The sequence below is a fragment of the Trichechus manatus genome, unplaced genomic scaffold (genome assembly GCF_000243295.1).
Source record: "Trichechus manatus latirostris isolate Lorelei unplaced genomic scaffold, TriManLat1.0 scaffold00240, whole genome shotgun sequence".
NCBI classification, from domain to species: Eukaryota; Metazoa; Chordata; class Mammalia; order Sirenia; family Trichechidae; genus Trichechus; species Trichechus manatus.
The window spans coordinates 2,108,713-2,180,801 of NW_004444176.1; the positions used below are offsets into that span (position 1 = coordinate 2,108,713).

Below are 72,089 nucleotides of genomic sequence, written 5' to 3' on the forward strand. Positions count from 1 at the left end.
TGGTATAATTTCCCAGGGCCATTGGATGGTTTCCTTCTCCATGCACACCTTTGAAAGAAAATAATAACATTACTAAGACAATGAAATCAAGTAAAGGTTTATTTGTTTTATAGAAATTGTACGTGGAGAAATATGTTTTTTTGGTCACATATGTTGTTCTTCATGAGCTTGCTGTATTACACGGGAAAGTCACTTAGTTCTGCTTGCCCCAGTTCCCTCACTGATACAAGGAGAGGTTTGGACTAGATCATTTGTTTCCCTACTATGGTCAGTGAGGGCCTGTGAGTTCTGTAGAGCTCACTCCTAGAGATTGCTGAGGAAGAGAATGTAAGGGAGGCTTAGTGGAAGGATTTGTGGGTTCCATATACTTTGGTGAATCACAGCAGCTCAGATTTTGTTCACATCCACTTTCTTTCTATGGCTTAAAAGGCTCAATAACCGTTGGAATAAATCAACCCTCAGATACCTTTCAGTAACAACATGAAAGGAATCTATTTGAATAGCATATTATAGTTGTCGAAGCTACTAAACACCTAAATGCAATAACATTTCCTGACAGATATCTGAGATTAGAAGGGAAGGTGTCATTATCAATTCTTTTTTTTTTAATTGTGTTTTAGTGAAAATTTACAGCTCAAGTTAGTTTCTCATGCAAAAATTTATAGTCATATTGTTATGTGACCCTAGTTACTATCCCTATAATGCAACAGCACACTCCTCCTTTCCACCCCGGATTTCCAGTGTCCCTTCAATCAGCTCTTATCCCTTTCTGCCTTCTCATCTTGCCTCCAGACAGGAGCTGCCCATTTAGTCTCGTGTATCTAATCGAACTAAGAAGCACACTCTTCACGAGTATCATTTTATGTGTTATAGTCCAGTCTAATCTTTGTCTGAAGAGTTGCATTTGGGAATGGTTTTAGTTCTGGGTTAACAGACAGTTCGGGGACTTTTTACCAGTTCTGATACTGAACTCAAAAAGGGTAAGTCAATTTCCCAACGTCATACAGTAAATTAGTGGCAGAAGGGGGTTAAGACAAAATTCACTCTCTTAGCTCCAGGATGTTTCCACTATACTACAATGTCTTCCAGTTTCAGTTATACATAAATTCAAGAATAATATGTATAAGAAAATCCTTACAGAATTTTCATGGCACTTTCAGTGATTGGTTTCATTATCTCTTACAATTTCTTTCCCCATGACAATGGAATTTTAGGCCACCGCCCTTCTATTAGCTTTCAGAAACCATAATTCTTCTCTTTATTTTTTTATTTTATTTCCTGATTACTTGGATGTTAGGAGTAAATCATGTACTTATTGCAAAGAAGACGCTGAGGATGGTAATGAGAACAACCCTGTTGGTGAAAAAGACAGCAAAGTTACAGATATATCTTTGTCTCTGACTCCATCTTTGGCCTTGTCTCCATCTCTGTCCCCATTCCCTTACCCATCCCCATCCCCATCCCATGTCCATACCCATACCATACCCATACCCACACCCATACCTATACCCATATCTGTCTATCGACCTATCATCTGTCTATCTGCGTATCTTTCCATCTGTCCATCCTTCCTTCCTTCCGTCCACCCATCTATCCATCCATCCATTCATCCTTCCTTCCTTTCTTCTATCCACCCATCCATCCATTATCTGTCTGTCCATCCATCTGTCCATCTGTCTGTCTATCTATCTTTCTATCTATGGCTTGAAATGCAGGGTGCCATAATGATGTCATCAGTACATCATTTCCTCCTGCCTCCTTGCTGTAAAAGTTAAGCAGTTTCTGTTGAGCTTAGATTTTGCATTTCCTAACAGAGTAAAAATCAGTACACTGATGTCAGCACAAAATGGAAACAATGATTGCCCCACCTTACCCCATAGGTTATAGATACTCATACTGTACAGTCCTGGTTGGGGAGGAAGGAGAAGATCCAACTAAGAGACTTTTCAATTCATCATATTTTGCCTGTTCGAGTCAGGCATAAGCAGCCCTTTTTGCTTGCCAATCAATTCAGGAATAATAAAGTTCCCGAGAGGGTTAAGTGATTTGTAGGCCACACAGCAAGCTAGTGGTGAAGGCATACTTTGACGTTCATGCGAGGTGTTTCCCACTCTGAATAGCACTTCAGTAATTTTTGAGAAGACTTACCATGGTGGTAGTGGTGACAAAGTTAACTCACAGAGAAAAAAACCACACTCAACCAAAGCATCTGTCTAGCCATCTGGCTCCACTGCATAGGTAGATGATCCCCAAATTAGTACCCAACTGGGAAGCGTAGTGCTTGGTTTGTGTAAAAACAAGCTTTGGGAGGGGAGAGCCTTTGGAAATTATACAGCTAAAAAACCCAAAAAGACAAGTAGCCTCTCATTTTCCCTGGAGGATGCATCTACGTGTCCTGTTTCCCCAGTACATTCAGTCTGTGTGGGCACAGCCACCTCCACAGCACGTACTGATAGGAACACATTTCATTCAAAAGACACAAAAGACTTACCTCCCATGACAAGTAACCAGGTGATTGTGTAAAAAACTCTCATGAGGACCCTACTTTCTTCTCTTCTCTCAATTTGTCCCCTCCTCTCTACCCTCAACTAATCTCTCCTTGGAGTTTTGCACTGGTTTCTTAATTGGTTTCTCTTTTTTCGGTCTAGTTTTTCTCTAATTCATCCTCTTTGCTATTTACAGAAATATCTTTATCAGTCATAAGAGAGACTATGTTATTCCTTTGTTTGAATTTTCAATGTCTCCCTACTGCCGACAGAAGAAAGATTAAACTTCTTTTGTAGCATCCAAGAATTTCCTCTCTTGAACATTATATGGTGTCCTGTTTCTTTTGACTTCTGTTTCAGAGGCTCAAACTTTATGCAGTTTCTTGCTGGTCCTTACCTCTGTATCGGCCTTCCTGCTGCTCCCTCTGCCTGCCATGGCACCTCATTCTCAGAATCTCCCACCTCTCTGCATTGACAAACACTGATCCTTCAACACTTAGGTCCAGGTTTCCTCCTCTTTGGAAACTTTCCTGATGCCCTCAGCTAGATCCCTCCTTTGTGACTCCGTCATTATTTGCACGGACTTCTATTCTGATTCTTATGACAGTTTATCACATCTATTTTCTATATGTCTGTGTCTTCTTAGTTCAGTATAATTTCCCTATAAAACTTCAAGTTCAACCTGTGTGCTCAGTGTTTTGCTCATCCTAATATTGTCAAAGCCTTTTGTGGCACTTTATAGGTGCTTAATAAGTGTTTTTTGAATTAATGAATCAACCTAGCTGGCTTATCTATGTTGGTAGTGAATGTGGGTGATTGAGAGGGACCATGACAAACATAAGCTAAGAAACTCTTTTGCCGATGTCTTTGACTTGGCCTCAGTGATGCCAGATAGAGCCTTGTTTTCTTATCCAGTCTATTAAATGACACTGTGACCTTGAGAAAGTCATTTCCCTTCTCTCTGCCTCAAATCCTTAGTGTGAAATGTGAAGAGGCAGCCTAGTGTGATGCTTGGGGATAATGCCAAAAGCTTTGAAGTGAGGCACACCTAGGTTGGAATCCTGCCTCTTCCTGCTCTGTTACCTGGGGAAATTCCTTTAATTTCCTTCAGTTTCCTCTTCTTTAAACAGGGAAACATAATGTTTACTTGATTGGGTAGTGTAAAAAGTAAATATGATAATGTTTGTAAAGCGCCTAGCCCATAGTAAGCATTCAACAAACTTGGTTCCCTTCCCATTGCACTAAAAACAGTTCCTTTTTCATCTGGCCTTCTTATCGCAAAGGGTTATTAATGAAGAACTTGTAAAATGTAACATGCTATTCAAAAAAAAAAGAAGAGCTTCTCTTTGAACAAGCTTGCTGACTTTTGCTTTAGTGAACTTGTGTGAATTGACCAAGTGAACCAGAGGCTTGGAAGCTGGGTCAGTGGGTTCAAGAATAAGGCTAGATCTGGCTCAAAGGGTAAGGAGATCTGGTGAGTCATGGGCAATGGGTGAGTATGGTGCTAATTTTGAAACCTCAATCTTTCCTTAAGAAATGTGGGATTAAAAACATGCTTTTTGAGTATCCTCTGGTTTTGTGGAAAGAGGCTCCACGAATTCCATGGAAAAACCCTAAGGTGGAACAAAACCTGTCCCTTACATGCAACTCAAGTGTTCTGTCAAGCACAAATTGCCTTCTCTTTACCATGCTGACCCTGTTTCTTTGGCTGCCTCTTTTTTTTTTTTTTTAATTGTACTTCAGATGAGGGCTTACAGAACAGATAGTTTCTCATGAAACAGTAGTACACATGTTGTTTTACGACATTGGTTAACAACCCCACAACATATCAACCCTCTAACTTCTCAACCTTTTTTTTTTGGTGATAATACACATAGCCAAAGATACACCATTTCAAAAATTTCTACGTGCACAGTTCAGTGACATTGACTACGCTCTTCCAATTGTGCTGTTATTCTCACTTAAGATGAAGGCTTACAGAACAAGATAGTTTCTCATTTAACAGTTACTACAAATGTTGCCCTATGACAACGGTTAACAATCTCACAACACATCAACAATATCCTTACTCAACCTTGGGTTCCCTATCACCTGCTTCCTTGTCCCCTTCTGCCCTCTGGCCCCTGTCACTGGACTCCTGTACCTCGTTAGTCTCATTTGGTTTTACAGGGCTGTCCACTCCCAGGGTGAACAGTGAACCTCAGAGGTAACTTCACCACTGAGCTAAAAGGGTGTCTGGGGGCCATACTCTCGAGGTTTCTCCAGTCTCCTTTAGGCCAGTAAACCTGGTCTTTTTTTTGTGAGTTAGAATTATGCTCTACATCCTTCTCCAGCTCTGTCCAGAACCCTCTGTTGTGATCCTGGTCAGAGCAGTCAGTGGTGGTAGCCGGGCACCATCTAACTGTACTGGACTCAGTCTGGTGGAGGCCTTGGTAGCTGTGGACAATTAGTCCTTCGGACTAATCTTTTCCTTGTATCCTGTTCTCTTCATTCTCCCTTGCTCCTGAAGGGATGAGACCAGTGGAGTATCTTAGATGGCCGCTCACAGGCTTTTAAGACCCCAGACACCACACTCACCAAGGTAGAATGTAGAGCATTGTCTTTATAAGCTGTGTAATGCCAATTGAGCTAGATGTTCCCCAAGACCACGGTCCCCACAGCCCTCTGCCCAGCAATTTAGTCCCTCAGGGAGTTTGGATGTGTCTATGGGGCTAGACTGCCTCTTTTTATTAAGACCTTTCCAATTCCTAATATTTAACATCCACTTCTTTATTTTCTGTCAGTAAGGTTTTCATCTATTTTTTCAGTATCCTATCACTTGGCACATTTTTCATGCTCATTATTATTTCATTCATGCATAATTCACAACTTCTTACATACTGACAGTCCAATGTACTTACTTATCTGGGACTGGAACCTAAGCCTCAGTGTGTGATGCTGGGGCAATATTGAGTTTGCAGGTGAAGTCCTTCTGAAGTTTTGTTATTCCAAACTTCAATGCCTTCTTGTCAACCTTCACATTGGAAAAGTCCAGGCTCAAAGTGTCACACCATCATGGCTCTTCTGTCTGTCCCACAGCGTTCCTGTTATGTGCGCTAGTCCCAGGTCCAAGCCTATTTTAAGAATTAGCAAAGGGAATTTTATTGGTTGTAACTGAATGCACATTTTGGTGGTAGTGTTAGAGTTCCAGTGGGAGTTATTAAACAGTTGCTAAGTCGTTACTCTATGCAAGTTCTCTCTCTCTCATGCACAGAGGAAGACACACACATTTCTCTTCTTTCCAAATTCTTCAAGACCACAGAGGATACAAGTCCATTTATTCTGTGGTTCTTTGAGTTTTGGGACACTTTCTATATTGAAACATCTAATGTAATTTTATCATGCATTCTCAGTGAGGGCAATATTTCCCCCCAGGAGACAAAAATTGGTTCTTGGGGTGGGGTGAAAAAAAAATTAGATATTATAATGGTATGTTGTTCTTCAAAGGGCCACAGTACATAAATAGATGTACAGTATACCTGTGGTATTAAAATTTTATGGAGGAATGACTAGAAAAAAAAAAAAAACTTAAAAAGACTCCTAGAGGTCGGAGACAATAGTTCAAGACGTTTGAAGAACACTGTCCTATGATGTTCTATGATGAAGAGTCTTGACCCAATGTCTCTCTTGTAGGACACAGAGAAGATTGTAAAGGAGTGATACCTCTTGAGACCTTCTTAGCCAAATATGAATCTAACACAACAAACAGCACCTTGCAAAACACTGTTCAGTGTGTTGCAATTTCCTGGGCTTCTTTACTCCTGTTGGCTAATTTTTATTACTATTTCTATTTTATTGTGTTTCAGGTGAAAGTTTTCAGGCAAATTAGTTTCTAACTAAAAATTTATATACAAATTATTTTGTGACATTGATTGCAATCCCTGCAACGTGACAGCATTGTACCCCTTTCCACCCGTGTTCCCTGTGTCTGTTCTTCCAGTTTTCCTGTCCCTTCCTGCCTTCTCGCCTTGCTGTTGGGCAGGAATTGCCTGTTTGGTCTCGTACATTTGATTGAACTAAGAAACAATTTCCTCATGTGTGTTATTTTTTGTTTTATAGGCTTGTCTAATCTTTGTCTAAAAAGTGGGCTTCGGGAATGACCTCAGTTTTAAATTAGCAGGGTGTCTGGGGGCTGTAGTCTCGAAGGTTCCTCCAGTCTCTTTCAGACCAATAGGTCTGTTTTTTTTTGTGAGTTTGAATTTTGTTCCACATTTTTCTCCATTCTGTCCAGGATTCTTTATTATGATCCCTGTCAGAGCAGTCGGTGGTGGTAACCAGGCACCGTCTAGTTGTTCTGGTCTCAGGCTGGTGGAGGTGTTGGCTAATTTTTGAATCGTATTGGGGGCTGATTGGTGGAATTTGAGATGAACATAGAGAGAGAAGGGAGCTTGATTGTCTCTCTATGTCTACTCTCTTGGAATCCTTTTCTTGGGAGAGAGGTAGATTCCAACACAGTACCCAAGGCTATTACTAAATGATCCTGAGTCAGATGTGGTTTTTTTTTTCCTTCCTGGTACATAAAATAGGCCTTGAGTGTTTGAAACGGCATCTCTTTGGTAGTTTTTTTTTGTGAGCTGCAGTGGCTTGTCTTGAATTGCCTGTTTACACTATACAATTATGCCCCAGCTATAACACACAACCACAACAACATAAAAGCACTGGGAGTGAGCTGAAAAGAAGGCGAAAAGAGAAGAAGGAAGTCCAGGTTTACATAAAAGAAATGGTCAAGGTGAATTTTGTGCAGATGTTTCCCTAAACTGTTCAAGTAGCTTTGAGACTAATTTTAGTAGGAAAATCGGTAGAATGGATTGGAAAATTGGAAATTCTGGTCCATGAGTAGATTTGTCCATGTATATATCCAGTTTAACACATCTTAAAATATTCCTTGTCTTTTCACTACCACTACTTGGTAAAATATATTCAAAATTCTGGATTCAAAATATAAAATTAATAAGAGATTTTACTAATAGACTGGAAATAACAGTCATATGTGGGAGTATGAGTATAAATAAATACATCTGTATGTCACTTTGAGAACAAAAGTGTGCCTAACCCAAGCCATGATATTTTCTTTTTTTAATTAAAAAAATTGTTTTTCATTGTACTTTAGATGAAGGTTTATAGAACAATAGTTCTTATTAAACAGTTAGTACAAATATTGTTTTATGACATTGGTTAACAACCCCACGTCATGTCAACACTCTCCCTTCTCGACCTTGAGTTCCTTATTACCAAATTTCTTGTCCCCTCCTGCTTTCTAGTCCTTGTCCTGGGCTGTTGTGCCCCATTTGTCTCGTTTTGTTTTATGGGGCTGTCTAATTTTTTGGCTGAACGGTGAACCTCGAGAGTGACTTCATTACTGAGCTAAAAGGGTGTCTGGGGTCCATACTCTTGGGGTTTCTCCAGTCTCTGTCAGACCAGTAAGTCTGGTCTTTTTTTGTGAGTTAGAATTTTGTTCTACATTTTTCTCTAGCTCTAGCCTCTTTTTTTTTTTTTTTTTATTGTACTTCAGGTGAAGGCTTACAGAACAGTTTCTCATGAAACAGTAGTACACATGTTGTTTTATGACATTGGTTAACAACCCCACAACATATCAACTCTCTAACTTCTCAACCTTTTTTTTTGGTGAAAATACACATAGCCAGAGATACACCATTTCAAAAAGACTTGAGCTCCTATAAGTTATTCTTACCCTGCATTCATTCTTAGTCCACGATCATTGCTTCCACACATAGTAACTGGAATGAACAGCTGTGAGCAGTCCTGCAATACTCTGGGGCTACTGTTCTTGTTTCTTAGCTGTTAGTACTGCTTTTGCTATAGTGAAGAATACATAGCAGTGGTAATATTCACGAGAGACAAAATTTTTTGGTTTTATTTATTTGGGAAGTAGGCTGGATTTAGGCAATTTTCTCATGTTTGTTTGGAGGTATGCTGTTGTTATTATCCTACTCTCAAAGAACCAACAACTAATTTTACAGTGTGATCCCTGTCAGAGCAGTCGGTGGTGGTAGCTGGGCATCATCTAGTTGTACTGGACTCAGTGTGGTGGAGGCTGTGGTAGTTGTGGTCCATTAGTCCTTTGGACTAATCTTTCCCTTGTTTCTTTTCTTCATTCTCGATTGGTCCTGAAAGGGTGAGACCAGTGGAGTATCTTAGATGGCTGCTCACAGGCTTTTAAGACCCCAGACACTACTCACCAAGGTAGAATGTAGAACATTTTCTTTATAAACTATGTTATGCCAGTTGAGCTGGATAGTCCCTGAGATCATGGTCCCCACAGCCCTGAGCCCAGCAATTCGGTCCCTTAGGGAGTTTGGATGCGTCTATGGAGCTTCCATGACCTTGCCTTGTACAAGTTGTGCTGCAAGCCATGATATTTTCAATCACCTCATATGCATGCAAAAGCTGGACAATGAATAAGAAAGACTGAAGAAGAATTGATGCCTCTGGATTACAGTGTTAGTGAAGAATAATGAATATACAATTGACTGCCAGAAGAACAAAGAAGTCTGTCTTTGAAGAAATACGGCCAGAGTGCCCCTTGGAAGCCAGGTCGGCAAGACTTCCTCTTATGTACTTTGGACATGTTATCAGTAGGGATCAGTCCCTGGAAAAGGACATCTACTCGGTAAAGTAGAGGTTAGTGAAAAAGAAGAAGACCCTCAGTAAGATGTATTGACACACTGGCTGCAACAATGGGTTCAAACATAGCAACGATAGTGAGTATGGCACAGGACCAGGCAATGTTTTGTTCTCTTGTACATTGGGTTGCTATGAGTTGGAACCAACCTGACAGCCCCTAACAACAACAACAACATGTTCTGTATATATATATTTAGGGGCATGGATAAAGAATAGGGGACATTGATACAATGCTTGCTTAGTGTCAACTGTTGTCATTGACAACTATTGTACTTACAACATTCTCACATAAATCTTGTGAGTAGGCAATGCTACTTCCATATTGCAGGTGGTGAAAGTGAGATAAAACATGTTGACATGAAAGTCACAAATTATATCAAATAGCATTTAGGTTATTGATTTCAATCTTATACCTCATACTTCTTTCCAGTCCAGCAGCTTGATAGCTAGTGTTCAATTTATTCCCCTTCTTTAGTTCTTATATTTCTTTTAATTCTTTCATGGTCTGTGGTATATACTGTTCATCACCTACTTTTTATGCCTCTGGAGTTCTTTGGTAAGGCAATATCCCTGTTTTAGTGAGTGTTATAGATTGAATTGTGTGCCCCTAAAATGTGTGTCACCTTGGCTCGGTCATGATTTCCAGTATTGTGTGGTTGTCCTCCAGTTTGTGATCTGATGTAATTACCTATGTGTTGTAAATCCTAACCTCTATGATGTTGATGAGGCAGTTATGTTAATGAGGCAGGACACAATCTACAAGGTTAAGTCGTATCTTGAGTCAATCTCTTTTGAGATATAAAAGAGAGAAATGAGCAGAAGAGGAGAGGGACTTCATTACCACTATGCAAGAAGAACCAGGAGCAGAGCGCATCCTTTGGACTTGGGGTCCCTGCAATGAGAAGCTTCTAGACCCAGGGGAAGATTGATAACAAGGACCTTTCCCCCAGAGCCAACACAGAGAGAAAGCCTTTCCCTGGAGCTGGCACCCGAATTCAGATTTCTATCCTCCTAACTATGAGAGAATATGCTTCTGTTTTTTAAAGCCATCCACCTGTGATATTTCTGTTATAGCAGCACTAGATAATGAAGACGATGAGTTTAGCCTCAAAGTGGGTGCCTTCTGAAAAGTGTGAAACTCAAGAAACTGGAGTTGGAGCCTCATTACTGTGTAGATTGAACATCGTGTTAGGTGATGCATCCTGGATGTGTGAATTTTCTAAACTGCTTACTGTTTCATTTTATTTTTGTGAGCTAAGCCTCCTCACTGTATTTCCCTGTTACTGTGCTCTGGTTTGAATGTACTTATCTTGAGAATAAGCTATTCTTAGTTTTCATTCATTCATAGCTGCCATTTTTACCCAGATGTCATTCATTGCTTCCAGGTGTTACTGGATCCCTGCTCACCTTTGTGCTGCTGCTCTGCAATCTTCTAGGAGAGGTTTTCTTGTTTCTGAATGGTAAGTAATGTCTTTGCAATAAGGAATAATGCATTGTAGTGATTCTTTCCAAGAAACTTGAGCTCCTATAAGTTATTCTTACCCTGCATTCATTCTTAGTCCACGATCATTGCTTCCATACATAGTAACTGGAATGAACAGCTGTGAGCAGTCCTGCAACACTCCAGGGCTACTGTTCTTGTTTCTTAGCTGTTAGTACTGCTTTTGCTATAGTGAAGAATACATAGTAGTGGTAATATTCATGAGATACAAAATTTTTTGGTTTTATTTATTTGGGAAGTAGGCTTGATTTAGGCAATTTTCTCATGTTTGTTTGGAGGTATGCTGTTGTTATTATCCTACTCTCAAAGAACCAACAACTAATTTTACAGTGTGAAACATTATCCACAAAGGAAAATATGACCAACTGTCCTTCAGGTTTGCTCTCAGTAGATAGGTTTCTGGGTGTCTGACAAAGAAAAGAAGGGGGAGATTCTCATTTCTGCTAAGGAGTAAGTGGGGTGCCAGATGATGTATGCCTCCAAAAGGATGGAAAGCATTATCCCCTCAATGCATCTAGAAAGTGATGTAGAGAATGCAGCACTAAGAAACAGACTAGAACAAAATTTTTGTGCAGGCATTGCCAGGTGTCTTCTTATATTAAACCATGTTTTGAGAAGTTTCATGAAAAATAATAAAAAGGCTAAGAAGGAGACTAGAATAAAATTCATGTGCAGGCATTGCCAGTCACCTTCAAGTATTATCTCATGTTTTGCAAATTTTCAGTATATAAATAAAAGGAAAATAAAACAATTTTATCCTTGAACCATATTGCCAATATTTACTTCAGGGTCCACTGAGCCATATATGATACTACATAATATGTATCAAAATCCATAACTCATAACAAAAATTCTGAATTGTTTCTTGAATCAGCATGCCTTTCATTAGTGAGAACACATAATGCTGACAAAAAATTAAAGGAGAAAATAATTGGACCTTGTCTTAGGCTGGGTTTTCTAGAGATGCAAAACCAGTAAAGGGTATAAATATATATACAGAGAAATTTATATCAAGGAAATGGCTCACATGGTTGTAGAGGCTGGAACATTCCAAGTCCGTGGATCAGGAAAGAAGCTTCTCTTTATTCATATAGCTTAAGGGGCTGGTGAACCCAAGATTGGCAAATCAGAGAGCAGGGCTCTTGCTCACAGGCTGTGAAGATCAATGAACCCCAAGATTGGCAGGCAAGACTGTAGGTAAGCTACTAGCTCAAGTCCCAAGAACCGGAGGTCAGACGAACAGGAGCCAGCTGCAGGATCCAGCATGAGCAAAAAAGCCCATGAGCCTTGCCAGAATGTCCACTTATATATTTGATGCAGGCCACACCCCAAGGAAAATTCCTTTCAACTGATTGGACAGTCACGACAGATCCAATCATGGAGGTGATCACAACTTCATACAACTGCTGAACCATTGAGACTCGTGGCCCAGCCATGCTGACACACAACTTTAACTATCACAGATTTTGAAAGGGATTTAAAAGAATTGAGTAATGGTGGCACTGGTGTTTCCGTGGTAGAATTGTTACTTTCCACATGGGAGACCTAGATTTGATTCCTGGTCAATGCACCTTATGTGCAGTTACCATCAGTCTGTCAGTTGAAGATTGTGTGTTGCTATGATGCTGAACATGCTTCAGTGGAGCTTCCAGACTAAGACAGACTAAGAAGAAATGCCTGGTGGTCTTCTTCTAAAAATAACAATGGTCTGATCCACAACCCATCATGCCAATAATGCAAGACCAGGCAGCATTTCTATTATGCATGGGGTCTCCATGAGTCTCAGTCAACTCTACCATAGCTAACAACAAAATCAAATGGGTTGAATGGCCCTGAGGATATACAGGGAAATGAGTGACGAGAAAAGAACCAGCTGTCTCTTATCCTTAAGTTAGAAGTTTGGGAAAATTAGATTTCCAGTTTCAGTCTGACTCCCTCATCCTAGTTTATTGCTCTCAGAAGACTGAAGCCGCCTTTGTAGTCTCCTCATGGCTGACTTCATCTCTTGGTTCCTCAGTGTGTAGATCATGGGGTTCAGCATGGGGGTGATGACTGTGTTATTGATGGATATGGCTGTGTCCATGGGCAGTGTAATGAAGGGTCGACAGTAGATGTAAACACATGGCACAAAGTGGAAAGTCACCACCATGATGTGGGAGGTGCAGGTGGAGAGGGCCTTGTCAAGCCCCTCCCCAGAGCGGGATCGCAGCATCACCAGAATAATGGTGTAGGACCCCAGGAGCAGGAGGAACCACAGCAAGGTCACTATCCCATTGTTAGAGATCATGAGAAGCTCCAGAGCAAATGAGTCAGTGCAGGCCAGTTTTACCACTTGGGGTACATCACAGTAGAAGGCATCCAGAATGTTTGGGCCACAGAAGGGAAGTGGAAGCATGAGAATTATCTGGATAATTGAATGTAGACCACCCCCCATCCAGGAAGCAACCACCAAGTTTACCCATACCTCTCTTCTCATAATGGTCACATAGTGAAGGGGTTTGGCAATTGCAAGGTATCTGTCATAGGCCATTACAGAGAGGAAAAAAATATCTGCCCCACCAACAAAGTGAAAGAAAAAGATCTGTGCCATGCAGCCATTGTAGGAGATGGTCTTTCTCTTTGATAAAAGATCCACCAAGAACTTGGGGACAGTGATGGATGAAGAAACAATGTCCAGGACTGATTTGTTCCGCAGGAGAAAGTACATGGGAGTGTGGAGGCGAGACTCACAGGTGATGGTGACCACAATGAGGACATTGCCCAGTATGGTTATTATATACACAGCAAGGAAGACCACAAACAAGAAACACTCCAGCTCCTGAAAGCAAGTGAGTTCCAGGAAGAAAAACTCCTTCATGTTGGTCTGGTTTTCCTGGCCCATGATGGAGCAGACCCTCTTCCATGTCTGCCTTGGGGGAAGAGATGTTAGGGTTAAGAGTATGGTGCCATGAGATAGCAACATCATTTGTTATACACCCACTTCTTACTTATCAGCAATGGTTACATTCCAAAGATCAGGTCATTATGTGAAAATCAGTGTTACGTGAAAATGAAGGATGACCACATCAGATCACAAAATGGAGAAAGACTACATCATTACATAACCGCCAATTTATATCATTATGTAACTGCCAAATTACATCATTACATAACTGCCAAACCACTAAGAATCATGTCTCAGCCAAGTTAAACCTTACCCATCACAACCAGTGTTACTCTCACCTTGCACTTCAGCATTCTTTACTGTCAGATGTACGTCACTAATGTGCAAAATAGTCAGATATTAGATTTTTTTACCATTGTAGTAAATGGGAAATGTTGGATAACGAGATAGTCAATAAGTGAGGAATAGGTTTACATTCTTATAAGGCTTTCTGAACATACAGATTATCATAGCTCCTTGGAAAAACTGGGCCAAATCTTTCTCTTTTGTGTACTGGAAATAGTTTATTCTGACGATTCGTCTTTCATATTGAAAATACCCTGGAGTGACAGGAAGAACTGTCACACTCAAGGATCCTATGTCCTTATTCCGACTAGAGACAGATGGATGAACTGTGGTCTATTTTGACAATGATTTATCTTCTGTCCTGTAGGAGTGACTTCCTCACATGTCTACAAAGCTTCAAACTTTACCAAAGGCTTTTATCTACAACAGCTCATTTTGGTATTGATTCTCATGATGTCTTTGTGGGGCTTACGTAGTGGTTATGATTATCTTTATTTTATATATTGGGAAACTGAGTCTGAGAGCTGTTAACGACTTGACCACGGCTGCATAATTATTATTAATTGCAGAATTAGTAAGTGTCAAATCAAGAATTTGAACATAAATCAGTTTTCTGACACCAGAGGTCTTTCCACTGCACCACTCCGCCAGATGAGAGAGCCACAGGGGCTTACTTTGATGGTGCAGTAGTTTACTGGAATTATAATGGGTAAGTAAGGTCTAAATGAGGAACCTGGTTAGCTCAAGTGGTTGGCAGTTTGAACCCACCCAGTGGCTCAGCAGAAGAAAGGTCTGGTGAACTGCTTCCATAAAGATTATAGCCTAGAAAACCCTATGGAGCAGTTCTAGTCTGTAACACATAAGTTTGCCTTGAGTCGGAATTGACTTGACAGCAATAGATTTGGTTTTTTGGTTTTGGTAAGGCCTAAATAGTTAATTAAGTAGCTTGACTACTTGATCTTGTCTTCCTCCCTTAAAGGCAGAGGAGAACCAAGCCCTCAGAAGCACTTCTGGGAATTCTGGGAAATATGGACCTTACCCTGGGCACACAGAGATCTTGATAGTATGAAGAGGGGTAATCGTTGTTCAGGGTACAAGAAAGTATCACAGGAAACTGATCATTAAAGCTTCACTGAATCTCAGAGGTGACTTAGTCCAATTCTCTTATTTTAGGATGAACAGAGAAGGACATTTATTTTTCCATAGTCAGACTGTAAATTGGTGAAACAATGAGGATTTTAATCAGGATTATTGACTTGAAGTTCAATAATATTCTACTATTGTTATATCATAGTAAAATAGCTATTTTGAAATCACGTATGCAGTCACCAGAGGACAAAACCCTTTACAATCAGATTATCATGTATCTTAAGGACTTCAATATTCCAGATAATGTTAAAAAAAATTCAAATAGATGTGTTCCACAAAATTTAATTCAATAATAGAAAGTTGACATTGAAAGAATGGAATTATGTCTGAAGAAAATAAGAAAGAAAAGTGTAAGCTAGGTGAGTAAAGAATAGAGCAGTTTCCTTGAAATAGGATAATAAAGGACTCTATAAACAACTTATTTCTGGATATTTCTTTTCTCCTTATGCCATAGTTGAATGTATTATAAGGTTTAATATCAGAGGTTGAGATATACAGATAAGCTCTTAAATAAAAATCTTCTGTGTTAATCTTCCTTGATCCCTGATGCACTATTAGAATAATTTCATTGTTGTGGAAAAGCACATTATCTCTTTATGGAGTCTATTAATATGAATCCAGTAGGAATCCTACTTTACTATGCTAGCATCCAGTAGCACGTTACCTAGAACTGGTATTCTGGAATTTTTCACTGATACCTAGCAAATTGCAGAAAGTTATGTGAATGGTATAATATATTTGTAGTTATGTTATTGCCATCCATTAAGGGAATCTACAAGAAAAAACGTCTATCTTAGTGTTGTGTTGAGAGTGGAATCCATTCAGTTCTCCAAATATGAAACCGCAAGGGAAACATTTGTTCTAGAGCCAAGTGCAAGAGGGAACTCCTCTGGGAAACCAGTTTAAGATTCCTTCTCATAGACAATGAGGGATATGTAACCTATTGTGCCTCCTTCTTTTGGCTTTCCAAACACTCAAAAGCGTATGTATAGCTCAATTTCCAACTCCATATTTTTTCAAGTGTAGTCTTTTAGCAGTTTCTTGTTTATATTTTATTGTATGTTTTTGTTGTTATTGCTGTAACTTCTCCCTAACCCTTTGTGCAATGTGATGGAGAATGTTACCAAGGTAGATACAGGCTTTCACAGGTGCATGGGAATCAAGCAGGCAGAGAATGAGTCATGAGTCATGAAGGCTAGGTTGGAGTGGGACACTAGCCAGGAGAGCATAGCAGTCTTGGGAGATAGGGCTTGAGAGAGAGAGTATGGAAACTAGAGGTGGGTGGGTGGCATTGACAGGGGATTTGTAAAATGTGCAGGGTGTGAGAAACCCACAAAATCATAAGTTGTCCTATTCAGTTTACCTAGTTGAGCCCTAAATACTATTTTCAAGTAATGCTTCACTTAACACCTTATAAATACATTTTTGTATGCATTCGTGATTCTTTTTTTTAAAAGAAAAATCCCCAGAAATGGAGTTTTCAAGTCAAATGGCATTTTAATTTTCTGATTTTGACTGATGATTATGGCATTGTAAAGGAACAGTGTAATTCTGATAATGTTTGAATATTTATTTTTATAGATAGATTTATTGAGCAGAAATAAACAGCAGAACTGGTTAATTTCTCATGGAAATGAAGAGTGAAGATTTTGTAAGCTTAATAATATAAATATAGAAATAAAACAATTAAAATAGAAAAAAATTTTAGTAATTAACCATAAATTTTGGGGTAAAGAAGAACTTTCTTAAGCATTGCATCGAAGATTATTAGATTTAATTGAATAAAAATATGAAGCCTCCATGTTTCCAAAGAAGTATAAACAAATTAAAAACTAACACTAATTTAAAAACTTTGGAAAATATCCATTAAAGACATAATATAGGGCAGAACCAACATGGTGCTATATACAGAAGCACCATGCCATCCCTCTGCAGCAAAGATGCAAAAAACTAAGTAAAACAGATACAAACATCAGTCTTGGAACCCTTAGTATCAAATAAAAGGATAAAGAATTAGATTGGGCACTGAATGGAAGAAGAAACTGACAGAGAACAGAGAACTAGGAGAGGTACAGAGTGGAGGTCTCCTGTCAGCTAACACAGTATGGATTTGTTTAGACCATAGCCACCAAGGAATTCAGACAGGGTGTTCAGGAAGGCAACTTTATGGAGCTATCAGCAGGAGACAGAGCACCTGGTAACCAGGGATACATGCTTTCCTACCCCCTACACTTCTGCCATGTTTGCTGCTCTGCCACTTTCCAACAGGCCACGATCACTTGGCTGGAGAAACACTGGCTCACTGCCACCCCAGCTCCACCCCATGCCTGGTTCCCCCAGCACTGTATATATATATTCTTCTCTCTCTCTCCCTTCCTTCTTTTCCTTTCTCCCACCTACCTAGCCCTGTGCACCATCCTCACCTCTTCTCAGTGGGCCGTGCCACACTGCTCAGCTAGACAGCCACTGCCACATGGCCTCACTGAGTCTGCACTTCTCCCACCAGCCTGCTCCCTCAGTGCTGTATTTTTTATTTTTCTTTATCTTTCTCTTTCTTCCTTTTCCTTCTCCCTCCCATCTGGGCTGTGTACTGCCTCTGACCCTTCCTGAGAGGCCGTGCTGCACTGCCCAGCAAGAGAGACACCAGCTCGCTGTCACCCTGCTTCCACCCCCAAAGACCAGTTCCTTTAGCACCATACTTATTTATTTATTTATTTTGGTTTTTTTGTTTGTTTGTTTCTTCTCTGTCTCTCCTTTTTTCCTTTCCTTTCTACCATCCACCTAGCCCTCTGTGCCACCCCTGCCCCTTTGACCAGCAGAGCTGCACAGCTAGTCTAGACAGTCACCAGCTCACAGCCTCTGTGGGTCTGTCCCATCCCCCACCAACTCCAACCATGCAGCCATTTTATTTACGTTTTTCTTCATTTTTTTGTTTCTTTCTCTCTCCCACTTAGCACCACACATCATATCCTTTCCTTCCCTCCTGCCAATCTGTACCTCATGCTGAGAGCCATGGAATTGACGAGGACCCCTGGACACCCAGACCCCACCCCATGCTCCCTGTGGTCCCACACCTCTGGCCCCAGTTTGTGCTGCAAATGACCAATTCCTTCCCTCCTCCGGACTGGACATACCCTGTGCAGCATAGCTGAGCAACCAACTCTGCTCACCTGGACAAGGTGGTGAAAAGTATTGTGCCCACAGAGGAGCAAGCAACAAAACACGCCAAGTTCATCCATCAGACATAACCAAATTAAAAAAGCAGGATGAAACAAATCAACAATCAGTTAATGAAAAAAAAAAATTCCTGAATGTCCCTGAGACAGCAGACCATATCAAAACACATATAAAAAAAAGAACAAGATGGTTCCAGTAGGCAACCAAAATAAAACATCAGATGACCTTCTTGTAGCAGAAAAGGCACAGAACTATCTGATAGGGAATTCAAAAGTCTAATATTCAAGGCTGTCCAAGAGATTAGGAAAAAGATGAAGGAAAATGCAGACAAAACTAAGGAAAAAGTAGACAAAATCGTGGAAATACAGACAAAATCAGCAGAAACACAGTTAAAGCAATGGAAGAATTCAGAAAAATAATACAGGAACAAAATGTCAAAATAAATAAGCAATTAGAAATCTTACCAAAACATCAATTAGAAACACAAAAGATAAACAGCAAGATTTCAGAAACAGACAATGCAATAGAAGGTTTCAGGAGAAAATTTGAAACAATGGAAGACAGGATTAGTGAAATTGAAGACAAATCGTAGGATAAAATTTTGTTTGAGGAAAAATCAGAGAAAAGAATGAAGAAAAATGAAGAAACCCCAAGACCTACATAGGATATAATCAAGAGCAAATATTTGCGTGTGATTGGAGTTCCAGAACAGGGGGAGAAAATGGAAAAAACAGAGAGGATTGCTAAAGATTTGCTGACAGAAAACTTCCCTAATATCATGAAAGATGAAAAGCTGAACATCTAAGAACATCAAAGAACCCTATATAGGTTAGACTGCAAAAGAAAGTCACCAAGACATATCATAATCACAATTGCTTAAACCAATGGTAAAGAAAGAATTCCAAGAGCAGCTCAAGAAAAATATGAAGTCACATACAGAGGAGAAACAGTAAGACTAAACTCTGATTACTTGGCAGAACCTCTTTGGGCAAGAAGACAATGGAATGACAAATGTAAAACCTTGAAAGAAAAAAAAGCTGCCAACCAAGAATAATATATCCTGTAAAACTCTCTGTCAAATATGATGGTGAAATTAGGACATTTCCAGATAAACAGAAATTAAGAGAATATGTAAAAACCAAACCCAACTTACAAGAATTATTAAAGAGAATCCTTCGGTTAGAGAACAAACATCAGACAACGACATGAATCTAGGACACAGGATAGCACCAGCCAGAAACCAACCTAGGTAATGAACTCTTAAGGATAAAACAAAACTAAAAGATTTACAACAGGAACCAGAGACATCAATCTGTAAATGTCAACAATGTCAGAACAATAAAAGAGGGAATAAACTGTGTGGGTATAGAATTTTCAAATGGAGAGGAAGTCAAGGCAATATCAAGTAATAAAAAACTAGTTCAAACTTAGGAAGATAGGGGTAAATTTCAAGGTAACCACAAAGAAAGTTAACAAACCTACTCATCAAAATTAAGAAGAAAAACAATGTCTCATTAAGTACAAAATCTATGAAAATGAAAGAAACAGAAAGAAAATCCTCAAATAAAAGGAATTCAGCACAGGAGAGTAAAAGGAACAAAGAAAACGTCAGAAAAAAAAAAAAAAAAAAAAAGCATTACAAAATGACAGCAATAAACTCACACCTGTAGATAATCATACTGAATGTAATTGGCTTAAATGTACCTATAAAAAGACAGAGAGTGACAAAATGGATTAAAAAAAAAAAAGCACCCATCAGTATGCTGTCTACAAGAGACGCTCCTTAGAAACAAAGACACAAATATATTAAAAACCAAGTGATGGGGGAAAAATGTATTAAGCAAGTAGCAACCAAAAAAGAGCAGAAGTGGCAATATTAATCTCAGATAAATTAGAATTTAAGGCAAAATCCACCATAAAAGACAATGAAGGACATTATATAATGATTAAAGAGACAATCCACCATGAGGACATAAGCATAATAAATATCTATGAACCTAATGACAGGGCTCCAAAATACATGAAACAGACTCTAACAATACTGAAAAGAGAAACTGACAGTTCCACAATAATAAAAGGAGACTTCAACAAACCACTCTCAGTAAAAGAGAGACCATCTAGAAAGAAACTCAGCAAAGGTACAGAAGAGCTAAAGGCCACAATCAACCAAGTTTAATTCATAGACATACAGAACACTCTAAATAAAAGCAGCAAAGTATACATTCTTTTACAATGCACAGGTAACATTCTCATGAATAGACCACATCTTTGGCCACAAAGCAACCCTGAACAAAATCTAAAACACTGACATAATACAAAGCACCTTTTCTGATCACAACACCATAAAAATAGAAATTAATAACAGGAAAAGCAAGGAAAAAAATCAAATACTGGAAATCAAATAACACCTTGCTTAAAAACCACTGGGTAATAGAAGAAACCAATAATGGAATAAAAAAATTCCTAGAGTAAAACAAGAATGAAAATACATTGTATCAACACCTTTGGGACACAGCAAAGGCAGTGCTCTGAGGTCAATTTATAGCAACAGTTGCATACATCAAAGAAAAAAAGAAAGAAAGGGACAAAATAAAAACATCGGCTATACAACTTGAATAAATACAAAGAGAACAGCAAAAGAAGCCCACAGCTACCAGAAGAAAGGAAATAATAAAGATCAGAGCAGAAATAAAGGAAATAGAGTATAGAGAAACAATAGAAAGAATCAACAAAACCAGAAGTCGGTTCTCTGAAAGCATCAACAAAATTGACAAACTATCGGCCAAATTGACAAAAGAAAAACAGGAGAGGAAGCAAATAACTCAAATAAGAAATGAAATGAGGGACATTACAACAGACTCAACTGAAATAAAAAGGATCATAACAGAGTACTATGAAAAACTGTACTTCCACAAATTTGAAAACCTAGAGAAAATGAAAAAATTTCTAGAAACACACTACCTACCTAAACTAACACAAACAGGTAGAAAATATGAACAGACCCATAACAACAGAAGAGATTGAAAGGTAACAAAAAAATTCCAACATAATAAAAGCCCTTGCCCAGACTGCTTCACTGGAGAATTCTACCAAACATTCAGAGAAGAGCTTACACTAGTACTACTCAAACTATTTGAAAATGTAGAAAAGGAAGGAAAGTATCCAAATTCATTCTAGGAAGCCAGCATAACCCTGATAACAAAACCAAAGGCAGGACAATAAAGAAAATTACAGACCAATATCTCTCATGAATATAGATACAAAAAATCTCAACAAAATTCTAGCCAATAGAATTTAGCATCATGTGAAAAAAAAAATTACAGCTAAGCGGGATTCACTGCAGGTATGCAACAATAGTTCAATATTAGAAAATCAATCAACATAGTCCACCACATAAAGCAAAAGAAACATGATTATCTCAATCAATGCAGAACAAGTATTCCGTAAAGTTCAACCCATAACTGATAAAAACTCAATAAAATACAGATAGAAGGGAAATTCCTCAATATAATAAAGCTCATCTATATAAAACCAACAGCCAACATCATTCTCAATGGAGAGAGGCTGAAAACATTCCCCCTGAGAAGAGAAACAAGGATGCCTGTTATCACCACTCCTATTTAATATCATGCTAGAAGTCCTAGCTAGAGCAAGAAGGCAAGAAAAAGAAATAAAGGAGATCCACACATCTGTCAGTTTGTTGTACTGTAGGGGCTCACGTGTTGTTGTGATGCCAGAGGCCATGACACCAGTATTCAAATACCAGCAGGGTCATCTGTGGTGGACATGTTTCAGCTGGGCTTCCAGTCTAAGACAGACTGGGAAGAAGGACCCTGAAGTCTGCATCTGAAAAGAATTAGCCAGTGAAAACCCTATGAATAGCAGGGAACATTGTCTGATATAGTGCTGGAAGATGAGCCCCTCACGTTGCAAGGCACTCAAAGGACAACTGTGGAACAGCTGCCTCCTCAAAGTAGATTTTACCTTAATGACACGGATGGAGTTCTTCATTTGCTGAATTGGCACAACTCAGAATGAGAAGAAACAGCTGCAAACATCCATTAATAATCAGAAGGTGGAATGTATGAAGTACGAATCTAGGAAAATTGGAAATCGTCAAAAATGAAATAGAACACATAAATATTGATATCCTAGGCATTAGTGAGCTGAAATGGACTCATACTGCCATTTCGAACTGGACGATCACATGGTCTACTATGCCAGGAATAACAACTTGAAGAGGAATGGAGTTGCATTCATCGTCAAAAAGAACATTTCAAGTTCTATCTTGAGGTACAACTCTGTCAGTCGTAGGATAATATCCATTCGTCTACAAGGAAGACCAGTTAATATAACTATTACTCAAATTTATGCACCAACCACTGAGGCCAAAGATGAAGAAATTAAAGATTTTTACCAACTTCTGCAGTCTGAAATTGATCAAACATGCAATCAGGATGCATTGATAATTACTGGTGATTGGGAAGTGAAAGTTGGAAACAAAGAAGCAACAGTAGTTGGAAAACATGGCCTTGGTGACAGAAATGATGTCAGAGGTCTCATGATAGAATTTTGCGAGACCAGTGACTTCTTCAATGCAAATACCTTTTTTGGCAACATAAATGACGACTATACACGTGGACCTTGACAGATGGAATACACAGGAATCATCTTTGGAAAGAGAAGATGGAAAAACTCAATATCATCAGTCTGAACAAGACCAGGGGCCAAATGAGGAACAGACCATCAATTGCTCATATGCAAGTTCAAGTTGAAGCTGAAGAAAATTAGAACAAGTCCAGCAGAGCCAAAGTTTGATCTTGAGTATATCCCACCTGAATTTAGAGACCATCTCAGGAATAGATTTCACACATTGAACACTAATGACCGAAGACTAGACGAGTTGTGGAATGACATCAAGGACATCATATATGAAGAAAGCAAGAGGTCATTAAAAAGACAAGAAAGAAAGAAAAGACCAAAATGGATGTCAGAAGAGACTCTGAAACTTTCTCTTGAATGTTGAATATCTAAAGCAAATGGAAGAAATGATGGGGTACAAGAACTGAACAGAAGATTTCAAAGGGCAGCTCTAGAAGATAGAAGTAAAATATTATAATGACATGCGAAGATCTGGAGTTAGAAAACTAAAAGGGAAGAACATGCTTAGCACTTCTCAAGCTGAAAGAACTGAAGAAAAAAATCAAGCCTTTAGTTGCAGTGTTGAAGGATGCTGCCAGAAAATTAATTAAATGACTCAGGAAGCTTCAAAAGAAGATGGAGGGAATACACAGAGTCACTATACCAAAAATAATTGGTTGACGTCCAACCATTTCAGGAGGTAGCATATGATCAGGAACTGATGGAACTGAAGGAAGAGGTCCAAGCTGCACTGAAGGCACTGGCGAAAAACAAGGCTCCAGGAATTGATGGAATACCAGTTGAGATGTTTCAACAAATGGATGCAGGGCTGAAAGTGCTCACTCATCTATGCGAAGAAATTTGGAAGACAGCTACTGGCCAACCAACTGGAAGAGATCCATATTTGTGCCTATTTCAAAGAAAAGTGATCCAACCAAATGGGGATATTATTGAACAATATCATTAATATCATACACAAGTAAATCATTCACAAGTGGCAGCAACAGTACATCAACAGGGAACTGCCAGAAATTCAAGCCAGATTCGGAAGAGGACCTGGAACCAGGGTTATCATTGCTGATGTCATATGGATCTTGGTTGAAAGCAGAGAATACCAGAAAGATGTTTACCTGTGTTTTATTGGCTATGCAAAGGCATTTGGTTGTGTGGATCATAAAAATAATGGATAACATTGCAAAGAATGGGAATTCCAAAACAATTAATTGTGCTCATGAGGAATCTGTAGGTAGATCAAGAGGCAGTCGTTGGAATAGAACAAGGGGATACTGCGTGATTTAAAGTCAGGAAAGGTGTGTGTCAGGGTTGTATCTTTTCACCACACTATTCAATCTGTATGCTGAGCAAATAATCTGAGAAGCTAGACTGTATGAAGAAGAACAGGGCATCAGGATTGGAGGAAGACTCAACAACCTGTGTTATGCAGACAACATAACCTTGCTTGCTGAAAGTGAAGAGAACTTGAAGCACTTACTGATGAAGATCAAAGACTACAGCCTTCAGTATGGATTACACCTCAACATAAAGAAAATAAAAATCTTCACCATTGTTCCAATAAGCAATGTCATGATAAACGGAGAAAAGATTGAAGTTGTCAAGGATTTCATTTTACATGGATCCACAATCAACACCCATGGAAACAACAGTCAAGAAATCAAACGACACAGTGCATTGGGCAAATTTGCTTCAAAAGACCTCTTTAAAGTGTTAAAAAGCAAAGATGTCACTTTAAGGACTAAGGTGCACCTGACCCAAGCCATGGTGTTTTCGGTCATCTCATATGCATGGGAAAGCTGGGCAATGAATAAGGAAGACTGAAGAAGAATTGCTGGCTTTGAATAGTAGTATTGGCGAAGAATATTGAATATACACCATGGACTGCCAAAAGAACTAACAAATCTGTCTTGGAAGAAGTACAGCCAGAATGCTCCTTAGAAGCATGGATGGCGAGACTACATCTCACATACTTTGGACATGTTATCAGGAGGGATCAGTCCCTGGACAAGGACATCATGCTTGGTAAAGTAAAAGGTTAGCGAAAAAGAGGAAGATCCTCAATGAGATGGATTGACACAATAGCTGCAACAATGGGCTGAAGCATAACAACAATTGTGAGGATGATGCAAGACAGGGCAGTGTTTCATTTTGTTGAACATAGGGTCAGTATGAGTCAGAACCGACTTGAAGGCATCTAATAGCAACAACAATAAATAGGTAAGGAAGAAGTAAAGCTTTCCCTATTCGCGGATGAAATGATACTATACACAGAGAACCCAGAAGATTCCACAAGAAAACTACTGGAACTAATAGAAAGATTCAGCAGAATAACAGGTTATGAGATAAACATACAAAAATCTGTTGGATTACTATAAACCAGTAAAGAGAACTGCAAAAAGCAAATCAGGAAAGGAATACCATTTATAATAGTGCCTAAAAAAATAATAAATGTACCCAGGGTAGTAAAAGACCTTTTCAAAGAAAACTGCAAAATACTACTGCAAGAAACCAAAAGAGATCTACATAAATGGAAAAACATACCACACTCACAGATAGGTAGACTCAACATTGTGAAAATTTCAATTCTACCCAAAGCAATCTACAAATACTTTGCAATCCTGATGGCAATACCAACAGCATTGTTTAACGAGATGGGAAAACTAGTCACTAACTTGATATGGAAAGGAAAGAGGACCTTGATATGTAAAGCACTATTGAAGAAGAATAAATAAAGTAGGAAGACTTGCACTACCTGACCTCAGAACCTCCTATACAGCTATGGTAGTCAAAAGAGCCTGGGACTGGTACAATGACAGATACATTGACCAATGGAAAAGAATCGAGAACCCAGAGGTAAATCCATCCACCCATGGTCACCTAGTCTTTGACAAAGGCCCAAAGTCCATTAAATGGGGAAAAGACAGTCTTTTTAACAAATTGTGCTGGCAAAACTGGATGTCCATCTGAAAAAAAATGAAACAGGACCCAGACTCCACATCATACACAAAAACCAATTCAAAGTGGATCAAATACCTAAATGTAAATCCAAAAACTGTAAAGATCATGGAAGAAAAAATAGGGTCAATGCTATAGGCCCTCATAGTTACAAACTATAACTAACAATACACAAATGCCAGAAGATAAGCTAGATAACTGGGAAATGCTAAAAACTAAACACTTGTGCTCATCATAAGACTTCACTAAAAGAGGAAAAAGAAAACCCATAGACTGGTGTCATGGATTGAATCGTGTCCCCCAAAAATATGTGTCAACTTGGTTAGGCCAAGATTCCCAGTATTGTGTGGTTGTCCTCCATTTTGTGATTGTAATTTTATGTTAATGAGGATTAGGGTGGAATTGTCACATCCCTGATCCAATGTAAAGGGTGTTTCCCTGGAGTGTGGCCTGCACCACTTTTGTCTCTCAAGAAATAAAAAGAAAAGGGAAGCAAGCAGAGAGAGGTACCTCATTTCACCAAGAAAGCAGTCCCAGGAGCAGAGCTCATCCTTTGGACCTGAGGTTCCTGTGCTGAGATGCTCCCAGACCATGCAAGGGAAGACTGATGCATCACAATGACCTTCCTCCAGAGTTGACAGAGAGACAAAGCCTTCCCCTGGAACTGGTGCCCTGGATTCAGACTTCTAGCCTACTGGACTGTGAGAGAATAAACTTCTTTGTTAAAGCTATCCATTTTTGGTATTTCTGTTATAGCCACACTAGATGATCAAGACAACTGGGAAAAAAATTTTGGCTATGACATATCTGACAAAGGTCTAATCTCTAAAGTCTATACGAAAATCCAACAACTCTACAACAAAAAGACAAATAATCCAGTTAAAAAATGGGCAAAGGATATGAACAGATAACTTCACCAAAGAAGAAATTCAGGGGGCTAACAGACACACAAGAAACTGTTCCCAATCACTAACCATTACAGAAATGCAAATCAAAACTACAATGAGATACCATCTCACCCCGACATTACTGGCACGAATCAAAAAAACAGAAACTAGCAAATGTTGGACAGTTTGCAGGGAGACTGGAACTCTTATGCACTGCTGGTGGGAATGTAAAATGGTACAACCATTTTGGAAAATGATACGACACTTCCTTAAAAAGCTAGAAATAGAAATACCATGCTACCCAGCAATCCAACTTCTAGGAATATGTCCTAGAGAAATAACATCCATTACACGAATAGACATATGCATACTCATGTTCATTGTAGCATTATTCACAATAGCAAAAAGATGGAAACAACAGATGAATGAATAAACAAACTATGGCACATACACACAATGGAATATTATACAATGATAAAGAACAATGATGAATCTGCCAAACATCTCATAACACGGATGAATCTGGAGGGCGTTATGCTGAGTGAAATAAGTGAATTACAAAAGGACAAATGCTGTATGAGGCCACTGTTATAAAAACTCATGAAAAGGTTTACGCACAGAAAGAAACAATCTTTGATGATTATGAGAGGAGAGGATTGGGGAGGGAAAAACACTAACTAGACAATAGATAAGCTGCAACTTTGTGAAGGGGAAGACACTACACAATACTGGGGAAGCCAGCACAACTTGACCAAGACAAAGTCACAGAAGCTTCATAGACACATCCAAACTCCCATATGGATTGACTTACTGGGCTGAGGGCTGGGAATCATGGTCTTGGGGGACATCTAGCTCAACTGGTATAACATAGTTCATAAGGAAGAAGTCCTACTTTGTTGAGTAACGTCTGGTGTCTTATAAGCTTGTGAACAACCATCTAAGATACATCTACTGGTCCCACCCTGTCTGGGGCAAGGGAGAATGAAGAAAACCAAAGACACAAGGGAAAGCTTAGTCCAAAGGACTAATGGAACACAACTACCACAGCCTCCACCAGACTGAGTACAGCACAACTAGATAGTGCCCAGCTACCACCACCAACTACTCTGACGGGGATCACAATAGAGGGTCCCAGACAGAACTGGAGAAAAATGTAGAACAAAATTCTAACTCACAAAAACGATTGGACTTACTGGTCTGATGGAGACTGGAGCAGCCCTGAAAGTATGGCCCCTGGACACCCTTTTAACTCAGTAATGAACTCATTTCTGAGGTTCACCCTTCAGCCAAAGATTACACAAGTCCATAAAACAACCAATAATACACATAGCTCAACCAGGTATATGGGACTAAATGGGCACACCAACCCAGGGGCAAGGGTGAGAAGCCAGGAGGAAATAGGAAAGCTGGACGAATGGAAATGGGGAACCCAAGGTTGAGAAAAGTAGAATGTTGACATTGGGTTGGCAACCAACGTCACAAAACAATATATGTATTAATTGTTTAATGAGAACTAATTTGCTCCTTAAGCCTTCACCTAAAGCACAATTTAAAAAAGAAAACCACGATAGATCAAATACTTTCATATGTAAGGAGCTCTTATAAATCAATGGAACAAATAATTTAAAACAAAAATGGGCTGTAATTCTCACATAGTTAGTCAGCCCATGTAATAAAAGGATGTTCAACCATGCTATTAATGAAAGAAACACAAATTAAAACTGCAATGAGATATCACTTCTCATCTAGTAGAATAGCAAAGGTTGAAGAGATCCATTATTGGTATGGCTGGGAAAAGAGAAAATTTCCTATTTGGTTGGTAGGAGTAAACAGTAGGGAGCAAACTTGCTGGGGTCATTCTGGAAATACGTGTCAAAACTTAAAATGTGTAAATCTTTTGACCCAAAATTTTACTTTAGAAATGTGTGCTAAAGAGTTAATAACTTATGTCCTTAATACAATAAGTACAAAGAAAGTTCATTACAGTGAAGTTTAGGATAAAAGAAATTGGAATTTAAGTAAATGTCTGCTATAGAAAATTGTTTCAATATATTATGTTTCAATAGTACAATTGAATACTTCGCAGCCATTTAAATTGATAATGTAGAATTATATTTGTAGACATGGCAAGCTTCTTTTTTAGTGACAGGTCAAAGCACTGAATGTATTACATGATGCTGTTTTGGAAAAAGAATATCTACATGCCTAGCAGAAGTCTGGAAAGGTGTATATCATAGTAGTAACAGACATTATCTATGGAAAATTAGATTTGGCTGATTTATACTTTAATAAGGCATTCTATTGTGTCCAATTCAAAAAAATGATTTTAAATGGTTTCTGGTTTTTTAAAATCACAAAAACTCATACAATTTTACAATTTGAAGTAAACAACTTTCCTCATTAATTTGAAGTCTAATGTGCTTCTTGCAATTTTCTTTTCCTCTTTTGTAAAATTGTTCTAATAAGGCTGGCTGATTAAGGAAAGAGTTGTGTGAGGAAGATAGGTGTACTTATTATATTGGTGTGCTGTGGTTCCATGAGGCATTGGCTTGAGGCATCCAGCAGAGAGACAGGGAACTACCAAGTCAGGCTTCTGGAAACTGAGGCTTGAAGCTACTTACCATTGACTGAAGGATTCTTGTGGGGTTACTTGGGATAATGTGCTTTTTTCCTTTTATGCAGTTAAAAAAATTTTTTTTTATTGTACTTTAGATGAAGGTTTACAGAACAAATAGTTTCTCATTAAACAGTTAGTACACACATTCCCCTATGATAATGGTTAACAACCCCATGACATGTCAACACTGTCCCTTCTCAACCTTGGGTTCCCTATCACCAGCTTTCCTGTCCCCTCCTATCTTCTAGTCCTTGTCCCTAGACTGCTGTGCCTCATTAGTCCTGTTTTATGAGGCTGTCCAATCCCCGGCTGAACAGTGAACTTCAGGAGGGGCTTCACCACTGAGCTAAAAGGGTATCCGGAGGCCATACTCTCGGGGTTTCTCCAGTCTGTCAGACCAGTAAATCTGGTCTTTTTTGTGAGTTAGAATTCTGTTCTGCATCGTTTTCCAGCTCTGTCCAGGACCCTCTATTGTGATCCCGGTCAGAGCAGTCAGTGGTGGTAGCCGGACACCATCTAGCTGTGCTGGACTCAGTCTGGTGGAGGCCATGGTAGCTGTGGTCCATTAGTCCTTTGGACTAATCTTTTTCTTGTATCTTGTTCTCTTCATTCTCCCTTGCTCCCAAAGGGATGTGAACAGAGGATTATCTTAGATGGCTGCTCACAGGCTTTTAAGACCCCAGACGCTACTCACCGAAGTAGAATGTAGAACATTGTCTTTATAAACTGTGTTATGCCAGTTGAGCGAGATGTTCCCTGAGACCATGGTCCCCACAGCCCTCCGTCCAGCAATTCAGTCCTTCAGGAAGTTTGGAAGTCTGTGGGGCTTCCATGACAATTCCTTGTCCAAGTTGTGCTGTTTTACCAAGTAATATGTACTGTCTTACCCTTCACCAAAGTTACCATTTATCTACTTAGTTACCCCCATCCCTCCCATCCCTCATAACCAACAAAGATTGTTTCTTTTTGTGTGTAAACTTCTACATGAGTTATACAGTAGAGGTCTCATACACTATTTGTCCCTTTGTGATTGACTTATTTCACTCAGCATAATGTCCTCCATTTTTGTTCCTCTTACTCTCTTGTGCGGAGTTCCTTTTGTTTGTGGATTGTTTTTCATTTCTTTTGTTTTTGTAGGTTTTGTTTTTACTGAGACTTTATGTTTTTCTTCTTTATTTTGATGAGTAGGTTTGTTAACTTTCTTTGTGGTTACCGTGAAATTTACCCTTATCTTCCTAGATTTGAACTAGTCTATTATTATGTGGTATCACTTGACTTCCTCTCCATTTGAAGGTTCTATATCTACACCGTTTATTCCTTCTTTTATTGTTCTGATGCTGTTGTCATTTACAGATTAACCTCTCTGGTTCCCTTTTGTAATTCTTTTAGTTTTTCATAGTCCTTAAGAGTTCATTTTCTAGGTTGGTATCTGGCTAGTACAATCCTGTGTCCTATATTCAGCCTGGGGTCTGATATTGTTTGTTCTCAGATTGAAGGACTTCCTTTAATAAGTCTCTTAAGTTTGGTTTGGTTTTTACATAGTCCCTTAATTTTGTTTATCTGGAAATGACCTAATTTCACCATCATATTTGAATGAGAGTTTTACAGGATATATTATTCTTAGCTGGCAATTTTTTTCTTTCAAGGTTTTTGTATATGTCATCCCATTGCTTTCTTGCCTGCATGGTTTCTGCTGAATAATCCAAGCTTAGTCTTACTGTTTCTCCTCTGTATGTGACTTCTTGTTTTTCACGAGCTGCTCTCAGGATTCTTTATTCTTCTTTGGTTTTGGCAAGTGTGATTATGATATTCCTTGGTGATTTTCTTTTGGGGTCTGTCCTATATAGGTTCGTTGAGCTTCTTGGATGGTGAGCTTTTCATCTTTCATGATACTGGGGAATTTTTCTGTCAGCAATTCTTCAATGATCCTCTCTGTGTCTTCTGTTGTCTCCCCCTGTTCTGGAACTCCAATCACTCACAGATTTTTGCTTTTGATTGTATCCCACATAATTCTCCGGGTCTCTTCATTTTCCTTTGTTCTTTTTTCTGATTGTTCCTCAAACAGACTTGTATCCAAGTGTTTGTCTTCAATTCCGCTCATCCTGTCTTCCACTGTTCAAAACTGCTCCTCAGCCCTTCTATGACACTGTCCATTTCTGAAATCTTGTTTATCTTTTGGATTTCTAATTGTGGTTTTAGTATAATTTCTAGATGTGAATTTATTGTGGCATTTTTTTCCTGCATTATTTTCATATATGGTTTTATTTTATAGCATACATAGAAACTTTTAGATTATTATGCAACACTTGACCAGGGAATAGGAAGTCCTGAGCTCATCCTTTACTTTCCCCACTTTGTCCAGTGAAATTAAGAGCAACCTGCCAATATGATTATACTTATCATTTCAACAAAATCTTCAAAGGTATTAAGTGCATGATATTTCAGAACATTGTCTCCTTTAAATATTTGATCAGGAGTATTCAATTGCATGTCTCTATTTCCACATCATGCCATGAAATATCAATATCCCCTTTCCTTCACGAAATAGTCATTAGTGCCTTAATATCTAACCATATTTGAGATCCAATATCAGAAATCCCCGAATTAAATCAGAAAGATCATCCTTAACATTCTATTCCTCTAGAAGCAGTCCCAGTATCAAAGACTATGTTAGTCAGAGTCCTCCAGAGAAAAAGAAATAATACAATATATAAAGATTAGAGAGAGTGAGAGATCATAAGGAAATGGCCAACATAATTGTATTCTTAGCAAGTCCAATATCCTTAGGTCAGGTAACTGAGTTGAAACTCTGGAAGCCTTGTGTCTGAAATATGTAGATAATGTGACTGGTTGGAACATCCAAAAGCCTTGTGTCTGAAATTGGTAGACCAGGCAGCATGCTGAAAACTCTGAAAATGTGATGGATTAATTGACTGTTGATTCATGCATTCACCAAATTTACCACAATGAGTCTTTGGGTTATTTTTTCCATCGAACACCTGTTGTTGTTGTTAGTTGCCTTCGAGTTGGTTCCAACACATAGCAACCCTGTAGTAGTATTGTTCTTAAGAGAGTAACGAAAAAAGAAAAGGAAAACTCACCATTCAGCTATTTCTTTTTTTTGTAAAACAAAAAGAAAGTTTTATTCAGCATATATTCAACAAGGCAGAAGTGGGAAGCGGACAACCTTGCTGCTAGAGCCATGTCTGCCCGAGTCCAAGGTAATATCACAGAACAGACAAAAGTAGGAAAATGGACAAGCATGCTGCTACATCCATGTCTGCCCAAGACCAAAGAATATTGCAGAAGAGACAAGAATGGGAAAACGGACAGGCATGCTGCCACAGCCATGTCTGCCCAAGTCCCTATGTTGTGCTTTTGACTACATGATATTATGTCTATTTGTTTCTGCCCCTTCCCCTTAATGTAAACTCCCTGAAGGCAGGGACTTTGTTTTGTCACCATTAGGCACAAACTTCTAGAGCTGTAGCTGACACACACCAGGAATTCAGTAATTCTTTTTGAATAAATGAATGGACAAATAGTTGTTCAGTGGCTGATGTGCAATAGTTATCCAAGAATTGCTTGTTCTCTTTTACTCCATCTTCAGCCTCATCCTATACTTCCTCCTTTGCCCCCATATTCACTTTCTGCTGCGAAGTCAATTAAATGAATTAGTGCATATGAGAATACATTGTAATCTTCTAAGCACTATGTATATGAAAATTATTAGTAACATATTGCTAATATCATTATAAAATTGTGTTTTTCTCTCCTTCCCAAGTAGCTTTTAATATCTTTTTCAGAGAAAGGCTGAGCCTCATCTATTTTCCTACATATTGTAGGTGCTCAGTAAATGTTCATGGAATGGGTTTTAATAATAATAATAAAAACTTCCTAATTTCAATGTGTCTTGAGAAGGCTCATATTTTACGTTAGATCTAGGAGATGTTAGTAAGACTAAAGCTATTAGTTCAAAATGATATATACTTTAAGAATTGCAAATGGATTATTTACCTTTAAGGGACTGAAGACTGAACACTATTGAAATAATAATAATATATATCTCCTGAGCTAAGCTTTCATCTCCTAGGGTGCCTACCTTTGCGGCTAGAAAGGTGAGTCTGCCAGATTCTCCATCTTCACTGCTCTGCCCTCTTCACCAGAATGCAGGCACAGTCTACAATGCTTCCAGAGACACTCACTTAGAAGTCTAACGTAACAACCAGCACTGGGAATAGTGCTGGATATTTGTAGTAATGTAATTTTCAGTGGAGAAGCTGACAGTTGCAGCTGCAATGGGAGTTATTAAACAGTTACTAAGCAACATGTATACACACATTCTCTCTCTCTCTCTCTCTCTCTCTCACACACACACACACACACACACACACACACACACAGTCATCCATATGATAAGGCATCTAATGAGGAGGTGATGAAACTGTGTACAGAAGAGCCTGAGAAATCCCCAAAGACAGCTGCCCTGAGCTGTATCAACATTGAATTTAATGCAATGTCCTCATATTGTACTCATCATAGCAATTGTATCAAGAATATTATCATTCAAGCGTCAACTTTATATGACAGATGTGACAGTGGTCATAATTTTGGTTGGATAATTGATTTTTTTCAAAAGGATTAATTATAGAAGGAATCAATAATGTGTATTTAATGTTTACTGTGTGTCGAGCATGGTGCTAGATACTGAGGATATAGAAATGAACAGACTGCTCTGATCCCCATCCTCCTGTCTGGTGCGAAAATGAGACATGGAACACATAATTAAAGTTGTGATGATGCATTCCAAAGGGCAAGAATGGGGTGAATGGCACAGGGATTTTACCTGGTCCAGGGTACCTGAGAACATTTCCTTGGGGAAGTTGCATTTGATGATGACAAGAATCCCTTACATGTGTATAATATTTTTCATATTTTCTTAGAGATTTAAAAAATCCATTTTATTCTTTAGGGTAATAATAACCCTGTAAATTTCAGACATTGGGTATGACCATCTTCATTATACACAGGCCCAAACCAAGACTCTGGGAATATTGTCAAATTGAGCTCCACTAGATTGGGCCTCCTGGTTTGGAGGCCCCTATCTTTTTGGATGGAACTCCAGTTTAGACCTTCTTAGAAGACGAGGATGGAGGAACCCCTCATATCCCCATATGTGTGTGGGAACTCTTCTCTTCTCATATTTCCATGGGGAGGGACCTACACTTAAGTGACACCCCTGGTATTTTGCCCCTCCTTCACTCAGTCCTTCACAGAAACATTTGAGTGACTTATATGACTGGTGATTTTAGGAAAACAGTTAGGTGGTGCAAATGGGTAATACTCTTGACTGCTAATGAAAAGATTGGCAGTTACAGTCTACCCAGAGGTGTCTTGGAAGAAAGGACTAGTGATCTACTTCCAAAAAGAGCCAGCCATTGAAAACCCTATGGAGCACAATTATACTCTGACACACATGGGGTCTCCATGAGTTGGAATAGTGTTAACAACAACTGATTTGGACACTCAGTGTCCCCTAGAAAGGTCTGAGTGACTTATATGGTTGATGAGTTTGAAAAAAATAATTAAGTGGAGTAATTTGTGAGCTGGTTTTCTCTCACCTATGCCATAAGCACAGGGGGCCTACCTGTTCCTGCTGGGTAAGCCTGTCTCATCCCGGCTTGAAGTATGGGGCAGCCATTGGGCCAGATCTAAGCCATGTCCTCCTAGAGAACATTATCCATAATTAAGGTGATATTTTGATTTCCATCTGCCTGTCTCCTGCATTCTCTTAGTAGGTTCTAAACTTGGGTAGAATAAAGACCACATCCCCAGAGGGCAGGAAACACATCTCATTGATATTTGCATCTTTGATGATACACCAAATCAGCCTCAATGACAACAGGTAGAATTACCTGGTGGAAACAAGGAGATGAATTCTTACCTGTATTGGTGGTGATTTCTTGTTACTTTCTAACACTCCTCTCCTCCTGCTACCTCTGCTTCCCTGAAGTAGCATAAGAACATAAACAAACACAAAAAAACTTACTTAAGATGATCTATTTCAGCCTTATCCTACGCTACCCCTTTTTGCCCCCATATTTACTTTCTGTTGCTACCTGTGTAACTTAATTAAATGTCTTCATGTACATGGAGAAAGAAGAATATCAAGAAATAAAAAACTTAAAAAAAACCCTCTGCTTAAAAACTTTGATTAGATTCGTTCAAAATTTATTCTAAAAAGTGAGGTTTTGTAAAATAAAGTTTGTATATTTTTTCATAAAATGATGTTACTCGAACTTTCTCTTTATTACCTTTTTTTAAATTCAGACTTCATTTTTTAGAACAGTTTTAGATTGACAAAATTAAGCAGCCCTCCTCCGCCCAGTTTCCACTGTTATTAACATCTTGCCTTGGTGTGGTACATTTGTTACAACTGATGAACACTCTTTGTGTGGAACATAATAAATTATGGATAACATTGTGAAGAATGGGAATCCCAGATGTTTGCTGATTTTTGTTGTTGAAAGTGGAGTGCAACGTTTGAGCAGAGCCTGGGCTCTGGGCCAGGTAGACCTGGGTCCATATCTGAGTTCTACCCCTTACTTCTTGTGTGACCCTGGACAAGTCAGTTTTCCTTGGTGATCCCTCGTTTCCTCATTAGTAACATAGGGATAGCACTGTGCATATTGTAGTATTTAATTGAATAACTTTTGTGCCTAGTACATATGAAGTGTCTAATATTTGTCTAGTTATTGTTATTATCCACCACTTGCCTGCCATTTTGTTGTACTGTGGTAGCTTGTGTGTTGCTATGATACTGAAAGCTATGTCACCCATATTTCAAATAGCAGCAGGGTCACCTATGGTCAACAGGTTTCAGAGGAGCTTCCAGACTAAGACACAGAGAAAGAAGAAAGGCCTGGCGATCTACTGCCAAAAATTAGCAAATGAAACCTTATGGACCACAACAGAATATTGTCTAATATAGTGCTGAAAGATGAGCTCCATTGGTTGGAAGACATTCAGAATACACAGTGGCCATGACATTGCAGCATATTAATCATCGTAAAGATGACACTGGAACAGGCAGTGACTGGTTCTGTTGTGCATGGTGTCTCCATGAGTTGTAGCCAACTGAATGGCAAATAGCAACAACCACATTTTTATTATAGGCTGTCCAGGAGAGGATTTTTTGCTGAAGAAATTCTTTTCCCATTTTAGCTATCCTTGGTGGGGTCGGTAGACAGGTGACCATAAGGAAAGGTGAAAAGAATCTGGCTGGAGGAGCCTCCATTTTCAAACATGAACATAGAATGTCCCCCTTGCCTAAGGCAGAGGTGGAGGTGGATGCCACGGATCATTTAGTCTCCAGCAATTGGGAGAGATATATTTTTACTTAAGACCTAGGAAAACACTTTCTTCTTCTCCAATACCTTCCACAGGGCATCTTTGGTTTCTTTATTTCTCAAACTGTAAATGAGAGTGTTCAGCATGGGGACCACTAGCGAATAGAATACAGATACCACCTTGTCCCTGCCAAGTGAGTTGCTGGAGCTGGGTTGCAGGTACATGAAAAAGGCTGTCCCAAACAACATAGTCACCATCATCAGCTGGGAGGCACAGGTGTTGAAAGCTTTCCATCAGCCTTCCACTTAGTGGATCTTCAAGACAGCAGACCCTATGTAACTGTAGGAGATAGAAAGGATGAGGAACGATGCCCCCGACAGAAACTACTATGAGGAAATTCACCACTTGACTGAAGAAAGTGTGAGAGCAAGAAAGTGCCAGGACTGGTGGGAGGTCGCAGAAGATATGGTTGACGACTTGGGTCCACAGAAGTGGAGCCAAAATATGGAGGTGGCCTGGATCAGGGAGCTCAGGAAGCCACCAATATATGCCCCAATGACCATTTGGGTAAAGATGCCCTGGGACAAGATTGTGGTGTATTGCAGGGGACTGGAGATGGCTGCATATAGGTCATATGCTGTAGCAGTCAGGAGGAAGCATTTGGTTAGAACCATGCTAACAAAGAAAAAAAAACGAGCAGCACAGCCCATGAATGATATGGTCTTCTGCTCCTGGAAGAAGTTGATGAGCATGTTGGGAGCCACTGTGGAAGAGTAGTGGGTTTCAATGAAGGACAAGTTGCTGAGTGAGAAGTACATGGGTGCGTGCAGATGGGTGTCACTTTTTTATGTTTTAAAAGTGGTTTCATATTTATTTAATTGTACTTTAGAGGTAGGTTTACAGAGCAAACTAATTTCTCATTAAACAGTTAATATACATATTGTTTTGTGACATTGGTTGCCAACCCCACGGCATGTCAACATTCTCCCCTTCTTGACCTTGGGTTCCCCATTACCTGCCTACTTGTATGATGGTTGTCACTTTTGTGCAGAAAATGAGCGCCAGATTCCAGGCCAGGGTTACGAGATAGATGCCCAGGAAGGTCACAGAAGTGGACCTGCAGTACTGGATGGTCTACGAATCTCAGGAGGATGAACATGGTCATTGATGAGCTGTTTCAGGCCTTGGCTATGGACATGTTTCTAACAGACCACAAGGACAAGATACAGACCTGGGATAATAATAATGATCCATGTCAACAAATAATTACAGGATGTATGGGGAGATGGCAGAAGATTACAGAGGGTTACAATTTTATGCAATGATTTTTTCTCTCCTCTTTCTGTCTTGTCTCTCTCTCTAAGAAGGCAATTTCTATTATTGTCGTAAATATTTAGGCGTTATAGTATAGTGGATATGCTCTGGAACTTAGAATTCAGACTTCTTAGGATCAACTTGCACCTTCACCCCTTACTAGCTATGCCATGTTGGGTGAGATACCTAACAATTCTAGACTTTAGTTTCCTTATCTTTAAAACGGGGTGACTCTACCTGCTTCACAGATTTGTTTTAAGGACTAAATAAGGCAAAGTGTGTACAGTGCCTGACACATACTAAGTGCCCAGTAAAAGGTAATATTAGGACAGTTTTGTGTGTGTCAGATGAGTCAGCTCATGCCATTAAATCACTATTCATGCACTTTATGCAAGTTTCAATACTGAAATGGGGGACCAATGGAGTCCATGGTATATTCAATACTCTACTGCAAAAGGGCTCTTTAAAGTATTAAAGAGCAAAGATGTCACTTTGAGGACTAAGGTGCACCTGATCCAAGCCATGGTATTTTCAATCGCCTTATATGCATGCAAAAGCTGGAAAATAAATAAGGAAGACAAAGGAAAAATTGATGCTTCTGGATTACAGTGTTGGTGAAGAATATTGACTGTCAGAAGAATGAACAAATCTGTCTTGGAAGAACTACAGCCAGAATGCTCCTTACAAGGGAGCATGGCAAGACTTTGTCTCAAGTACTTTGGACATGTTATCAGGAGGGGCTCATCCCTGGAGAAGGACATCCTGTTTCGTAAAGTAGAATGTCAGTGAAAATGAGAAAGACTCTCAAAGAAATGGATTGACACAGTGTCTACAATAATGGGCTCAAACATAGCAATGATTGTAAAGATGGCACAGGAGCAGACAGTGTCTCAATCTGTCATACATAAGGTCGCTATGGTGGGAACTGACTTGACAGCACCTAACAACACAGAAAATTTGAAAGATATTGCTAACTTATTTTGAGAAAATCCTGGAGTATGTATGTAGAATGGACTGTAAGAGTGTTATAAAGGACAGACTATAATATTTGATTGAGTTACATTTACTTATGTACTCTAGTTTTGGTATTTATTGTCTTAACGTGATCATGTAGGAGTGGCTGTAACAATTTGTTTATTGGATTAAACAGCAACATGCATTCAGTGAGGATAAGATGGCAGATCTTGCCTGCTACAATTCAGAGAAAGTAATTCAAAATCTTAGGGAGCTAGGAATGTTAAGGTGGGTTTGTCGTGTGTGTCCTACATACTAATCCCCCTCCCATCCTGTCTACATAGAGAGCTAACAGGAAAGGCATTGAGAAAGAACTCAGGGAAGGGAAAATCAGCATCTCTGAAAAGCAATCTGGTGGGATGACAGTGGGACATGCTGCCATTGAGAAAGCTTCCTGGTTTCATTGTGAAGTCAAGTATTCGTGCTGAACCTCCAGAGGCAGGGTGGACAAAATTAACATATTGGGCAGAAGGGATAAAGTGGCAATGATAATGTTATCTTTTTAAAAATGTTAAAGGCATAATTTAGATACAGTAAAATTTCCCTTTTCTGTGTAGTTCTGCAAATTTAGGCAAATGTATAGTCATGTTATTACCACCACAACGAAGTATAGAACAGTTTCATTACACCAAAATATTTCCCTGTGCCTATTTGTAGTTAATCCTTCATTCTACATCCAGCCCCTGGCATCCATTGATCTGTTTTCTGTATCTTTGAGGACTAAGGTGCACCTGACTCAAGCCATGGTATTTTTGATCACCTCATACGCGTTTGAAAGTTGGATGATAAAGAAGGAAGACGGAAGAAGAACTGACATATTTGAATTATGGTGTTGGTGAGGAATATTGAATATACCATGGATTGACTGAAAAATGAACAAATCTGTCTTGGAAGAAGTACAGACAGAATGCTCCTGGGCAGTGTTTTTTTTCTCTTGTAGGTACTGTTGTTAAAAGTTGGAATCAACTTGATGGCACTTAACAACAATAATAAGCGGTGAAGAAACATTACAACACATTTTACTAAGTACACATTGCTCTTAATTCAATAGAAAAAGATTCTCTGGAAATTCAACTTCTCAAATGTGAGAAATGTTGAACAATTTAGCAACAAAGTAAAGGATTCTGTATTAGAATCTGTATGTTAAAAGACTGTTGTTAAACTAGATGTTCCCATTATTGGAGGTGAAGGAAAACATTTTTATGGAAAATGGATTTTTAAATATACTACTTGTATTCAAGAGTACAGTTGTTATTAGCTGCCATCAAGTTTGTTCTAACTCATAGTGACCCTCTGCATAACGGAATGAAACACGGCCCAGTCCTTTCTTAACACTCTAATAGAGGAGAAATTTTTATGGATGAGCTTGTTTCAGATTCCATCAAATCCTGTACTAGGCAGCAGTAGTAAAATGTGCACTTAACTGAGAGATCTCTCAGCTCTAGTTTTCTCTCTGCCATTAATTATCTAGGAAACCTTTGATAAAACAGGAAACCTCTCTCAGTTTCTGCAAGGAAAATTCAGAGGCTTTTTTTTTTTTTTTTTTTAAAAAGAAAGAACCTGAATTTTCCCAGATTAGCAATGGAAAACAAATTTCCACATAGGGAGAGCTGGCTGGATATTTAGCCTTGACTCTTGGTCCCTGGAGATTATTTCAGTAATTCTTGCTTGGGCCACACACGGTATAGCTAAACTCAAGAACCAAATACCGAACCAGTTGCTATCTAGTTAGTTGATTCGAACTCATGACAACCCTGTGTGTTGAAGAACAAAACTGCACTCCATAGGATTTTGAAGGCTGTTATCTTTCGGAAGCAGATTACCAGGCCTTTTCTGAGGCACATCTGGGTGGGTTTAATCCACCAAACTTTTGGTCCCAGCCAGGGACTCTACAACTCAAGAACAGAGAGATCATATCTCCCAGTCTCCATTTCCATGCCAGTAAAAGGAGGTGTTTGAGCAATATAGACATTGAAAACCAAACACCAAATCCGTTGCCTTTGAGTTGATTCCAACTCAGATCTACCCTGTAGGACAGAGTAGCAATGTCCCATAGGGTGTACAAGGCTCTAAATGTTTACAGAAGTAAACTCCCACATCTTTCTCCCATAGAGCAGCTGGTGAATTCAAACTGCTGATCTTTTGGTTAGCAGCTGAGTCTTAACCACTGCACCACCAAGGCTCTTGACATAGACATTAGAGTCTCTACAATAGCTGACAATTTATGGACCTGAGGCTCTAGGTTGCCAACAATCTCACCAGGAGACAAGCCTGTATGGATGATTGTCTCAGGACAACCTTATTATAGGACTCTGTTGTGGAAAAAGGTGAAGCTTTGGTCTCAAGGTGGTGTAGAGATAGGGGCCTTCTACTGTGTTGTGAAAAATTTCTTCAGTTCTGATTCCCCAATCTGGACTTCATAGTGTCTATTTCTTTTTTGGAAGGTCCAAGTCTTCTCTTCAGTCTTCTCATGGCTGACTTCATCTCTTGGTTCCTTAGGGTGTAGACCATGGGGTTCAGGACAGGGCTGAAGACAGTGAAGGTGATGGAGACAGCTCTGTCCATGATGAAGGCAGTGAAGGGCCTGGCATAGACATAGATGCAGGGCACAAAATGCAGGGTCACCACAGTGATTTGGGCTGTACAGGTAGAGATGGCTTTCCTCCTGCCTTCCCCAGTATGAGACCTCAGCATCATCAAGATGACAGTATAGGACACCAGGATAAGGACAAACCAAAGGGTAGTGAGCAGACCATTGTTGGAAATCATCAGGAGCTCGAGAGCAAAGGTGTCTGTGCAGGAGAGTTTGAGGACCTGAGGAACATCACAGTAGAAGCCATCAACAACATTGGGTCCACAGAAGGGGAGTGGGAGCAACAGGGAAATTTGCACAATGGAGTGGACAAAGCCTCCCACCCAGGAGGCCACAATGAGTGCAGTGCATCGCCCCCTACTCATGATGGTCACGTAGCGCAGGGGCTTGGAGATGGCCATGTAACGATCAAATGCCATCAGAGACAGAGAAAAAACATCTGCTCCACCAACGAAGTGAAAGAAAAACATCTGTGTGATGCAACCATTGAAAGAAATGGTCTTTGTCCTTGAGAGAAGGTCTACTAGGATCTTTGGAGCTGTAATGGAGGAGAAGCAGATGTCCAAGGCAGAGAGGTTGCAGAGCAGGACGTACATGGGGATGTGAAGGCGAGACTCACAGGTAACAGTGACTATGATGGCAACATTTGCTAACACAGTTGTTACATAGACCATAGTTAAAAAGAAAAATAAAAGCAAGCTCAGTTCTTGAGTCTGAGTAAGTCCACAGAAAATAAATTCAGGCACCCTGGTATAATTTCCCAGGGCCATTGGATGGTTTCCTTTTCCATGCACACCTTTGAAGGAAATAATAACATTACTAAGACAATGAAATCAAGTAAAGGTTTATTTGTTTTATAGAAATTGTATGTGGAGAAATATGTTTTTTTGGTCACATATCTCATTCTTCATGAATGTGCTGTGTTACATGAAAAACTCACTTAGTCATTGATACAAGGAAAGGTTTGGACTAGATCACTAGTTTCCCCATTGTGGTCAGTGGGGGAGTGTGGGTTCTGTAGAGCTCAAACCTAGAGGTTTTTGAAGAAGAGAATGTAAGGGAGGTTTAATGAAAGGGTTTGTGAGTTCCATACAATTTGGTGAATCAGAGCAGCTCTGATTTTATTCACATCCACTTTATTTCTATGGCTTAAAAGGTTTGAAAACCACTGGAATAAATCAATCCTCAGATACCTTTCAGTAACAACATGAAATGAATCTATTTGAATAGCATATTATAGTTGTCAAAGCTGCAGAACACCTAAATGTAGTAAAATATCCTGAAGTTATCTGAGAAGTAGAAGGGAAAGTGTTATTATTCACGTTTTACCAATTCTGAAAATAAACTCAGTAAGGGTAAGTAATTTTCCAAGACCATACAGCAAATTAAAGGCAGAGAGGGTTTAAGACAAAATTCTCCTTCCTCTTAGCTCAGGGATCTTTCCACTATAGTGCACTGACTTCCAGTTTCAGTTACATAAATTCAAGAATAATATGCATAAGGCACCCTGTACAGAATTTTTATGGCACTTTCAGTATCTGGTTTCATCACCTCTTCCAATTCCTTTCTCCATGACAATTGAATTTTAGGCCACCGCCATTCTATTACCTTTCCGAAATCACAATTCTTCTGTTTAACTTTTTATTTTATTTCATGAGTACTCAGGAGTTAGGAGTACATGACGTACTTATTGCAAAGAAGATGCTGAGGATGGTGTTAGGAACAACTCTGTTTATGAAGAAGACAGCAAAGATCTAGATAGATCTCTGTCTCTGACTCTGTCTCTAGCCCCGTCTCCTGTCCTCATCCCCTTACCCATACGCATACCCATCTGTCTGTCTGTTTATCTATCTATCATCCATCCATCCATCTACCAACCCACCCATCCACCCTTCCTTCCTTCTTTCCTTCCATCCATCCATCCGTCTTTTTATCTATGGCTTGAAATGAAGGGCTCCACAGTGATGTAGTCAGTACATCATTTCCTCCTGGCTCCTTACTATAAAAGTTAAGCTGTGTCTGTTGAGAAAGGAAACGGGCCATTGTATAAAACACTCTCATGAGGATCCTACTTTCTTCTCTTCTCTTAATTTGTCCCCTCTTCTCTACCCTAAACCAAACCCTTATAATCTCTGCTTAGATTTTTGCACTCCTAATTGGTCTCTGTTAGGTCTAGTTTTTCTCTATTTCATCCTCTCTGCTATTTACAGAAGTATCTTTATCAGTCATAAAAGGGACTATGTTATTTATTTGTCTGAAACTTTTTATGGCTCCCTACTGCCTACAGAATAAAGGCTCTTTTATACAGAATAAACTTCTCTTATATCATCCAAGAATTTCCTATGTTTTGAACATTATACGGTGCCCTGTTTCCTTTGACCCCGTTTCAAAGGCTCAAACTTTATGCAGCTTCTTGCTGGTCCTCACCTCTGTATCTGCCTTCTTGCTGTTCCCTCTTCCTGCCATAGCCCCCTCCTTCTCAGAACCTCCTATCTCCCTTTATCGGCAAACACTGATTCTTCGACACTTAGGTCCAGGTTTCCTCCTTTATGGAAACTTTCCTGACCCCTCATCTAGATCCCTCCTTTGTGACTCCATCATATTTGCGTGGACTTCTCTTCTGGCACCTGTGACAGTTTATCACACCTATTTTTTTATATGTCTGTGTCATCTTAGTTCAGTATAATTTCCCTATGAAACCTGAAGTTCAACTTGTCTGCTCAGTGTTTTGTTCATCCTAATATTGTCAAAGCCTTTTCTGGCACTTAAAACAAAAAACCAAACCTGTTGCCGTCAAGTGGATTCCGACTCATAGTGACCCTATAGGACAGAGTAGAACTCCCCCATAGGGTTTCCAAGGAGCGACTGGTGGATTCAAACTACTGACCTTTTGGTTAGCAGCTGAGCTTTTAACCACTTCTCCACCAGGGCTCCTTTCTGGCACTTAATATATGCTTAAAAAGTGTTTTTTGAATTAACAAATCAGTGTAGCTGGCCTATCTATGTTGACAGTGAATGTGGGTGAATGAGAGGGATCACTATGAACACAGGCTAAGAAACTCTTTTGCTAATATCTTTGACTTGGCCTCAGTGATGCCAGTTAGAGATTTGTTTTCTTATCCAGCCTATAAAATGACACTGTGACCTTGAGAAGCTCATTTACCTTCTCTCTGCCTCAGATCCTCAGTGTGAAATGTGGAGGGGCAGCCTAGTGTGATGTAGTGGGGACAATGCCAAGAGCTTTGGAGTGGTGCACACCTGGGTTGGAATTCTGCCTATTCCTCCTTTGTCACCTAGAGAAAGTCCTTTAATTTCCTTCAGTTTCCTCTTCTTTAAACTGGCAACCATAACATTTATTTGATTGTGTAATGTAAAAAGTAAACGTGATAATGTTTGTGAAGTGCCCAGCCCATAGTAGGCATTCAACAAACTTGGTTCCTTTCCCATTGCACTGAAAACAGCTCCTTTTCCATCTGTCTTTCCTATAAAAAAGGGTTATTTATGAAGACACTTGTAAAATATAAGATGCTATTTAAAAAAAGGAGAGCTTCTCTTTGAACAAGCTTGCTTATGTTTGCTTCAGTGAACTTGTGTTAATTGACCAAATGGACCAGAGACTTTGAGGCTGGGTCAGTGGTTTCAAGAATAAGGCTAGATCTGGATCAAAGGGGAAGGATATCTGGTGAGTCATGCACAATGGGAAAGTATGGTGCTGACTTTGAAACCTCCATGTTTTCTGAGGAAATGTGGAGTTAAAAACATGCTTTTTGAGTATCCTTTGATTTTGGAGAAAGGGGCTCCATGAATTTCTGGAAAAACCCTAAGCTGGAACAAAATCTGCTCCTTACATACAACTCAAGTGTTCTGTCAAGCATAGACTGCCTTCTCTTTACCATGTTGACCCTGTTTCTGTGGCTGCCTCTTTTTTTATTAAGACTTCCCAATTCCTAATATTTAACATCCACTTCTTTATTTTCTTTCAGTGAGGTTTTCATCTACTTTTGCAGTATCTTATTGCTTGGTACATTTTTCATGCTCATTATATTTCATTCATGCATAATTCACGATGTCTCACATACTGACAGTCCAAAGTACTTACCCGAACTATTTAATGTCCAACCATGAATTTACACCATCTGAGACTGGAACCTGAGCCTCAGTGTGTGAATGGTGGGGAAACATTGAGTTTGCAGGTGAAGTCCTTCTGAAGTTTGGTTATTCCAGGCTTCAATGTCTTCTCTTCAACCCTTACATTAGAAAAGACCAGACTCAAAGAGTCACACCATCATGGTTCTTTTGCCTGTCCCAAAGTGTTCCATGTGCAGTAGTCCCTCAGGTCCAAGTCTATTTTAAGAATTAGCAAAGGGCATTTTATTGGATGTGACTGAATGGACATTTTGCTAGTAGTGTTGGAGTTCCAGTGGGAGTTATTAAACAGTCGCTAAGTTATTCTACGCAAGTTCTCTCTCTCTTTCTCATGCACAGAGAAAGACACCCATTTTTCTTCTTTCCAAATTCTTCAAAACCACAGAGGACACAAATCCATTAATTCTGTGGTTCTTTGAGTTTTGGGGAAATTGCTCTATCGAAACACTTAATGTCATTTGATTATGCATTCTCAATGAGGGCAAAATTTCCCTTAAGGGGACAAAAATTGTTTCTTGGGATGAGGTGAAAAGAATTTAGATATTATAATGGTTTGTAGCTCTTCAAAGGACCACAGTACACCAATAGATGTACAGTATACCTGTGATATTAAAATTTTATGGTGGAGCGATTAGGAAAAAAAATCTAAAAAGGATCTTTGAAGTGGGGGACGATAATTTAAGAAGGTTGAGGAACACTGCCCTATGATGAAGAGTCTTGACCCAATGTCTCTGTCTTGTAGGACACAGAGAAGCTCATAGAGGTGTGATACCTCCTGAGACCCTCTTAGCCAAATATAAATACAACACAACAATTTGACGCAATTTGACATCTTGCAAAACACTGTTCAGTGTGTTACCATTTCCTGGGCTTCCTTACTCCTTTGGCTAATTTTTAATTTTTTAAATTTATTATAGGTGAAAGAATATAGAGACCTTTAAAAATATGATATTAAAAAAAATGTAAAGATATTGGTGTGTAGCATATTAATATTTTATTTTTATTGTGCTTTAAGTGAAAGTTTACATGAAAATTTTCTCATTCAAAAATTTTTACACAAATTTTTTTGTGACATCGGTTGCAATCCCTGTAATGTGACAGCACTCTCCCCCTTTTCGCGCTGTGTTGCCTGTGTCCTTTCACCTAGTTTCCCTGTCCCTTCCTGCCTTCTTGCCTCATTTTGGGCAGGAGTTGCTTATTTGGTCTTGTAGGTATTTGGTTGATCTAAAAAACACCTTCCTTATTGTTATTGTTTGTTTTATAGGTCTGTCTAATCTTTGAAAAGTGGGCTTCGGGAATGGCTTCAGTTTTGAGTTAGCAGGGTGTCCAGGACCACAGTCTTGGAGGTTCCTCCAGTCTCTATCAGACCAATAAATCTGATTTTTTTTGTATTTGAATTTTGTTCTATATTTTTTCCAACTCTATCCTGGATTCTCTATTGTGATCCCTGTCAGAACAGTCAGTCATGGTAGCCGGGCACCATCTAATTCTTCTGAGCTCAGGCTGGCAGAGGTCTTGGTTAATTTTTGAATGGTACTGATGGCTGATTGGTGGAATTTGAGGTGAACATAGAGAGAGAAGGGAGCTTGATTGTCCCTATATATCCATGCTCTTGGAATCCTTTCTTTGGGAGAGGGGTAGATTCCAACACGGTCCCCTTGGCTATTACTAAATGATCCTGAGTCAGTTGCATTTTTATTTTCTCTCCTGGTACATAAAATACGCCTTGAGTGTTTGAAAAGGTGTCTCTTTTGTAGTTTTTTTGTCAGCTACAGTGACTCTTCTTGAATTATCTGTTCATGCTATATAATTTTGCCCCAGCTATAATACACAATAACAACAACATAAAAGCATTGAGAGTGAGATGAAAAGAAGGAAGAAAAGGGAAGAATGAAGCTCAGCTTAACATAAAATAAATGGTCATGGTGAATTTTGTGCAGATGAGTCCCTAAACTATTCAAGCAGTTTTGAGACTAATTTTAGTAGGAAAATCAGTAGAATGGATGTGAAAATTGGAAATTCTTGTCCATGAATAGATTTGTCCATGTATATATCTGGCTTAACAGAACTTAAAATATGCCTTGCCTTTTCACTGCTTGGTGAAATATACTCAAGATTCTGGACTCAAAATATAAAATTAATAAGAGATTTTAATAATAAACTGGAAATAGCAGAGTCATCTGAGAGAGCATATATATAAATAAATACATCTATATGTCACTTTGAAGACTAAATTGTGCCTGACCCAAGCCATGATATTTTCAATTGCCTCATATGTATGTGAAAGCTGGGCAATGAATAAGGAAGGCTGAAGAAGAATTGATGTGTAGATAATGGGGTTCAGCATGGACGTGATGACCGTGTTATTGATAGATATGATTGTGCCCATGGGCAGCTTAATGAAGGGTCAAAGGAGATGAAAACATATGGTACAAAGTGGAGAGTCACCACTAGGATGTGGGAAGTACAGGTGGAGAGGGCCTTGCTCTGTCCCTTGTCACAGTGGGATTGCGCCATCACCAGAATAACGGTGTCGGAACCCAGGAGCAGGAGGAACCACAGCAGGGTCACTGGTCCATTGTTAGAGATGAGAAGCTCCAGGGCAAAGGAGTCAGTGCAGGTCAGTTTTACTACCTGGGCACTTCACAGTAGGAGGCATCCATAATGTTGGGGCCACAGAAGAGGAGTGGAAGCATGAGAATTATCTGGACAATTGAATACAGACTGCCCCCCATCCAGAAAGCCACCACCAAAGTCACCCATACCTCTCTCCTCATAATGGTCACATAGTAGAGGGGTTTGGAAATTGCAAGGTATCTGTCATAGGCCATTATGGAGAGGAAAAAAATATCTGCCCCACCAGCAAAATGAAAGAAAAAGATCTGTGCCATGCAGCCATTGTAGGATATGGTCTTTTTCTTTAAAAGATCCACCAGGAACTTAGGGACAGTGATGGATGAAAACACAACGTCCAGGGCTGATAATGTTCCTCAAGAGAAAGTACATAAGAGTGTGGAGGTGGGACTCACAGGTGACGGCGACCACAATAAAGAGGTTGCTCAACATGGTTGTTATGTACACAACAAGGAAGAGCATAAACAAGAAACACTACAGCTCTTGAAAGGGAGTGACTTCCAGGAAGACAAACTCCTTCACATTGGTGTGGTTGTCCAGGTCGTCAGTGGGGAAGACCCTCTTCCAATTCTGCCTTGGGAGAAGAGACTTTACCATTAGGAGTATGGTATTATGAGGTAGCAACATCATTTATTATACACCCACTCCTGTCCTCACTTATGGACATGGTTAGGTTCCAAAGACCAGGTGCTTATGTGAAAACTGGCATTATGTGAAAGTGGAGGATGATCACATCAGATCATAAAGTGGAGAATGATCATATCATTACATAACTGCCAAATAACATCATTATATAACTGCAAAATTTCATCATTACATAACTGCCAAATTACATCATTACATAACCACCAAAGCACTGAGATCATGGCCCAGCCAAGGTGACAAATAAACTTAACTCTCACAACCAGTGTAAATCTCGCCTTGCACTTCAGCGTTTGTTACTGCCAGATGTACGTCATTAATGTGCAAAATACACAGATAGTAAATTTTTTGCCATTGTTGTAAATGCAAAATATAGGATAACGAGATAGTCAATAAGTGAGGAGTAGGTGTATATTCTTATAAGGCTTTCTGGGCATCCAGATTATCATGACAACTCAGAAAAACTGGGCTAGATTTTTTCTTTTGTGTATTGGAAATTCTTTATTCTGACAATTCTTCCTACTGGAAATACCTTGGGTTGGCAGGAAGGACCATCACACTCAAGGATTTCATGTCCTTATTCTGACTAGAGAGAGATGGATGAACTGTGGTCTGTTTTGACAATGATTTACCTTTTGTCCTGTAGGAATAACTTCTTCACATGTCTACAAAGCTTCAAACTTTACCAAAGGCTTTATCTACAACATCTCATCCTTGTGTTGATCCTCATGATATCTCTGTTGTGTCTACATAGTGGTTATGTTTATTTTTATTTTATATATGGGGAAAAACAAGTTTAGAGCTGCTAATGACTTGCCTACAGCTGCATAATTGCAGGATTAATTAATTAGTAATAAATTAAGAATTTGAAAACAAATCAGTCCTAACACCAGAGGTCTTTCCACTGTACCACTCTGCCAGATGAGAAAGCCATAGGGGCTTACTTTGACCATGTAGTAGTTTATTGGAATTATAATGAATAAGTAGTGATGGTTCAGGTTGTGCATCAACTTGGCTGGGCCATGATTCTCAGTGGTTTGATAGTCATATGATGACGTGCTCACTTTCATGATAAGATTTAATACTATGTGATCACCTCCATGACGGAATCTGCTGTGAGTAGCCAATCAGTTGAAAGGGTGTTTCCTTGGGCGTGTGGTCTGCGTTGAATATAAGAGGATATTCTGGCAAGGCTTGTGGTCTTTTGTTTGTTCTGGATCCTGCAGATGGCTCCTTTTCATCTGACCTCTGGTTCTTGAGATTTGAGCTAGCAGCTTCCCTGCATCTTGCCTGTCAATCTTTGGAATTTGTTGATCTTCACAGCCTGTGAAAAATAGTCCTGTTCTCCTACCTGCCAATCTTGGGTTTGCCAGCCCCTGTGGCTGCTTGCATCCAGAAAAGCCTCTATCCTGACCCACGGACTTGAGACTTTTCAGCCTCTACAACCGCTTGAGCCATTTCCTTGATATAAATCTCTCTCTATATATATTTATACGCTTTACTGGTTTTGCTTCTCTAGAGAACCCAGCCTAAGACAGTAAGGCCTAAATAAACAATCTGGATAGCCCAAGTGGTTGGAAATTCAAACCCACCCAGTGGTTCAGCAGAAGAAAGTCCTGGCAAACTGCTTCCATAAAGATTATAGCCTAGAAGATCCTATGGAGCAGTTCTAATCTGTAACACGAGAGGCAACCTTGAGTTGGCATTGACTCTACAGCAATGGGTTTGTTATTTTGGTTTTGATAAAGCCGAAATAGTTATTTAAGTAGCCTGACTACTTCATCTTCACCTCCTCCCTTAAAGGAAGAGAAGAACAAGGTCCCCAGAAGCACTTCTGGGAATTCTGGAAAAGGGCCCTGGACAAGGAGTTTAGGAAGGCTACTTCAAGGAGCTCCCAGCAGGAGACAGAGCACCCTGTTTTTATTTCTTCTCTTTCTCTCCCTTCCTTCTTTTCTTTTCTCACACCCACCTAGCCTGGTGCACCATCCCTGCCACTTCTTGACAGGCCATGCCACACCACTTGGCTAGACAGCCACAAGCATATAGAGACTCACCCCTAACTGCTGACTCCCACAATGCCCCAATTTTATTTACTTTTTTTTCTTCATTTTTTGCTTCTTGTTTCTCTCTCTTCTTTCTCTCTTCCACTTAGCTCTGCACATCACATCCTCTCCTTTTCTCCTGCCTATCTGCACCATGTGTTAAATGCCATGGCATGAGTAGTACCAACACAGACCCCCTGGAATCTTGGATCCCCTCCTGCATTTCCTCCTGGCCCCACATGCCAGCCCCAGTTTGTGCCACAAATGACTGATCCCTACCCTTCCCCAACTCTGGACCTGCCCTGCTGCACCACAGTTGAGCCACCAGCCCTGCTTATCTGGGCAAGGTAGTGAGAAGTATTGTGCCCACAGATGAGCAAGCAACAAAACATGCCCAGCATTCTCACCCAGACATAACTAAATACAACAAAAAAGCAGGAAGAAACAAACAAACCTATGATCAGTTAATGAAGAAAATAATTCCTGAATGTCCTGGAGAGAGCAGACAATATCAAAACTTATAAAAGAAAAGGACAGGATGGCTCCAGTAAGTGACCCAAATAAAACACCAGGTGGCCCTCTGGTAGAAGAAAAGTCACGGAAATACCTGATGGGGGATTCAAAAGTCTAATATTCAACCTTGTCAGAGAGATTAGGAAAGAGATGACAGAAAACACAGACAAAACTAAGAAAAAATAGATAATATTATGGAAAATACAGATAAAATCAGGGAAAACACAGACAAAGCAATGAAAGAATTCAGAAAAATAATACAGGAACAAAATATCAAAATAAATAAGCAATTAGAAATCACACAAAAACTTCAATTAGAAATCCAACCTCTGCTCCCTCGGCTTTAGATGCACCATTCTCCTAGTCCATCAGAGTGACAACTCCACCCTTAGAAACACCAGAGGTCATGGTTCCACCCTTTGAAATCCCAGAGGTCCTGGCCATACCTTTTGAGACTGAGGCATCTTGGCTTCTTGTGTTCCTTGTCTCTTCAGCTTCTGCTTCCTGTGGCGTCTTGGCCTGTTGGGCCTCAAGCCCACATCTACCCTGCTGGGGCAAGTGTTTCAAAGCTCTGTAGCTCCACCAGTAAATACCCAGAGGCACCCCACTTTGCCAGAAATCCTCCTGTGCACAGGCACTCAGCTCTCTTACTCCATGGGTCGGCTCCAGTGACAACTCTCACTGGTCTCCTGGTTCTCCTGCTGCTGTTTCTCTGCCACTGTTGCTTCTCTGTTGTTGCTGGGCCTCTGATGCTGCCACTCCTCTATGCATTCACAGTTTCAAAACTGCTTCCACATTTTAGGTATCTGATAGAGCAGCACCCCACTCCCAGTACCAAATTCTGTCTTAGTTGTCTAGTGCTGCTATAACAGAAATACCACAAGTAGATGACTTTAACAAAGAGAAATTTATTCTCTCACAGTCTAGCAGGCTACAAGTCCAAATTCAGGGCATCAGCTCCAGGAGAAGGCTTTCTCTGTCACCTCTGGGAGGAAGGTCCTCGTGATTTATCAGTCTTCCCTTGGTCTGGGAGAATCTCAGTGAAGGAACCTCAGGTCCAAAGGACATGCTGTGCTCCTGGTACTGCTTTCTTGGTGGTATGAGGTTCCCACATGTCTCTGCTCCCTTTTCTTTTTTATATCTCAAAAGAGATTGGCTTAAAACACTAGCCAATCTTGTAGACCTCATCAGCATAACTGCCGCTAATCAATCTTAATACATCATAGTGATAGAGTTTACCACACATAAGGAAATCACATCAGATTACACAATGGTAGACAATCATACAATACTGGGAATCGTGACCTAGCCAAATTGATACACGCATTTTTTGAGGGAGTAATTCAATCCATGACAGATAAACCACAAGATTTCAGAAATGGACAATGCAATAGTAGGTTTTAGGAGAAAATTTGAAACAGTGGAAGACAGGATCAGTGAAATTGAAGACAAATCCTTGGGTAAAACTTTGAGGAATCAGAGAAAAGAGTGAAGAAATCTGATAACTATGTAGGATACAATCAAGAGCAAAAATTTGTGCATGATTGGAGTTCCAAAGCAGAGGGGTAAAGTGGAAAACACAAAGAGGATCATTGAAGATTTGCTGACAAAATTTTCCATAACATCATGAAAAGATGACCATCCAAGAACCTCAATGAACCCCATATTGGATAGACCCCAAGAGAAATTCACTGTGACAAATCATAATCATGCTTGCCAAAACCAAACACAAAAAAGGATCCTGAGAGCAGCTCAAGAAAAATGTAAAGTCACATACTAAGGGGAAACAATAAGACTAAGCTCTGATTACTCAGCAGAAACCATGCAGGCAAGAAGGCAATGGGATGACAAATATAAAACCTTGAAAGAAAAAACCTGCCAACCAAGTATAATATATCCTGCAAAACTCTCACTCAGATATGATGGTAAAATTAGTACATTTTCAGATAAAGAGAAATTAAGGGAATATGTAAAAACCTAATCAAACTTATAAGAATTATTAAAGGGAGTCCTTTGGTTAGAGAATAAACAACATCAGATAACAACCTGAATGTAGGACACAGGACAGGATAAGCTTGATACCAACCTAAGTAATGAACTCTCAAGGATAAAACAAAACTAAAAGATTAAAACATGGAACCAGAGACGTCAATCTGCAAATGACAACACTGTCAGAAAATGAAAGGGGGAATAAATGGTGTAGTTATCAAAATTTCAAATGGAGGGAAGTCAAGGTGATATTAAGTAGTAAAAGACTGGTTCAAACTTAGGAAGATAGGGGTAAATTTCAAGGTAACTCCAAAAATGTTAACATCTACTCATCAAAATAAAGAAGAAAAACATAAGGGCATAGTAAAAACAAAACCTACAAAAACAAAAGAAATGAAAAAAAAAATCCACAAACAAATGGAATTCAGCACAGGAGAGTAAGAGGAACAAAGAAAACGTCAGCGCTACACACACAAAAAAGGTGCTTCAAAATGACAGCAATAAACTCACACCTATTGATAATTTCACTGAATGTAAATGGCTTCAATACACTTGTAAAGAGACAGAGTGACAGAATGGATAAAAAAAAAAAAAATGACTCATCAACATGCTGTCTCCAAGAGACCTGCCTTAGAAACAGAGACATTAAAATGTTAAAAGCCAAAGGATGGAAAAATATATTAAGCAAACAGCAACCAAAAAAGAATAGGAGTGGCAACACTAACCTTGGATAAAATAGACTGTAAGACAAGAGAGGACATTATACAATGATTAAAGGGACAATCCACCTCGAGGACTTAACCATAATAAATATCTACACATCCAATAACAGCGCTCCAAAATACATAAAACAAACTCTAAAAACTTTGGAAAGAGAAACTGACAGTTCCACAATAATAGTAGGAGACTTCAACACAACACTCTTGGTAAAGGACAAAACATCTAGAAAGAAACATAACAAAGATACAGAAGATCTAAAGGCCATAATCGACCAACCTAACCTCATAGGCATATATAGAACACTCTACCCAAGAGCATCAAAGCACACATTCTTTTCTAACGCACATAGAATGTTCTGCAGAATAGACCACATCTTAGACCACAAAACAACTGTCAACAAAATCCAAAACATTGAGATAATATAACGCATCTTCTCTGATCACAACACCATAAAAGTAGAAACTAATAACAGGAAGAGAAATAAAAAAAAATCAAATATATGGAAACTGAATAACACCTTGCTTAAAAACCACTGGGTAAGAAGAACTCAAAGATAGAATAAAAAAATTTCTAGAATCAAACAAGAATGAAAAAACATTGCCAAAACCTTTGGGGCACAGCAAAGGCAGTGCTCAGAGATTGATTTATCACAACAGAGGCACACACCAAAAAAGAAGAAAGTGACAAAATAGAAGTGTTAGCTATACAACGTGAACAAATAGAAAAAGAACAGCAAAAGCAACCCACAGCCACCAGAAGAAAGGAAATAATAAATATGAGAGCAGAAATAAATGAAATAGAGAATAGAAAAACAATAGAAAGAATCAACAAAGCCCAAATTTGGTTATTTGAAAGGATCAACAAAATTGACAAACCATTGACAAAACTGACAAAAGAAAAACAGGAGAGAAAGCAAACAACCCAAAGAAGAATTGAAATGGGGGGCATTTCAACAGACTCAACTGAAATAAAAAGGATCGTAACAGAGTACTATGAAAAACTGTACTCAAACAAATTTGAAAATCTAAAGGAAATTGACAAATTTTTAGAAACACACTATCTGCCTAAACTAACACAAACTGAGGTAGGAAATCTGAACAGAACCATAATAAGAGAAGAGATTGAAAAGGTAATTAAAAAAACAACAGCAACAAAAAATGCCTGGTCCAGATGGCTCCACTGGAAAATTCTACCAAACATTCAGAGAAGAGCTTGCACCAGTACTACTGAAACTATTACAGAACATAGAAAAGGAAGGCATACTTTAAAATTCATTCTATGAAGCCAGTATAACCCTGATACCAAAACCAGGCAAAGACACCATGAAAAAGGAAAATTATAAACCAGTGTATTTCATAAATAAAGATGCAAAAATTCTCAACAAAATTCTAGCCAATAGAATTCACCATCATATAAATAAAACAAAAAACCATGACCACGTGGGGTTCAAACCAAGTATATAAAGATAGTTCAACATTAGAAAATCAATCAACATAATCCACCACATAAATAAAACAGAAGAATCACACGATCATCTCAATCGATGCAGAAAAGGCATTCGATAGAGTCCAACACCAATTACTGATAAAAACCTCAATAAAATAGGAATAGAAGGGAAATTCCTCAACAGAACAAAGGGGGCCTATACAAAACCATGGTGGTGCAGTGGTTAAAAGTTCGGCTCCTAACCGAAAGATAAGCAGTTGAAATCCAGCAGGTGCTCCTTGGAAACCCTGTGGGTCAGTTCTACTCTGCCCTATAGGGTCACTATGGGTTGGAATCAATTCGATGGTAATGAGTTTTTTTTTTTTTTTTTTTTAAATACAAAACCCACAGCCAACATCATTCTCTATGGAGAGAGTCTGAAAACATTCCCCCTGAGAACAGGAACAAAGCAAGGATGTCCTTTATCACCACTCCTATTTAACATTGTGCTGGAAGTCCTAGCTAGAGCCGTAAGACAAGAGAAACAAAAAAGGGCATACAAATTGGTAGGAAAGAAGTAAAACTGTCCCCATTTGTGGATGAAATCATACTACACATAGAGAACCCAAAGGACTCCAAAAGAAAACTACTGGAACTAACAAGAAAGCTTCAGTACAGTAGCAGGATACAAGATAAACATACAAAAATCAGTTGGATTCCATACACCAATAAAGAGAACTACAAAAAGAAAAACAGAAGGCAATACCACTATTTTATCATGCATTAAGTGAAAGTTACAGCTCAAGTTAATTTCTCATACAAAAATTTATACACATATTGTTATGTGACATTAGTTGCAATCCCTATACTATGACAGCATACTCTCCCTTTCCACCCCAGGTTTCTTGTTTCCATTCATCCAGCTCCTGTCCCTTCCTGCCTTCTCATCCTGCCTCTGGACAGGAGCTGCCCATTTGGTCTTGTGTATCTGATTGAACTAAGAAATACACTCTTTAAGAGTATTATTTTATGTTTTACGGTCCAGTCTAATCTTTGCTTTAAGAGTTGGTTTTGTGAATGGTTTTAGTACTGGGTTAACAGAGCGTCCGGGGACCATGGCTTCGGGGGTTCCTCCAGTCTCAGTTAGACCATTAAGTCTGGTCTTTCTATGTGAGTTTGACTTCTGCTCCACACTTTTCTCTTGCTCCAGCAGGGACTGTCTGTTGTGTTCCCTGTCAGGGCAGTCATTGATAGTAGCCTGGCACCATCTAGTTCTTCTGGTCTCAGGCTGATGGAGTCTCTGGTTTATGTGGCCCTTTTGTCTCTTGGGCTAATATTTTCCTTGCGTTTTTGGTGTTTTTCATACTCCTTTGCTCCAGGTGGGTTGGGACCAACTGATGCATCTTAGGTGGCCACTCACAAGTTTTTAAGACCTCAGATGCCACTCACCAAAGTGGAATGCAGAGCATTTTCTTAATAAACTTTTTTATGCCAATTGACCTAGATGTCCCCTGAAAGCATGGTCCCCAGGCCTCAGCCCTGGCTACTCTGTCCCTCAAAGTGTTTGGTTGTGTTCAGGAAACTTCTTAGCTTTTGCTTTAGTCCAGTTGTGCTGACTTCCCCTAAGATGATTCTTGTCTACTTTCTAGTTGGTGAATTCTCCTCTCCCTCCCTCCCCACCCTCATAATGATCAGATAATATTTTCTTCTGTGTTTAAACCTTTTCTTGAGCTCTTAAATAATAGTGGTCTCATGCAGTATTTGTCTTTTTGTGACTAACTAATTTCACTCAGCATAATGTCCTCCAGATTCATCCATGTTGTGAGATGTTTCTCAAATTCATCATTGTTCTTTATTGTTGTGTAGTATTCCATTGTGCATATGCATAATAATCTATCCATTCGTGTGTTGATGGGCACCTAGGTTGTTTCCTTCTTTCGGTATTGAGAACAGTGCTGCAATGAACATGAGTATGCATATATCTATGTGTGTGACTTCTCTTATTTCTCTAGTATATATTCCAAGGAGTGGGATTGCTGGATCATATTTTATTTCTAGCTTTCTAAGGAAGCGCCAAATAGAGTTCCAAAGTGGTTGTACCATTTTACATTCCCACCAGGAGTGCATAAGTGTTCCGGTCTCTCCACAACATCTCCAACATTTATTGCTTTGTTTTTTTTGGATTAGTGCTAGCCTTGTTGGGGTGAGATGTTATCTCATTGTAGTTTTGATTTGCATTTCTCTAATGCGTAATGATTGTGAGGATTTCCTCATGTATCTGTTAGCTGCCTGAATGTCTTCTTTGGTGAAGTGTTTGTTCATATCCTTTGCCGGATTTTTAATTGGGGTATTTGTCTTTTTGTTGTTGAGCTGTTGCAGTATCTTATAGATTTTAGAGATTAGACCCTTATCAGATATGTTGTAGCCAAAATTTTTTTCCCAGTCTGTAGATTCTCCTTTTACTCTTTCGGAGAAGTCTTTTGATGAGCATAAGTGCTTGATTTTTAGGAGCTCTCAGTTACCTAGTTTCTCTTCTGGTGTTTGTGCACTGTTAGTTATGATTGTATTTTGTTTATGCCATGTATTAGGACTCCTAGCATTGTCCCTATTTTTTCTTCCATGATCTTTATTGTTTTAGATTTTATATTTAGGCCTTTGATCCATTTTGAGTTAATTTTGGTACATAGTGTGAGGTAAGGGTCTTGTTTCATTTTTTTGCAGATGGATATCCAGTTATACCACCATTTGTTAAAGAGACTATCTTTTTGCTATTTAATGGACTTTGGGCCTTTGTCAAATATCAGCTGCTCATACGTGGATGAATTTACTTCTGAGTTCCCAATTCTGTTCCACTGTTCTATGTATCTGTTGTTGTACCAGCACCAGGTTGTTTTGGCTACCTTGGTGGTATAATAGGTTCTAAAATCAGGTAGTGTGAGGCCTCCCACTTTGTTCTTCTTCAGTAGTGCTTTACTTATCTGGGGCCTCTTCCCTTTCATATGAAGTTGATGATTTGTTTATCTTGTTAAAAAATGCCATTGGAATTTGGATTGGGATTGCATTGTATCTGTAGATCACTTTGGGTGGAACTGACATTTTTGCAATGTTGAGTCTTCCTATCCATGAGCATAGTATGTTTTTCCACTTATGTAGGTCTCTTTTGGTTTCTTGCAGTAGTGTCTTATAGTTTTATTTGCATAAGTCTTTTACGTCTCTGGTTAGGTTTATTCCTAGGTACTTTATCTTCTTGGGGGCGATTGTAAATGGTATTTATTTGGTGATTTCCTTTTCAAAGCTCTCTTTGTTGGTGTAGAAGAATCCAAGTGATATCTGTGTGTTAATCTTGTATTTTGCTGAAATCTTCTATTAGTTCCAGTAGTTTTCTTCTGGATTCTTTGGAGTTTTCTGTGTATAAGATCATATCATCTGTGAATAGGGATAGTTTTACTTCTTACCAATTTGGATGTACTTTATTTCTCTTCCTTGTCCTATTGTTCTGGGTAGGACCTCAAGCACAATGTTGACTAAAAGTGGTAATAAAGGGTATCTTTTTCTGGTTCCTGTTCTCAAGGGGAATGCTTTCAGACTCTCTCCATTTAGGATGATGCTGGCTGTTGGCTTTGTATAAATGCCGTTTATTATGTTGAGGAATTTCCTTTCTATTCCTATTTTGCTGAAGATTTTTATCACGAATAGGTGTTGGACTTTGTTAAACGCCTTTTCTGCGTTGATTGATGAGATCATGTGGTTCTCATCTTTTCTTTTATTTATGTGATGGATTACATGGATTGTTTTGTAGTGTTGAACCATCCTTGCATACCTGGTATGAATCCCACTTGGTGATGAAGAATTATTTTTTTGATATGTTGTTGAATTCCATTGGCTAGAATTTCGTTGAGGATTTTTGCGTCTATGTTCATGAGGGATACTGGTCTATAATTTTCTTTTTTTTTTTTTTTGTGGTGTCTTTACCTGGATTTGGTATCAGGGTTATGCTGGCTTCATAGAAAGAAGTTCAGGAGTATTCCATCCTTTTCTATGCTCTGAAATACCTTTAGTAGTACTCGTGTTAACTCTTCTCTGAAAGTTTGGTAGAATTCTCCAGTGAAGCCATCAGGGCCAGGGCTTTTTTGTGGGGGATTTTTTTTTTTTTAATTACCTCTTCAATCTCTTCTTTTGTTGTGGGTTTATTTAGTTATTCTACTTTGGCTTGTGTTAGTTTCTGTATGTAGTGTGTTTCTAGAAATTTGTCCATTTCCTCTAGGTTTTCAAATTTGTTGGAGTACAACTTTTCATAGTATTCTGTTATGATCATTTTAATTTCATTTGGGTCTGTTGTGATATCACCCATTTTGTTTCTTTTTTAAAATTTTTTTATCTTGTACTTTAGGTGAAGGTTTACAGAACAAATAGTTTCTCATTAAACAGTCAGTACACATATTGTTTTTTGACATTGGTTAACCCCACAACATGTCAACACGCTCCCTTGTAGGCCTTGGAGGACTTTTTTTTTTTTTTGTGAAAATATACATAGCCAAAGATACACCATTTCAAAAATTTCTACATGTATGATTCAGTCACGTTGATTACATTCTTCCAGTTGTGCTGTAGGTTAACGTTTTGATTTTGGCCCTTTCTTTTTTTTGGATGTGTACATTTATTGTTATAAATTGACCTCTGAGCACTGCTTTTGCTGTGTCCCAAAGTTTCTGGTAAGATGTGTTTTCATTCTCATTTCATCCTATGAATTTCTTTATTCTGTCTTGTTTTCTTTTATAACATAGTAGTTTTTGAGCAAAGTGCTTTTCAGTTTTAATGTATTTGAGTTTTTTTTCCTTGCTTTTTCTGTTATTGATTTCTACTTTTATGGATTATGGTCAAAAGAGATGCTTTGTAATATTACGATGTTTTGGATTCTGTTAAGGTTTGCTTTGTGGCCTAATATGTGGTCTATTCTGGAGAATGTTGCATGTGCATTGGAAAAGAAAGTATACTTGGCTGTTGTTGGCTGGAGTGTTCAGTATATGTCTGAGGTCAAGTTGATTGACTGTGGCATTTAGATCTTCCAAGTCTTTATTGAGCTTCTTTCTAGATGTTCTGTCCTTCATCAAAAGTGGTGTGTTGAAGTCTACTATTATGGTGGAGCTGTCTATTTCTCTTTTCAGTGCAGTTAGAGTTTGTTTTATGTATTTTGGAGCCTGTTGTTGGGTGTGTAAATATTTATTATAGTTATGTCCTCCTGGTGTATTGAGCCTTTAATCATTATATAGTGTCCTTCTTCATTCTTTGTGGTGGATTTTGCTTTAAAGTCTATTTTGTCAGAGATTAATATTGCCACTTCTGCTCTTTTTTGGTTGTTGCTTGCTTGATATATTTTTTTCTATCCTTCGAGTTTTACTTTGTGTCTTTAAGTATAAGGTGTGTCTCTCATAGGCAGCATATGGAGGGATAGTGCTTTTTTTTATCCATTCTGCCTCTCTCTCTTGATTGGTGCATTTAGTCCATTTACATTCAGTGTAATTGTTGATAGTTATTAGTTTAGTGCTATCATTTTGATGTATTTTTTTTTGTGATGTTGACAGTTTCTTTGTTCCTCTTAATTTTCTGTGCTGAGCCATTTTTCTTTATGTATTTTTTTTCATCCTTTTCATTATTGTTGATTTTGTATTCACTGAGTCTTTATGTTTTTCTTCTTTTTTATTTTGAAGGGTAGATTTGTTAGTTTCCTTTTTGGTTACCTTAAAATTTTCCTCTATATTTCTAAGTTTAAACCAATCTTTTATTTCTTGATATCACCTTAACTTCCTCTCCATATGAAGTTCTATGACTACACCTTTTAGTCCCTCTTTTTTGTTTGCAGTTGTCATTGTGTGCATATTGACATCTCTGTTTCCCTATTTTCAGTCTTTTAGTTTTGACTTACCTTTGTAAATTCCCTGTCTGGGTTGATATCTGTTGTTCTGTCCTGTGTTCTAGTCTTTGGTTGTTATCTGATGTTGTTGGTTCTCTAGCTGGAAGACTTCTTTTAATGTTTCTTGTAATTTTTGTTTGGTTTATCTGGAAATGCTCTAGTTTTGTCTTTATAGTTGAGAGACAGGGTGGATTATATATAATTCTTGGCTGGCATTTTTTTTCCGTCAAGGCTGTATATATGTTATCACATTGCCTTCTTGCCTGCATGGTTTCTACTGAGTAGTCAGAGCTTAGTCTCATTGACTCTTCTTTGTAGGTGACTTTTCATTTATCCCTGGCTCCTCTTAAAATTCTCTCTTTATCTTTGGTTTTGGAAAGTTTGATTATAATATGTCTTGGTGACTTTCTTTTGGGATCTCTGCTGTGTGGGGTTTGATGAGCTTCTGGATAGATATCTTCTCATCTTTCATGATATCAGGGAAGTTTTCAGCCAGCAAATCTTCAACAATTCTCTCTGTATTTTCTGTTATCCCTCCTGTTCTGGTACTCCAATCACTCATTGGGTATTCCTCTTGATAGAGTCTCACATAATTCTTAGGGTTTCTTCATTTTTAAAAAATTCTTTTATCTGATTTTTCCTCAGATACATTGGTGTCAAGTGCTTTGTCTTCAGTCCCACTAATTCTGACTTCCATTGCCTCAATTCTGCTCTTATGACTTTCTATTCAGTTGTCTAATTCTGAAATTTTATTGTTAATCTTTTGGATTTCTATTTACTGTCTCTTTATGGATTCAAGCAGCCTGTTAAATTTGTCATTCTGATCTTGTATTGCTTTCCTAAATTCCTCTATTTCTTTGTCTGTATGTTCCTTGGCTTGCTCTTTTGAAGAGTTCCATGTATTAATCTTTTGAATTCTACCTCCAGTAATTCCAAGATTTTCTCTTCCTCTGGAATGTTTCCTGGTTCTTTATTTTGGTCACTTGCTGGAACCATCTTGATATGCTTCTTTATGTTTTTTGATATTGACTGTTATCTCTGATCCATCAATAAGTTATTATACTTATTTATTGTATGTTTGCTTACTGTGTCCTAGATTTGCTTTTTTTTTTTTTTTTTTTTTGTATAGTCCAATATGCTGGGTGTGTAAGCTACTTTGGTTATTAGGATCTTTGAAGCTCTCGAATCCTGTCACCAGGTGGCTAGAGCTGCTACCAGGTGTGTAAGCCCAGGAGTCTGTTTGCTTTTCTTATGTGAATTCAGCTCAGGTGTCCAGGTCATCAGTTACCAAGTGTGTGGTGCAGACTCTCCCCTACAGTCCTATACAGGCAGGGCTACGTAGGGGTGATTGGAGCAGGCACAGGTATCTGGCTGCTGTAGGGGGCTATGTGCTGAGTAAGGTAGGGGGTTGATGGCTGCCCCTGAGTGCCTAGCTGGAAGGCACATCCCTGTCCCCTACAGCACGTAGGTAGGTGGGTTTTGCAGTTGGACTTTGGGCACTCAGTGCTGTTGGTTGTAAGGACTGGGAGCACTACTTATTCTTGGACCCCTGTCATGGGTAGCTAGGTGGAATGTGTGAAACCCCCAGTCCTCAGGTTCCTGATGTGGATGGGTGAGGACCCTGCTTAATGGGCAGGGCAGTGTCAAATGTCATGAATCTGTCACTGTCCCTTGGCTACTGCTGTTGAAAATAGGCTTCAGGTATATACCCTGTTGTTCTATGTTAATGAGGGCCTATGCTGTTGAATTGGCCCACATAGATCTAGGCAGGGGTGAAGGGCATTCAAAGTCTGTGGACCCCTTATGCATGTGCCTACGCGAAGGGGCAGCTCTTGCCCTGAGTTTCCAGTTTAGGGGGTTGGTGATTTTTTAAAGCTAAGAGAATGGTTTGGGTGGGGTTAGTCCTGAGTACCTGGCTTAGGGGAGTTTTTTTTTTTTTTTTTTTTTTCCCCGAAAGCCACAAGACTGGTTTGGGTGCTGTAGCTCCTATTTCTGGCCTAGAGAGCATGGCAATTGTTGAATACTTCTGCAATGGTATAGGAGCAGAGAAAGGAGGGGAGTGGGTGAGGAGAGGGGAAAGTGGCACTTCTTTGTTACAAAATTTCCAGAGGGGGAGGGGTTATTTTGATCCCACTTGGTGGGTTTGACGCTTGCACTTAACTTTCATAGATCCAGTGTCACTTCTCCCTGGCTCCAGAGGCTTATGCAGACTCTCTGCCACCTGGTCTCTCCCGAATGTGGTAAAATGCATCTGGAGTGCTACTGTTTGCCTCAGCCCATGTGCACCATTCGATTCAGCTCACAGGGTGCCAGCTAGCTCAAGTCTGGCACTTCTTTGCTTCTGAACTGTCTCTCCCTCTCCCTGCCACTCAGTCTGACTCCTCAACTTTGTCTTTGATGTTCAGGGCTCCAAGATTGTCATATATAATCAATTTACTTTTTGTTGTTGTTGTTATTTATTGTAAGAGAGACCACAGAATGCATCTGACTATTCCTCCATCTTGGCCACACCTCAAGTAATACCATTTTTAATAGCCCCTAAAAAAAAAAAAAAGAATACTTAAGAATAAATCTAACCAGGAATGTAAAAGACTATTACAAATAAATCTACAAAAAACTACTGCAAGAAGCCAAAAAAGACCTACATAAATGGAAGCATACTATGCTCATGTATAGGTAGACTCAAGAAGACAAAGTATTATAATGACAAGTGCAAAGATATGGAATTAGAAAACCAAAAGTGAATAAAACATTTGGCATTTCTCATGCTGAAAGAACTGAAGCAAAAATTCAAGCCTAGAGTTGCATATTGAAGGATTCTACTGGGAAAATATTAAACGATCTTCAAAAGAAGATAGAAGGAATGTACAGAGTCACAATACCAAAAAGAATTGATCAACATTCAACCATTTCAGGAAGTAGCATATGATCAGTAACTGATGGTACTGAAGGAAGAGGTCCAAGCAATGACAGAATACCAACTGAGCTGTTTCAACGAACGGATGCAGTGCTGGAAGTGCTCACTCATCTATGCCAAGAAATTTGAAAAACAGCTACCTGGCCAACTGACTGGAAGAGATCCATATTCATGTCTATCCCAAAGAAAGATGAGCCAGATGAATGTGGAATATCATTAATATCATTATCACAATATCGCAATATCACAAGTGGATATCATAATGTCATTGATATCACAGTGTCTTAGCCATCTACTGCTGCTCTAACAGAAATACTGAAAGTGGATGGCCTTAACAAAGAGAAGTTTATTCTATCACAGTCCAGTAGGCTACAAGTCCAAATTCAGGTCATAAGCTCCAGGAGAAGGCTTTCTCTGTCAGCTCTGGAGGAAGGTCCTTGTAACGCATCCATCTTCGCTTGGTCTGGGAGCATCCCAGTGCAGGAACCTCAGGTCCAAAGGACGTGCTCTGCAACCAGCACTGCTTTCTTGGTGGTGGGAAGTTCCCATGTGTCCCTGCTTGCTTCCCTCTTTTATATCTCAAAAGAGATTGGATTAGATGTTATCCAATCTTGTACACCTCATCAGTATAACTGCTGCTAATTCATCTTGTTAGATCATAGTGATTGAATTTACAACACATAAGGAAATCACATCAGATTACAAAATGGTTCACAACCATACAACACCGGGAATCATGACCCAGCCAAGCCAACAGACATTTCTGGGGGACACAATTCAATCCATGACACACAGGCAAATAAAATTTTGCTGAAGATCATTCAAAAGTGGCTACAGCAGTACATCGATAAGTAACTGCCAGAAATTCAAGCTGGATTCAGAAGAAGGCGTGGAACCAGGAATATCATTGCTGATGTCAGATGGATCCTGGTTGAAAGCAGAGAATTCAAAAAAAGATGTTTACTTGTGTTTTATTTACTATGCAAGGGCATTCAATTGTGTGAATCATAACAAATTATGAATAACATTACGAAGAATGGGAATTCCAGAGCACCTAATTTTGCTCATAAGGAACCTGTACATAGATCGAGAGACAGTCATTCAAACAGAACAAGGGGATACCGAGTGGTTTAAAGTCAGGAAAGGTGTGTGTCAGGATAGTAACCTTTCACCATACTTATTCAATCTGCATGCTGAGGAAATAATCCCAGAAGCTGGACTATATGAAGAAGAACGGGGTGTCAAGATTGGAGGAAGACTCATTAACAACCTGTGTTATGCAGATGACTCAACCTTGTTTGCTGAAGAGGACCTGAAGCACTTACTGATAAAGATCAAAGACCACAACCTTCAGTTTGGATTACACCTCAACATAGAGAAAACAAAAATCGTCACAACTGGACCAATAAGCAACATCATGATAAACAGAGAAAAGATTGAAGTTGTCAAAGATTTCATTTTACTTGGATCCATAATCAACACTCGTGGAAGCAGCAGTCAAGAAATCAAAAGATGCATTGCACTGGGTAATTCTGCTGCATAAGACCTCTTTAAAGTGTTGAAAAGCAAAGATGTCACCTTGAAGACTAAGGTGCACCTGACCCAAGCCATGGTGTTTTCAATTACCTCATATTCATGCGAAAGCTGGATGATGAATAAGGAAGACTGAAGAATTGACGCCTTTGAATTATGGTGTTGGATATGGAATATACCTTGGATTGCCAAAAGAACGAACAACTCTGTCTTGGAAAAAGTACAACCAGAATGCTCCTTAGAAGCAAGGATGGCTAAACTATGTCTCACATACTTTGGATATGTTTTCAGGAGGGATCAGTCCCTGGAGAAGGACATCATGCTTGGTAAAGTAGAGGGTCCACGAAAAAGGGGAAGATCCTCAATGAGATGGATTGACACAGTTGTTCCACAATGGGCTCAAGCGTAACAACAATTGTGAGGACCACGCAGGACCAGGTAGTGTTTCCTTCTGTTGTGCATAAGGTCTGTATGAGTTGAAACCAACTCGATGGCACCTAACAACGACAACAAAAACCCAAAATAATATACAAATGCAATGCGATCCAGATCCAAATATCAACAGAATTCTTTAACGAGATGGAAAAATTAATCATTGAGTTTATATACAAAGGAAAGAGGCCTGGAATAAGTAAAGCACTACTGAAGAAGAAGACTACAGTAGGAGGACTCGCAGTACCTGACCTCAAAACCTACCATACAACTACAGTAGTCAAAACAGCCTGGTACTGGTACAATGACAGACACATTGACCAATGGAACGGAATTGAGACCCCAGATGTAAATCCATCCACCTGTGGTCACTTGATCTTCGACAAAGGCCCAAAGTCCATCACATGGGGAAAAGACAGTCTTTTTAACAAATGGTTCTGGCAAAACTGCATGTCCATCTGCAAAAAAAAATGAAACAGGACCCATATCTCACACCATACATACAAACTAATTCAAAATGGGTCAAAGACCTAAACGTAAATCCAAAAAACTATAAAGATCATAGAAGAAAAAATAGAGTCAGCACTAGAGGCCCTAATACATGCATTAACAGGATACGAACTATAACTAATACACAGACACCACCAGATAAGTTAGATAACTGGGATCTTCTAAAAATTAAACGCTTATGCGCGTCAAAAGACTTCACCAAAAGAGTAAAAAGGGAACCTATAGACTGGGAAAAAAAATTTGGCTATGACGAATCCAACAAAGATTTAATCTCTAAAATCTACAGGAAAATCCAACACCTCTACAACAAAAAGGCAAATAATCCAGGTTTAAAAATGGGCAAAGAATATAAACAGACACTTGCCTGAAGAAGACATTCAAGTGGGTAATAGATATATGAAGAAATACCCCAGATCACTAGCCATTAGAGAAATACAAATCAAAACTACAGTGAGATACCATCTCATGAATTATGGCATGAATCAAAATTTGGTATTGTGTGTCTATTTGTTTCTGCCTCTTCCCCTTAACATAAACTCCATAAAGGTAAGGACTTTGTTTTGTCACCATTGTAAGCACAACTTCTAGAACTGTACCTGACACATATCAGGCATTCAGTAATTCTTTTTGAATAAATAAATGAATGGTTGTCCAGTGGTTGATGTACAGTAGTGATCCAAGAATTGCTTGTTCTCCTGTATTCCATTTTAAGTCTCATCCTACACTCACTCTTTTCCTCCATATTCTCTTTCTGCTGCTAAGTCAATTACATGACTTAATGCATATGAGAATACATTGTAAACTTCTAAGCACTATATAAGTGAAAAGTATTAATATCAGAATGCTAATATCATTATATAATTATGTTTCCCCCTTTCCAATTAGCTTTTAATCTCTTTTTTAGAGATAGGCTGAGCCTCATTTATTTTCCTACCCATTGTAAGTGCTCAGTAAATATTCATGGAATGAGTTTTACTAAAAAACAATCAAGCAAACAAACAAACAAACAAAAAAAAGCCCAATTTCTATGTGTCTTGAGAAGGCTAATATTTTACTTTAGAGGCAGAAGATCTTAGTAAGACTAAAGGTGTTAGTTGAAAACAACATATACTTTAAGAATTGCAAATGCATATTTTACCTTTCAGGGATTGAAGACTGAACATTATTATATTATTTTATTTTTTATTGTACTTTAGATGAAAGTTTACAGAACAAGTAATTTCTAATTAAACAGTTAGTACACATATTGTTCTATGACATTGGTTAACAACCCTACGACATGTCAACACTCTCCCTTCTCGATCTTGGGTTCCCTATTACCAGCTTTCTTGTCCCCTCTTGCCTTCTAGTTCTTATCCTGGGCTGTTGTTCTATGGGCCTGTCTAATCTTTGGCTGAAAGTTGAACCTCGGGAGTGACTTCATTACTGAGCTAAAAGGGTGTCTGGGGGCCATACTCTCGGGGTTTCTCCAGTCTCTGTCAGGCCAGTAAGCCTGGTCTATTTTTGTGAGTTAGAATTTTGTTCTACATTTTTCTCCAGCTCTGTCCAGGACCCTCTGTTGCAATCCCTGTCAGAGCAGTCAGTGGTGGTAGTCAGGTACCATCTAGTTGTACTGGACTCAGTCTGGTGGAGGTCGTGGTAGCTGTGGTCCATCAGTCCTTTGGACTAACCTTCCCTTGTTTCTTGTTTTCCTCATCCCCCCTTGCTCCAAAGGGGTGAGACCAGTGGTGTATCTTAGATGGCTGCTCACAGGCTTTTAAGACCCCAGATGCTACTTACCGTGGTAGAATGTAGAACATTTTCTTCATAAACTATGTTATGCCAATTGGGCTAGATATTCCCTGAGACTATGGTCCCCATAGCCCTCAGCCCAGCAATTTGGTCCCTCAGGGGTTTGGATGTGTCTATGGAGCTTCCAAGACCTTGCCTTGTATAAGTTGTGCTGGCTTCCCCAGTACTGTGTACTGTCTTACCGTTCACCAAAGTTACCACTTATCTATCGTCTATTTAGTGTTTGCCCCACCCCGACCCCATAACCATCAAAGATTATTTCTTTTTGTGTGTAAACCTTTTCAAGAGTTTTTACAGTAGTGGTCTCATACGATATTTGTCCTTTTGTGATTGACTTATTTCACTCAGCATAATGCCCTCCAGCTTCATCCATGTTATGAGATGCTTCACAGATTCATCATTGTTCTTTACTGTTGCTTAATATTCCATTGTGTGTATGTACCATAGTTTGTTTATCTATTCATCTGTAGATGGGTGACTAAGACAGAATTTGGTACCAGGAGTGGGGTGTCACTCTAACAGATACCTAAAATGTGGAAGCAGTTTTGAAACTGTGAATGGATAGATGAGCAGCAGTTGCAGAGGACCAGCAGCAGCAGAGAAACTGCAGCGGCAGAGAAGCAGCAGTGCAGAGAACCGGCAGCAGCAGAACCAGGACACCACCACAAGACGGTGCTGGAACGGTCCCATGGAGCAAGAGAGCTGAGTGCCTGTGTGCAGGAGGCTTCCTGGCAGAGTGGGGCACCTCCCGGCACTTATCGGTAGAGCTACAGAGCTTTGGAACACATGCCCCAGCAGGGCAGATGTGGGCATGAGGCCCAAGGAGCTAGAAGCAGGAAGCAGAAGTTGAAGAGACAAGGAACATAAGAAACCAAGCTGCCTCAGACTCAAAAGCTATGGCTGTGAGCTCAGGGGTTTCTAAGGGTGGAGCCATGGCCTCTGGTGTTTCTAAGGGTGGAATCACCACTCAGACGGAATAGGAGAATGGTGCGCCTAAAGCTGAGGGAGGAGAGTTGCTGTCCCAGTGGGCCTGGAAAGCAGAGCTGAAGCCCAGGGGCTTCTACTCAGAATCTGGAGAGTGTGGCCAATACCTAGAGTCTGGAGGAGAGGGCCATTGTGTAAATTGTGTCAGAGAACAGAGGATTATTTTCAGAGCCTTGAGGGCTAATGTAATGTGTAATGCTGACTTGCTTGGTGCCTGTTATCCCTTCTTTTCCTCCAGTTTCTCCTGTTAGTAATGGAAATGTCTAGCTTGTGTCTGTTCTGCCATGCTACCTTTGGAAGCAGATAACTTGTATTATAGATTTCACAGATGAAGAGGAAATTTTGGAGTTTGGACTTGGAATTGAGACTCTTGCTATGATATGATGGGATGAATATGTTTTGCATGTTGCAAGGACATGACTTTTTAGGGGGTCAGAGGGTGGAAGGTCATGGATTGAATTGTGTCCCCCCAAAATATCTGTCAACTTGGTTTGGTCATGATTCCCAGTATTGTATGATAGTGTACAATTTGTAATCTGATGTGATCTCCTTATGTGTTGTAAAATCTATCATTATGATGTAATAAGATGGATTAGCAGCAGTTATACTGAGAGTATTTCCTTGGGGAAGTGGAACTTGATGACAAGAATCCCTTACATTTACATACTCTTTTTCATATTTTCTTAGAGATTAAAAAATCCTAACTATTCTTTGGGCTCATAATAACTCTGTAAATTCCAGCTTTGGGTATGACCATCTTCACTATACAGAGGCCTAAACCAAGACTACGGGGATATTGTCAAATTGAGCTACACTAGATTGGGCCTCCTGGTCTGGAGGCCCCTATCCTTATAGACGGGTTTTCAGTTTAGGCCTTCTTCGAAGATGAGGATGGAGGAACCCCAAATATCTCCATATGTGTGTGGGAACTCCCTTCTCTTCTCATGGTTCCATAGGGAGGGACCTAGACTTAAGTGACACCCCTGGTTTTTTGCCCCCTCCACTCAATTCTTCCTAGAAAAATCTGAGTGATTTCTACAACTGGTGATTTTGGGAAAATAATTAGGTGCTGCAAATGGGTAATACTCTTAACTGCTAATGAAAAGATTGGCAGTTAGAGACTACCTAGTGGTGTCTTGGAAGAAAGGACTAGTGATCTACTTCCAAAAAGAGCCAGCCATTGAAAACCCTATGGAGCACAATTATACTCTGACAAACATGGGGTCTCCATGAGTTGGAATAGTGTTAACAACAACTGATTTGGTACCTCAGTGTTCCCTAGAAAGTTCTGAGTGACTTTCGGGGTTGATGGAGGGTTATGGCACCCTGGTGGTGCAGTGGTTAAGAGCCTGGCTGCTAACCGAAAGTTCAGCAATTTGAATCCACCAGTCGCTCCTTGGAAACTCTATGGGGCAGTTCTATCCTGTCCTATAGGGTTGCTATTAGTCAGAATTGACTCGATGGCAATGGGTTTTTTTAATAGGGTTGATGAGTTTCGAAAAATAATCAGGCAGAGTAGCTTGGCTCCATCTTTTTCTTATCTTTCTTTGGGATCCATCTCCCTGCAGAGAGCATGTGACTTGATTTTCTCTCAGTCATGCAGAAGTACAGGGGGCATGCCTGATCCCTCTGGGTGAGACTGTCTCATCCCGTGCTGTAGTACGGGGTAGCCATTGGGCTAGATATAAACCATGTCCTCCTAGAGAACATTATCCACAATTAAGGTGATGTTTGATTTCCATCTGCCTGTCTCTTACCTTCTCTTAGTAGGTTCTAAACTTTGGTAGAGTAAAAGGATGTAATCTATTAGTTCTCCCAAACGCCAAAAATCTCATTTTGCATTATGTTATAGCTTTTTGTTTGTCATCTCCTCTAGACCATCCCTCAGAAGGCAGGAACCACATCTCATTGATATTTGCATCTTTGATGATACACAAAGTCAGTCTCAATGAATGCAGGTAGAATTGCCTGGTGGAAACAAGATGAATTCTTACCTGTACTGGTGGTGATTTTTTGTCACTTTCTAACATTCCCCTCCTTCTGCTGTCACTGCTTCCCTGAAGTAGCATAAGAACATAAACAAACAATCTGCTTTTGTAAAGATTTACAGCCTTGAAATCCTGTGGGGCATTTCTACTCTGTTCCAGAAGGTCTGTATGAGTCAAAATCGATTTGACAGCAATAGATTTTTTTATTTTTATTTTGGTATATATAGCGTTGGATCCCTGGATGATACAAATGGTTAAGCACTCAGCTACTAACCACAAGGTTGGTGGTTCAAACCCACC

General features: G+C 39.3%; 3 protein-coding genes and 2 pseudogenes across 3 annotated transcripts in view; all 5 read right to left on the bottom strand.

Annotated features, from left to right (window-relative positions):
* LOC101345592 (olfactory receptor 4D9-like) overlaps positions 1 to 22 on the bottom strand; it is a 972-nt gene extending 950 nt beyond the window's left edge. Inside the window, exon 1 of the mRNA XM_004389338.1 lies at positions 1 to 22. This exon is cut by the window's left edge and continues 950 nt beyond it. Coding sequence (XP_004389395.1) covers positions 1 to 22 — 22 coding nt within the window.
* Positions 23 to 12,607: 12,585 nt separating this feature from the next.
* Positions 12,608 to 13,636, bottom strand: LOC101354988 (olfactory receptor 4D6). The gene has a single exon (XM_004389293.2). The coding sequence runs from the start codon at positions 13,634 to 13,636 to the stop codon at positions 12,608 to 12,610; it is 1,029 nt and encodes a 342-aa protein (XP_004389350.2).
* A 23,111-nt stretch (positions 13,637 to 36,747) lies between these two features.
* On the bottom strand, positions 36,748 to 37,889 carry LOC101355244 (olfactory receptor 5A1-like; annotated as a pseudogene).
* A 3,521-nt stretch (positions 37,890 to 41,410) lies between these two features.
* On the bottom strand, positions 41,411 to 42,382 carry LOC101345846 (olfactory receptor 4D11-like). Its single transcript, XM_004389339.1, has one exon. The coding sequence runs from the start codon at positions 42,380 to 42,382 to the stop codon at positions 41,411 to 41,413; it is 972 nt and encodes a 323-aa protein (XP_004389396.1).
* Positions 42,383 to 45,768: 3,386 nt separating this feature from the next.
* Positions 45,769 to 48,989, bottom strand: LOC101346102 (olfactory receptor 4D6-like; annotated as a pseudogene).
* Positions 48,990 to 72,089: the final 23,100 nt, after the last annotated feature.

Coding starts and splice junctions, on each gene's coding strand:
- LOC101345846 (XM_004389339.1), bottom strand. CDS start 42,382: ATGGCCCTGGGAAATTATACCAGGGTGCCTGAATTTATTTTCTGTGGA.
- LOC101354988 (XM_004389293.2), bottom strand. CDS start 13,636: ATGATGTTGCTATCTCATGGCACCATACTCTTAACCCTAACATCTCTT.